The sequence below is a fragment of the Capricornis sumatraensis genome, chromosome 8 (genome assembly GCF_032405125.1).
Source record: "Capricornis sumatraensis isolate serow.1 chromosome 8, serow.2, whole genome shotgun sequence".
In the NCBI taxonomy this organism is placed as follows: domain Eukaryota; kingdom Metazoa; phylum Chordata; class Mammalia; order Artiodactyla; family Bovidae; genus Capricornis; species Capricornis sumatraensis.
The window spans coordinates 91,764,509-91,822,464 of NC_091076.1; the positions used below are offsets into that span (position 1 = coordinate 91,764,509).

General features: G+C 48.8%; 4 protein-coding genes across 4 annotated transcripts; all 4 read right to left on the reverse strand.

Moving 5' to 3' along the window:
- Positions 1-8,781: 8,781 nt before the first annotated feature.
- LOC138083651 (keratin, type I cuticular Ha7-like) lies at positions 8,782-13,041 on the reverse strand. The gene is given in 8 exon segments (XM_068977478.1): positions 8,782-9,004; positions 9,006-9,041; positions 9,645-9,865; positions 10,346-10,471; positions 10,560-10,721; positions 11,093-11,249; positions 12,271-12,353; positions 12,550-13,041. Coding segments are annotated over 8 exon segments (1,500 nt in total).
- Positions 13,042-29,030: 15,989 nt separating this feature from the next.
- Positions 29,031-36,560, reverse strand: KRT32 (keratin 32). The gene is made up of 7 exons (XM_068977201.1): positions 36,186-36,560; positions 35,540-35,622; positions 35,199-35,355; positions 33,517-33,678; positions 33,311-33,436; positions 31,506-31,726; positions 29,031-29,148 (listed from the first exon to the last, which is right to left on the reverse strand). Exons 1-7 carry the CDS (start codon positions 36,522-36,524, stop codon positions 29,031-29,033), a joined length of 1,206 nt encoding a protein of 401 aa, XP_068833302.1. The 5' UTR covers positions 36,525-36,560.
- Positions 36,561-40,752: 4,192 nt separating this feature from the next.
- KRT35 (keratin 35) lies at positions 40,753-44,694 on the reverse strand. The gene is made up of 7 exons (XM_068976136.1): positions 44,224-44,694; positions 43,332-43,414; positions 42,981-43,137; positions 42,534-42,695; positions 42,117-42,242; positions 41,478-41,698; positions 40,753-40,900 (listed from the first exon to the last, which is right to left on the reverse strand). The coding sequence occupies exons 1-7, from the start codon at positions 44,692-44,694 to the stop codon at positions 40,753-40,755; spliced, it is 1,368 nt and encodes a 455-aa protein (XP_068832237.1).
- An 8,163-nt stretch (positions 44,695-52,857) lies between these two features.
- KRT36 (keratin 36) lies at positions 52,858-56,606 on the reverse strand. The gene is made up of 7 exons (XM_068979051.1): positions 56,148-56,606; positions 55,180-55,262; positions 54,756-54,912; positions 54,044-54,205; positions 53,817-53,942; positions 53,429-53,649; positions 52,858-53,029 (listed from the first exon to the last, which is right to left on the reverse strand). The coding sequence occupies exons 1-7, from the start codon at positions 56,604-56,606 to the stop codon at positions 52,858-52,860; spliced, it is 1,380 nt and encodes a 459-aa protein (XP_068835152.1).
- Positions 56,607-57,956: the final 1,350 nt, after the last annotated feature.

A 57,956-nucleotide genomic window follows, 5' to 3' on the forward strand; every position in this document is an offset into this window, starting at 1 on the left:
ACATGGACTCTCCAAGCCCAAAGAGATCTCAAAGTCCTCTAGTCTAGGAGCCTTTAGCATTGTGTGTGTATGTGTGTGTGTTTGTGTATGTGTTTGTGTATGTGTGTTAGTCGCTTAGTCGTGTCCGACTTTTTGCAACCCCATAGACCGCAGCCCACCAGGCCCCTCTGTCCATGGGATTCTCCAGGCAAGAACACCGGACTGGGTTGCCATTCCCTTCTCCAAAAGGAATTATAGAAATAAAGAAAGTGAAGTCGCTCAGTCGTGTCTGACTCTTTGCAACCCCATGGACTGTAGCCTACCAGGCTCCTTCATCCATGGAAGTTTCCAGGCAAGAGTACTGGAGTGGGTTGCCATTTCCTTCTCCTCCTTTAGCATTATAACCTTCCAATTCATTGTCTCACCTACCACTTTCAAAGATGGCCCATCCTGTCGCTGGCCAACTTAGCTCCTATAGCTCATGGTTTCCTAGGCTTTGTGCAAAGCACTGGAATCAAGAAATAAACATCTTTCCATCTATTTGTATCATCTTCAGTTTCTTCCATCAGAGTCTTATAGTTTTCAGAATACAAGTCTTTTGTCTCCTTAGATAGGTTTATTCCTAGATATTTTACTTTTTTGGATGACCAAAAAGAATTTTCTGATCTTTCATTGTTCGTATATACACTATAGGAAGGCAAGAGTTTCTGTGTGTTAATTTTTAACCTGAAACTTTACTAAATTTATTGATGAGTTCTACTAGTATTCTGGTAGCCTCTTTAGGATTTTCTATGCATAGTATCATGTCATCTACAAAGACTGATGGTTTTATTTCTTCTTTTCCAATATGGATTCCTTTTATTTCTTTTTCTTCTCTGATTGTCATGGCTAGGACTTCCAAAATTATGTTGAATAAAAGTGGTGCCAGTGGACATCCTTGTCTTGTCTCTGATCTCAGAGGAAATGCCTTCAGCTTTTCCCCAACTTACCATATAGCGCAGGGAACTCTACTGTATATTCTGTGATAACTTATATGAGAAAAGTATCTGAAAAAGAATGAATATATGTAAATGTAGGAGGGCTTCCCATGTGGCGCTAGTGGTAAAGAACCGCCTGCCAATGCAGGAGACGCAATAGACCTGGGTTTGATCCCTGGGTTGAGAAGATCCCCTGGAGGAAGACATGGCAACCCACTTCAGTATTCTTGCCTGGAGAATCCCATGGACAGAGGAGCCTGGCGGGTTACAGTCCATAGGATCGCAAAGAGTCAGACACAATTGAAGCAACAACTAAGCACACGTGCATGCATGTATAAGTGAGTCACTTTGATGTGTACCTGAAACCGGCACAACATTGTAAATCCAAACATTTTTTTGAAAAAAAAAAATAAGCAGAGATTAATAACAGCTAGCTCTGCTTTAAAGGGGCTTACAGTATAGGAGACTGTTAGAAAGTTCTTTATGCAGAAACAAATCTACCTCCTTCCATGATATTTCTGCCTATTGCTTTCATTTGTTCTTTCATTCATTCAACAAATATTTGTTGAATACCACCTCTGTGCCTGGCAGGTTTGGGCGCTGGATATTGGTGATATATTAGCAAGTAAGTCAGAGAGTTTGCCCTTTAGTTAATTTAGTTTTTAGGTCTACCCATGGGAGCCTGTAGAGGATAAGCACAGTCCTTCTGCCACATGGGCAGACCTCAGCTCTTCATGAAAAGGTTGCAATTTCCCATTTTAGCAAGGTTCTTCATTTAGCAAGGTTCTAAAACCCCTCACCAGTTTGAAGCTATTCCTCTGAATACACTCTGTTGTTCCTATACTCAGCAGTGGGGGCCCTAGAATAGAATTTCTGATGAATTTGGATTAAGAGGCAGCCAGTAGATTCCCCAGGAAAACCTCTTGTCCAAGCCTCTCATGTGAACTATGCTGATGTCACCACACTCCTGGGCACCAGCTGGTTCCATATACAGTTAATGAGACCCTTGGGGACATTTCCCCATAACTACACCATGTGCAGATGTAAGCAATATTCACTGAGGTGCCTTGTCCCAGTGACCTTCTCCAAACGATCTATTACTCATGAGCTCCTACCCCAGCAAAACCCTTCCCAAGCACCGGAGGCAAAGCAGAGAAACCCCCACCTCTCAAAAAACTCAGAGCAGAAAGAGGAAAAGGTCATGTAACTCAGAGGAGAGGTCACGGAGAGTTAGAAATGTAGGGGGACATCAAAGAGACTGGATCTGGAAACTTAAAGATAAGTAGATTTGGACAGACAAAGAGGATTTTCCAAAAAAAAAAAAAAAAAAGGCAAGCACAGGCACTCTCAGAAGCAGATCTATGCACATGGGCTCAAGAGAAGCACCATGCAACCTCAGAAATGTGAGGTTGCAGCCAGCAGGGGTCGGCCCCTGAATGACACAAAAACAAAGCCCTGAAAACTCACAATTTGCGCTAGTGGTAAAGAACCCACCTGCCAATGCAGGAGACATGAGTCCCGAGTTCGATTCCTAGGTCGGGAAGATCCCCTGGAGGAGGGCCTGGAAATCCACTCCAGTATCCTTGCCTGGAGAATCCCATGGACAGAGGAGCCTGAGAGGCTATACTCCACAGGGCCGCGAAGAGTCAGATACAATTAAAATAACTTAGCATGCACGTAGAGTCACAGAGCATTTCTAAATTCAATTTAAACTGAGGTGAGGTGAGGTGAAGTTGCTCAGTCATGTCCGACTCTTTGCGACCCCATGGACTCTAACCTACTAGGCAACTCGGGCTAATTCATGGCTAAAAACGTGGTCTCCTATTTTTGTAACATCTGCACAGGTGACTCTCAAACTTTAGCCAAAACCAGAATCACCTGGAGAGCTTACAAAATGTAGATTGCCAGACCCCACATCAGAGTTTCTGATTCAATAGGCCTGGGGTCACGCCTGAGAGTTGGCATTTCTAACAGATTCCTGAATGATACTGATGCTGCTGGTCTGGGGCCAACACTTTGAGAACAGAAGGGCTGCTCTAGGAAGATAGATGAGCTCTGTTGTGACTATCATCCTGTGTAGATGAAGCCCACTATACCAAAACGGTGTTTGCTGAGTGCAAGAGGAGCCAGTGTTTGAATGATCACATTTAAAATCTGTTAGCCTGTTTTTTGTCAATATAATAGGCAAGTTCTGTTTGTTTTCCTAGTTTCCTCTTCTTCACCAAGGTTTGTTTTATGAGAACATCTGAGATGGAAGAAAGGAGGGGCAAGAAGGGAAACCCATACAGTGCTTGTTAATCTTGTGTGTATGAAACAGGTGCGAATGAAAACAATGCTTGCAGAGGACAGACAGAGGTCCAGTCTGCACCTTGGCCTTGACAAAGGTCAAGAAGCAACATTTATTTACATCTCTTATGTGTCAGGAATCTCATTTGGCACTTAATATACAGGATTTCATTTCTTTTCTCTCTCTCTGACACACACATACCCCTATATATTCAAAAAGTTGATATACCATATTTGACTATGTGCTACCAAGTAAGGTACACTATGTGCTTCACATATAACCATCTAGCTTTTTAAAATACATTATTTGAATTAACCTTTACCACTACTGCTTTCTTGTTGTTGCTTCTTTTGTGTATCTGCTCAGTCCTGTCTGACTCTTTGCAATCCTATGGACTGTAGCCCACCAGGGTTACACAGGGTGCATGGGCTTTCCCAGGCAAGAATACTGGAGCTGGTTTCCATTTCATTCTCTAGGTAACCATATCTTAATTATAATTACACTGCAGAGTAGTGTCAAGCATCCCATTGTAGAAAAAGGAAAAATTCAGAGCAATTGGGTAACTTACCTGAGCTCACAAACCTTGAAATATTAGCTCAAGTCTGCCTGACTCTCAAGTCCAGGTTTCTTGTCTCTGAACACCAAATCAAAGCCACTAGATCTCAGCCACAGAATGTCCAATAGACCCATCTGATCATTCTAATCACTCAACAGACAGGTACCAATTTCCCGCTCTGGACCACACACTCATCTAAGAAGCTGGAAATACAGCAGGGAACAGAACAGAGTTCTCGGGTGGTTTTTGAGCAAAAGGGAGCAATGATGAAAAGAGCAGTTCAGGAAACTTAATCTAGCCTAGTACGCACCCTGGGGTAGAACACTAAATCTCCATTTCCTGTGCTCTCTAGTACAAAATGCAGTGCCTGGTACACAATATATGCTTAAGAAATGTTAAACGGAAGAGTGGAGGGCTGGAGGTGTGTGCAGGATGAACTTGGCAGAGAAGGGATGAGGCCAGAGGAGGCTTTTAAAGAATCCAGACAGCATGTGATAGAAACCAAATCCAGCCACCTGCAGTGCCATCAGAAAGAAAGGGATGGAGAACAGAGATATTACAAAAGAATGCTACAAGTCTGGGCCATGTACTCTATATGGGGGTGGGGTCAAAGGAAGGACTTCCTCAAAGGAAGGAGGACCCCCAAAGTGTGCTTGAGGTCACCTCTGGGTTCCTGGGACAATAAGGTGATGTGAAAGGAAGCTGAGAAGTCAAGGCAGAGAGCTGGCTTGAGAGGAAGAAGCCAAGTTCAAGTTTGGAGCCAGTGAATGAACCGTAACTAATAGGGGCTGCCCAGGGGGTCAGAGATAAAAGCCTGGAGCCAGGAGAGATCAGTCTGGATTCTTTGCAGGGACAGGGAAACTCTTTGCATATGAAGATACTGATATTTATTACACCTGGCAGACAGGTACAATGGCTTGATTTAGCCCAGGGGCTGGTATTCAAGACAGCAGTGATGGTCATTTAGAGTCCCTCCTCCCCTTGCTAAAACTGGAGGGGTGGCAGGCTCCAAAACAGGTGGCAGGGAGATAGTTTGCTTAGAGGGCATGTCATTTGAAAACAATCACAATCTGTATTATAACTGAACTGTCACTAGTTTGTATTTATATTTTGGAAAGTTAAAACAATTTTAAGTAAGAAGGTGGGGTTTTTTCCACATATATTAAATGAAAAGGCATGGTTGAGAAACATGTAATTAGATAGGAAAAAGACAGAAAAATGGTTCAACAAGATGAGCTCATGGAAATTATTGTAAGTGGGCTTCAGAAGAGGCAAATTTGATTTTGTTCTTAGGAAGATGTTGTTCAGTGGCTAAGTTGTAGCCAACATTTTGTGACCCCATGGACTGCAGCACGCCAGGCTTCCCTGTCCTTCACCATCTCCCAGAGTTTGCTCAAACTCATGTCCACTGAGTCAGTGATGCCATCCAACAATCTCATCCTCTGTCGCCCCCTTCTCCTCTTGCCCTCAATCGTTTCCAGCAACAGGGTCTTTTCCAATGAGTTGGTTCTTCACATCAGGTGGCCAAAGTGCCGGAGCTTTAGCTTCAGCACCAGTCCTTCCAATGAGTATTCAGGACGGATTTCCTTTAGGATTGACTAGTTTGATCTTCTTGCAGTCCAAGGGACTCTATAAAGGAGAGGAAGGCAAAGTGGAGCCTTAGAGTCGCATATCATGGGCCATCCAAAAAAAAAAAAATGCTCCTATTATGGAAAGTCTGGAATTCCACCTCAGTTTTCTTGTCCTCCCAGCATAGACAGTGGTGGGAGCAGAAGTGTGGGTTCTTTCCCAGAGCTCTCTGTGTGGGCCAGCATCTACCCCAGGGGCCTGCAGGCTGTCATGCCTACTCCTTTCTACTTTGTTAGGATTTGGGGTAAATGCCATTTGGAGTCAAAAAACAGATGATGAATGGAGGGGCCTGCAGAGACTTAACTGGTGTTATTACGTGAAGCTTGGAAAGAAATGTCACAGATGAGCACCTTGGTAATACAGGGCTGGTAAACAGAAAACTAATGGCCTTACTTATGAAGTGGCTCAAAACTGAACCTGGTCCCAAGCCAAGGGAGCAAAACTCTCAGGGGAAAAAAATAATCAATCCACATGGCCAAAATTTTTGTGGCCCAAGTGAAACCAGATACCGAATTCAGGGCCCATATCAGTCTAATCCATGAGGGTAGTGTGATACAGGGAGACCAGAGACAGGAACCTAGTGGGCAGGTGGGAGAATCACCTGTAAGAAGAGGAGTCCTGGGGTTTGGTACCAGAGGGAGCCCTGAGTCCTCTGGTTGCAAGAATGGACGTGAGTGAAAGCACAATGTCCAGGTGTCCTGGGCCAGAATGGTCACCACCTGCCAGCCTCCCCGGCCTGCAGTCCCCTATACCTGAATAGCCTTCTCCTCCACACCTCATAGCCCTGGGGGTCCCACAATTAGAGTTCATTCAGGATGTGGCCTGGTCAGGCAAGCGGGGTACAGGCCAGACTTCCACGGCCAATCACATGATGCTCACGGCCACTCCTTACAACATCTGACATTTGAGTTACTTGTTAGAAGAAAGCCCACAAGAGCCCCCAGGACATTATTGTCCCCTGACTGCCCATAGAAAGCTTTTTGATTTTGGTTAGGCCACTTGGAGTGGAAAACTGAGCTCCAGAAGCGATAGTGGTTTATTTCATCATTGTTTATAAATGGCCAAAGAATGCAGTCAAGCTTCCAGCCCACCCACCTGGGAATGTATGGCCCCTGGTGCTGCTAATGGGTTCTGTGACCGCCTCTCTAGCTCCTCTGTCCCTCTAAGAAGGAAAAACTATCCCTGCAGTTTTCCGGGGAACCCCATAATCAGATATGCCACAAGTACCTTCCGTATGACAGGAGCGCTATACGGATTATCCCTCAACAACAGCTAGAGCAAAGTACAAAGTTTCTAATTTTACCACTGAGGAATAGGTCTCAAGGGTGTGTAGTGACCTGGCCAATTTCACTCAGCTGGTGTCACAGAGGTCGGACTGGAGCCCAGGTCTGTCTGACTCTGGAGCACATGCTCTTTCCCCCACACTATGGTACTGTCACCAACCAGGGCTCGTGGCCTCCCGCAATCAAAATAAATTGATAAGAGGCCAGACAAGAAATTCAGGTAAGGCATTATGGGGCTCCTGCAGCTGCAGGAGGGAGCAAAACAAGTTAACAGGTTCCCTTACTCACTGCCCAAGGAGGGGCAAGCTGGTTCCTTAACATGCAGCGAGAACAGGGGTGTGTCCAGGGGCCACACCAGAGTGGCTTAGATGGTTGGCCCACCCCTTTGGTGGTATTGAGTGCAGGGGGCATTTGCAGTACCCTGCTTTCCCGACTCCCTGTTGTTGTCACCAGCTCTTCAGAAGCAACAATTGGTCTTTTTGGTCTTTTTGCCTCTTGTTGTCTAGGATTTGCCTTAGCTGGGCATGCATGCAGTTATTTTTAGTCCCTTATAGTTTCTTTGTATTCTGTTGCTCAAGGAGACATTTGTCTAGGTCCATGGCTCCCCAGGTAGTGCTAATGGTAAAGAACCCGCCTGCCAATCCAGGAGAATGCAGGTTCGATCCCTGGTCAGGGAGATCCTCTGAGGAGGGCATGGCAACCCACTCCAGTATTCTTGCCAGGTGGGCTACAGTCCATAGGATAGCAAAGAGTCAGACACAACTGAAGTGACTTAGCACACACTCACACATGCATGCATTGCAGTAGAGGGTCCCAGGTCCCAGGTTGTCTCACTACCATGAAGAATCGACTCTGCACTGGTCATTGGACCAGGGTTCAAGAGTAAGCTGAGACCTGAGAGTTTCATTCTTCTGGACCCACTCAGCATAAATATGCCAAAAGCTAAATTGACTAGCACAGCAAGGAGAGAATAGAGCCTCTCGGGTCCTTTTCCATGTCTGGTCTCCCACTGTGTATGGCCGAGAACCACCTTGGCCAGGGTCAGAGCCATGTCCAAAAAGCAGACAGCACTCATGCCAACTGCATTCCTCACTCCAGTACTTCGAAGGCAGCAGAAGAGGAGACAAGCCTATGCAAAAGTGGCAGCATCTGTCTAGAGAAAAATATAAACAAGAGGTGGGCCAGGACCAAGAAAACTGTCCCCAGAACCCAATCTGGGCTGCCACGTCTAAGAGGATCGATGAGGATCCCGTGCCTCCATGAAAGTGTAGTAGTGCAGAGTTAGCCGCTCAGTCGTGTTGAACTCTTAGCAACCTCATAGACTGTGTAGCCCACCAGGCTCCTCTGCCCACGGGATTTTCCAGGCAGGAATACTTGAGTAGGTTGCCATTTCCTCATCCAGGAGATCTTCCTGACCCAGGGATCGAACTTGGGTCTCCCACATTGCAGGCAGATTCTTTACCATCTGAGCCACCAGGGAAGCCTGCCTCTATGAAAGGGGCCAATTCAAATAAGAAAAAACTTGGCAACTTGGCCAAGGCAGCTCCCAACACGACCTCCCTCTGACCAGATTGGAACTCTGAGTTGTGTGATTTTTGCTCTTGGACAAAATACAAGGAGGCTGAAGATGCCAAAAGCACAGTAGGGACATGTTAGTTCTGAGCTGTTCTGAAGGAATTCAGGTTTGGCAACGAACACCACTTCCCTTCACCAGTCAACTGAGATTGATGGGCAAGGTATGTGCACATCCCAATGTCAGCAAAGGGCCCCCATCCAGAGGCTAAGACCCCAGTGCCCCAGAGAGCTCTTAGCAGCGACATGCCAGGGCCGGTGACCACCCAAGGTCTTGAGAGCCAGGGCTCTTTATCACATCACATACATTGTCAAACACCAGAAGCATGTCATACAGGAAGGAGGTTTATTTACTGCTGAATACAGGAACCCAATTAAATTTGAGGAGATTCTGAAGCACTGGAGTAGAACCAAAATCCCAGAAGAGACACTGGGAAAAAACAATAGCTTTAGTGAAAGACCATTACAACATGGAAACAAAAGGAAAAAAAATACAGCTTAAGGAACAAACAGGAAACCATTGCTTAGAAGATATCTGTGATCCTGTGATTCAGTGAAAATGCCTCCAGTGGGTTTGGTCTTGTTGGAAGGAAGACTAAGCTGGTGAGGGCAATCGTAGCCCCGGTACAAGCAGCCTGGATCTTCTGCACTGGGACACAGACGTTCAGAACTGGCTCTTAGTGCCAGTGCAGGCAGGCAGAGCACTGCTGGGATAAAGGGTTCTAGAGGCAGGCGTAGAGCAGGGATTGCAGGGGAGTCTGCAGGGAGAGAGAGAGAATGAGTTAGACCTGAGAGTTGAAAAGTATCTCAGTGATGGACAGAAAGGTAAGACCAAACGTCTTAAGGACAGGTCCACCAGCAACAAATCACACAGCCCAGTGGAATCTACAAGAGCAGTCCCACTTTCACTCTCACTGGATCTCTCCACATCCAGGAGTCCCTTGGTCAACGTGGCTTAGGGACCCTGCTATCATTTCTGCAACATTCTATCAGCATTGCCGTCTACACACACCAGGAGAGGTGAATGTTTCACTGATAGAGCATGCGCAGGGAAGCTTGTTCTTTACAATGAGATCTTCCACAAGCACTTCAGTGCTCTGTGGAATGGCGTGGCCAGGAATTGCCTAGATCAGTGATCCCCAACATTTTTGACACCAGGGACTTGTTTTGTGGAAGACAATTTTCCCAAGGACTGGGAGTCACGAAGAGAGGATGGCTTGGGCAATAATGGGAGCGATGGGAAGCAGCAGATAAAGCTTCATTCATCTGCTGCTCACCTCCTGCTCTATGGCCTGGTTCCTTATGAACCAAGAACCAGGATGGCCTGGGGCTTGGGGACCCCTGGCCTAGATCATACATACTTGCAGTCTTCACTCTCCAGAAGGTTCTGGTACGTGTTGATCTCACACTCCAGCCGGGCCTTGACATCCAGCAACACCTGGTACTCCTGGTTCTGCCGCTCCAGGTCAGCCCGGATCTCAGATAGCTGCTCCTCCACGTTGCTGATGAGGGTCTGCATCTGGGCCAGCTCAATGCCAAAGCGGGCCTCAGATTCACACAGCGAGTTCTGCAGACAGTCCTTCTATAACAGGAAATAACAGGGTGAGAGACCTAGCTGCGCCTAAATCATTCAGTGAAAATCCTGGCCACACTCAGCCACATGGGACAGATTCCAAGAAGTCATAGGACACACCTGAGCTCTGGATAAACCGCTGTCAATATGGCCAAGACTTTTCACCAAAAAAAAAAAAAAAAAAAAAACCTAACTTGAATGGTGTCATGTTTACCCATGCACCCCCCATGCCTGGCATAGACATTCAGTAAAATCATGTAGAATGAGCGCCTAAACCACCACACCTGATTCTGAAGGAAGTGACTTTTAATGGAAACCATTCCCTGGGTCAAAATAACCTTGACAACAAGGCATCAAGTTTCAGAGGACTCAGATCCTGAGCTCTGACTTAACTGCTAATGAAACTGATTAGTGAGACATCTAAGCGATGTTGCTGTGAGCCCAGGACCTGTGGCCCTCGCAGCGTGGTGAGGGTGAGGAGGACCATACCAGGTTGTGCTGGGCTTGGCGCTCCACCTCCAGGGCGTTCACTGTGCGTCGAAGCTCCAGGATCTCTGACTGGCAGCACTGCAGCTCCTCTGAGCAGGACATGGCCTGCAGGCTGATGCCTTCAGACTGTAGCACAAGCACACAGAGAAGTGACCGCTCCCCTCCCTGGCCAGATGCAGCCGGGTCCCTCCCTGCTCTGCAGCACTGCCCTCACCTGAGTTTGGAACCACTGCTCCACGTCACGGAGGTTGGTCTCCACCACGGCCTCGTACTGGCCCCGCATCTCCTCCAGCACCCTGCCCAGGTCCACAGTGGGCACCACGTCCAGCTCAATCTTGAGCTTATCTCCCAGCTGACACTTCAGAGTGTTCACTTCCTACAGAGACAGAGAGACCAAGACCTGCAGTAAGAAAAGGGCATTTCACAGAGCAGAGAGCCCCTGAGCCCCCTCCCCGACAAGCGGCATGAGATGTGACACCACACACGCTGATGTGAAAGGTCTTGCCCTGGGTCTAGTGGGAAGGACCCACCGGGAGACCTGCCTAATCTCACAAGGCACACCTTTAGAGAAGAAACCCCACTCTGCCACATCCCACTGGGCCAGTCTGACTCTCAAGACCAGATCAGTCCTTTATCCTGCTGCCACCTGAGCCCAGACTCTAACCCTGGAGACACTTGGTGGGAGGTGCTCCCTTCTCTGCCCAGCACCCTCCCCTCCCCATGGAGTCTGCAGCTGTAGGACCAGACCTGCTCGTGGTTGCTCTTGAGGCAGAGCTGCTCCTCCTTCAGGGATTCCTGCTGGGCCTCCAGGTCAGCCTTGGCCAGGCTCACATCGTCCAGGATCTTGTGCAGCCCGCACAGGTCCGCCTCCACCACCAGGCGCAGGGAGCGCTCACTCTCGTGCCTTCCATCACAGAAGGCGCAAGTCAACCGAGATGCCAAGGAGAGCCCCTCTCCGCTGGCCCTGCCCCCACCCTCTTCACCAGCTTGGACCCTCGTTTGCTCATTGGGCTCAGCACTGGCCTTGGACCTGAGTTAGACACAGTGCCCACTCTCAAATAGTTCACTGTCTAGTGAGACATTCACAGCGCTTAATCATTTTCACCATTGTGAAATGAGGCAACTTTGGTTCAGAAAGATTAACTGACCTGCCTAAGATCATATATCTTAGGACCCAACACAGGGTTCATGCCGTTGTATGAGCTATTAGTTAACTAGGATAAGCAATGCCAACTGTCTGGTCATTGATTTGCTCCTTTATCCCTTATGTTGGGATATTTTTCCCTCTCTCATCTGTCATCTTTGTTTAGTGGAAACACCTGGCACCTGAGAGCTCCATAGATTGCCCCATAGGTAAATCTGGACCCTGACTTATCTCTAAGAGGCCTCCTTAACTTATATGTGAAATTCAGTGGCTGTCAATGGCTCAGTTTATTCTAGAAATCACTTTATTTTGCTCCTGGTTAATGAAGTCGGACTGCCTTATCACAACCATTTTAGGAACCATAAATGAAGACAGACTAATACCAAACTAAAGATACTCAATTTGATCTACCTTCTATTAGTTTGGTTTGTAAAAGTAAGAGGAGCCCAGCAAAAAAATTTAATAAGGAAGAAAAAGGACAGTAATTCACTCATCCAGCAAGTATTCTGACGTTGGGACTCACAGTGGAGGAAGGAGTCACTCTGAGCCCTCCTTCAACCTTAACCTGTTAGTCACTCAGTTGGGTCTGACTCTTTGCAACCCCATGGACTACAGCCTGCCAGGCTCCTCTATCCTGCCTCTATCCAGGCAAGAATACTGGAGCAGGTTACCATTTCCTTCTCTGGGAGATCTTCCCCACCCAGGGATTGAACCCAGGTCTCCTGCATTGCAGGCAGATTCTTTACCACTGAGCCAACAGGGAAGCCCCAACCTTACTTACTTGATTCTAAAGTCATCGGCAGCCAGCTTGGCATTGTCCACTTGGATGATCAGCCTGGCGTTCTCAGCCTTGCTGCACAGGATCTGAGCAAAGCCAAGAAGATAGTTCACATACAGAGCATCACACTCCAGGTTCCTGCTCTATGTGTGATGTCTGTGTTCATGCTCAGAAGACTCCAAGAACCCAAAGCTCCTTGAAGTCTTGGTGGGTGTTTGCCTTCCATGCCCTTCTACCTCCCTCGGGCCCAGCACACCCCACCCGGGGTGCTCCACATCTCACCTTCTGCTGCAGCTCCTCGATGATGCGGAAGTGGCTCTGATAGTCCGGACACACGGTGGACTCGGGGCATTTGCTCAGCTCTCGGATGCGGCTCTCCAGCTCCGCGTTGTCCCGCTCCAGCCCGCGCACCTTCTCCAGGTAGCTGGCCAGCCGGTCATTCAGGAACTGCATGGTCTCCTTCTCGTGGCTGTTGAAGAAGCCTTCACCGAAGGTCCCGCAGATTCCGATGTTGCCGGGAATGTCGCAGGTCCCCGGCAAGGGACAGGCGGTGTTGCAGCTGTGGGGCAGACAGAGGCTGGGTCGACCCAGAGGGGTTGTGCCCACTCGGACTCGGTTGGCGTGTGCCAGGGTGGCCGAGAGGCTCAGAAGGGCAGCATTGATCTCTGCCCCAAGCTGGTCTCCAGCGTCAGTGGAGGAGACACAGATGTTCCTTGCTCCAGGAGTGTTGGTGCAGCCCAGAGAGTGGCGTGAGCTGATGCAGGAGGAAGTCATGGTGGGCTGAGGACACGCAGGAGGTTCAGAGGCGCTGAGAAGGCTGAGCCACTGCATCTGACAACCCTCTTCCCTCCTGGCCCTTTTATACCCCATCCCAAGTGGGTGTGGGCTCCATGCTTTGACCTCGCTGCCTTGATTCTCTACCTACTGTTGTACCGTCATCCTGTTACTCAGCTGTTGAGTTTACCATTAAGAGTCCCTCACCTCATTAGAGGAATGTTGATGAATCTGAGGTGCCTCCTGGCTCTTTGATATCGGATGAGCTGCTGGTGGGCTGTCAGAAGCTTTTCATTATTTTTAAAAGAACAAAAGTCCTTTCAGTCATCAGATGGTTGGCCTCCTTAGTGGTATGTCCACACTGAGCCTGTGACTATTCCTGTAGGTCATCAGAGCAGCAAGAGAGACAAATTTCTGTGACTGTAGTGGCACTGACTTGGGCGAAGACTCAACCAGCCTTCCCTATCCAGGGAAGAAACTGGTTTTTGGCAGATGTTATGGGCTTATTGGTTATCGAGAAGTTTTCTATTTCTTCTTTCTTCAGTTGTTTGCCTTTTTGCTCCACTCTAAGAGGCAATAAGACTTCTCTGATAAGTCCTTTCATTCAACACACATCTCCTGACACATCCTATGTGCCAGGCTCATACCTGACACACAGTTGGTTAGGCACGATATCATTTCTGTCCATCAAGAAGCGCTATAACTTGGGTAGCCGTGGGTGTTTTCAGTAGTGTCTGAGAAACTCATTAGTATAAGGGTGACTCTGAAAACCTGATCTAGACCAAAAAAAGTGAGCATAAAAAAAACAATAACAAAGGTTATTGATAATAATAATAATCTTTTTGCATCTCATATAAGAGATTCAAATAATCTTTTTGAATCGCATATAAGAACTTGACCATGAAATGCAAGAGTCAAAGTCACGGCTGTCTCTCTTCCAGTCTTACTTGCCTGATTCTAAAGTCTGTTATGGAGCACTTCTCATGTGTCTTAGGGGATTTATTGATTATATTGTCTATATTCTTCCTACATTATGTGAGATGGGTATTCTTCTCTTAATTTTACAAAAATAAATAAATAAGGCTTTGGGGACCAGAGATGTGAACTTGTTTTTCTCTGATCAGGCCAATTATAAAGTGTCAAAGCTCTCCTAAATATGTTTCTTTCCACTTCAGAGCCTGTTCTTATTTCCCTTGATCCCCCACCCTGGCCCCCAACAGGAGAACAACTGGGTCATTGCTAGATGAAGAAGGATTAAAAGGCTCAGAAACTGAGCAAGAAGTTGAAATTAAAAGAGAAAACAAGAATCTGCTATTCTATATTGTTCTCTTTTGTTCTATATTGTTTCTCCCAGAAAATACAAATGCTGGGTGCCAGAGCAGGGTTCTCCGAGGACTATGCAGGAAAACGCCCAGGGGAAAAGTTCCATCTCCAAAATAGTTATACATAACAAACACGCCTCTAGCTCTTAGTACCACGGAACCAAAACAGCTGATGGCGAAGGTCTCTAATTTTCTCAAAATTTTTGGCAGACTATAGGCCCCTAGTACTGAGAAAGATCTAACATGGGCCCCTGAGGTGGTTGTAACTAGATCTTTGAGAAAATGAGTATTAGGCAGGGCTCTGAGCATTAAACAAGAGCTGAACAGACATCTTTATAGGGACTAGATACACAGAGTAGAGACTAGATATATAGAGACATCTATAGGGACTAAATAACTATATATATATATCTGCTTTCCCAATGCATGTGTGCATGCTAACTCACTTCAGGCGTGTCCAACTCTTTGCAACTCCAAGGGCTGTAGCCTGCCAAGCTCCTCTGCCCATGGGATTCTCCAGGCAAGAATGGGTTGCCATGACCTCCTCCAGGAGATCTTCCCATCCCAGATATAGAATCCACATCTCTTTCATCTCTTAAGTCTCCTGCATTGGCAGGCAAGTTCTTTACCACTAGCACCACCTGGGGTGGCTCAGTGGTCAAGAACCCACCTGCCAATGCAGGAAAATGAGGGTTTGATCCCAGGGTCGTGAAGATCCCCCGGAGTAGGAAATGACAACCCACTCCGGTGTTCTGGCCTGGAAAATTCCATGGACAGAGGAGCCTGGCAGGTTGTAGTCCATGGGGTCACAAAAGAGTCAGACACGACCTATTGACTAACCAACAACAACAAAGTGAGTTTAACCCTGTCTCCTGTAAGGTTTTCCTTAATTAGACTCACAATGTCAGGCATTCACATGTCAGAGCTGCAGACTATTCTGAAATGTGTCTCAGTAGCTGAGAAAGAATTCACTTCTAAAAGTTCTTAATATCATAAGCAATTTACTAACTAAAGTGACTTGGAAGGAAATTCAGGAAAAAATAAATGAGAATGAAACCTCTTTACTGCTTTGAGTTCTATCAGGAAGAAATACAGAATTCAAAAATTCCATCTACATTCCCCAGAAAGGTCAGCTCTGGCCTAAGAGCCACTCAGAGTTCATCAATGAATAGCCCTTTCCAGACACCATAATTAGGAAGCATCCCCAGGCCAGGCCATCCCATCCTTCAGAGGTCTCTGGATGCAATCTGCATAGGTTACATCTTCAAACATTCCTTTGTTACTCTCCTCCGCTTCATCACATAGCTGCTCGCTTCCCTATAAACCAGAGAACTAGACTTTTAAAGTCATTTCATTTGACTTGCTAAATAGAAGGTATCTTGACCTTATGCTCTGACGGGATTCATTCCATTGGCTAAAATGCACAATATCTTTCATCTCAAAGCACACTTATCACTGCATTACATCACTTCTGAAGATGTGTATGTCTGGATGATGCCCCTCCCTGCTAGAGTTTGATCATGGTCTTGACATGGGTTTCTACTGGATACACTATCTTGTATAAGGACACTGACCTTCCCTTGTAAAATCGCTTGGTTCCACTGATCTGCATTTTTCTCAAAGGAAGGGAGTATGGGTGAGGATCCTAGCTCTCATACTTAAGACTGCCTTCCTTCCCAGCTCTTTAAAAAGAGTCCCTGTGGCCCTTGGTGTAAATTTGCCTGGTTCCACTGATCTGCATTTTTCTCAAAGGAAGGGAGTATGGGTGAGTACTACCTAAGTACATACCTAAGACTGCCTTCCTTCCCAGTTCTTTAGAAACAGTCCCTGTGGCCCTTGGTGATCAAATATGAACCAGGTTCAGTGACAAGAAGAGGTGAACACAGAGCATGAAAGAGGAGATTATGGCCCTCCTTCTTTCGCCCATGTGCACAAAGTTCTCTGCACTGAGTCTAAATTTAGGAATACTGATATCCAGAGGCAGGAAGTCTACTGCAGACAGAAGTGAGGAGCTGTGTCTTTGGAGTGCTATCTTCAAACACAGCATTGATACACGTGGATGTATCTCAACCAGTGGGAGAGAAAGATGCGGAGTTGCCGGCTAGAACCTGGAAATGTGCTTCACCCACAAACCTACCTTTTCTATGCCTGCCCTTTGCTGCAGGAAGATGCGTGAGGGCATCCAGGGGGTTGTTCCCTGAATAGGGACATCACCCCACACATTGTGATGGATGTAAAAATCAAGACAACTGTTATATGGAGAGCCTTGCATGCCATGTCGCCTAGGTATTAGGAAATGGTGCCAAAGGTAATCGTAGGTCAAGGAAGCCATGAAGGCTCGAGAGAAGAGGCTGAACATATCAGTTTATTATTCTACGTATATGACACTTGAGACTTCGATGATGGAAAAGGCACTTTTTTCCCAATTAGATAAAACTTTACCATCTGATGCCTTAGGTCCAAGCCCCATAATCCACAAAGTTAATCATTTATCAATGTTGTTTTTCCACCTACCATGAAATAGCCTAGACACTAGGAATGAATCTACAAAAGACATGGTCCCTTAGTTGAGGGGGAGACATTAGTAGCAAGTCTCCACCCTGGATCCATGGGGGTGCTGCCACACTTACTCTGAAGTCTTTAGACATGTCATTGGCTTTCTTCCCATTATTCTGTTGGTGGCCCAAGAGCAGATCACGATTGAACCTAGCTTTCTTTGCAACTGTCTGGAGAAAATACGCCTGGTTTTTCTTTACTTGTCCACTCATAATATTTCTGGCTCCTGATGTATGGGTTTTCCACATGTTAGGCAATTCTCTGCAACACCAACTAGATGTCCTTATAATTCAATTCGATTCTGATACTATCTACCTGGAGTTAAGTGTCAGATCCTGAAAATTAAGGGCTCAGCCCCACAAAACTTCTCCCACTCCAGACACTAATTCCAAGTCCCAGATTGTTACCTGTGCTTCTGACCAAACAACTAGAAATCAGGGTTCCCACAGCCTTCTCTGTGTGTTTAATAAATTGCTCACATGGCTCACAGAGCTCAAGGAAACACTTCCCTTTACTAGTTTATGATAAAGGATATGATAAAGGATACAGATGAAAATGTACAGAGGAAAGGAAGGTAGGAAGGGGTACAAAGCCTCCATCCCTCTCCAGACCATGACTCTCCTATCACCTCTGCATGTTCACCGACCTGAAAGTTCTCTAAACTTCCCACTCTTGGGATTTTCATGGAGGGTTCATCATGTAGGCATGATCAATTATTAGCCATCTCCAGTCAGTCCCTCTCCCTTCCCCAGAGCATGGGGATAAAGTGGAAATTTCAAGCTTCTAATCGTGGGTTGGTCCTGCTGGTGACTAGCCACCATCCTAAGCTTTGCAGGAACCCAACAAGAGTCACATCATTATAACAAAGAACACTCCTATCACCCAGGAAATTCCAAGAGATTTAGGAGCTCTGTGTCAGTAACTGGAGTCAAAGATCAAATGGTAGGACAAAAGATGCTCCCAATGTTCCTATCACGTGGAAAATCACAAGAGCTTTAGGAGCTCTCTGCCAGAAAACAGAGACAGAGATCAACATATATATTTCCTGTTACTTCACAGCAACAGAAATAGAAAATACCAAAACCTCCATTTCTGAGCTGCCTGACCTCAACCACATTACCAACCTTTAAAAGCATCCATTTTGTCCTATGTTGTTGTTCAGTTGCTAAGTCGTGCCTGACTCTTTGCAACCCCATGGACTGCAGCACGCCAGGCTTCCCTGTCCTTCACTATCTCCAGGAATTTGCTCAAACTCATGTCCATTGACTCGGTGATGCCATCCAACCACCTCATCCTCTGTCACCTGCTTCTCCTCCTGCCCTCAATCTTTCCCAGCATCAGGGTCTTTTCCAGTGAATCAACTCTTCGCATCAGGTGGCCAAAGTATTGGAGTTTTAGCTTCAGCATCAGTCCTTCCAATGAATATTCAAGGTTGATTTCCTTTAGGATTGACTGGCTTTATCTTCTTGCTGCTCAAGGGACACTCAAGAGTCTTCTCCAGCACCACATTTCGAAAACATCTATTCGTCGGCACTGAGCCTTCTTTGTGGTTCAACTCTCACATCCATACATAACTAGTGGAAAAATCATAGCTTTGGCTATATAGACTCTTGGAGGCAAAGTAATGTCTCTGGTTTTTAATATGCTGTCTAGGTTTGTCGTAGGTTTGTCTAGGTTTGCTTCTTCCAAGGAGCAAGCATCTTTTAATTTTGTAGCTGCAATCACTGTCCGAAGTACTTTTGGAGCCCAAGAAAATAAAAATCTGTCACTGTTTCCACTTTTTCCCCATCTATTTGCCATGAAGTGATGGGACCAGATGCCATGATCTTAGTTTTTTAAATGTTGCATTTAAAGCTAGCTTCTTCACTTTTGTCCTATGAACATTTACAGTAATATTTACACACAGGGCTACTGGTAGGAATAAAGGACACCAAGTGGTAGCCCTCTAGCATAATACCTAGTACACAGCAAGCACTTAATAATGTCAGTTCCCTTCCTCTTCAGGATCTCCAACCATCACCATCACCCCCTTTAAAAAGTTTCATGTTTTCAGAAAAATAAGAGTAAGAATGGCTTAATATATGAATGAATGTTCACTGATAATTAAGAAATAGAAACCAAAATAGTAAGGAAATACCACTTTCTCCTTTTAGGATTAATTTAACTGGATAGTGCATTGTTGGTGAGAGTGTGGGGAAACAGGTCTTATGGAATCCTGGAGATGGGAAGGTTCACGGGTGCAATCATGAGCTTGCACCTCAGCTCACAGGCAGAGGGAGTGGTGGTGCCTGTGAGCCTCTGATCCCACCCTCTGCTCGTCCAGGTGATCTATCCTCCTTGCCCTGGCCAGGATGATGGGGAAAAAGGCTCCAGAGGTGGATTGGTAGAGTTGGGGTGTCCTTGATAATCAATGCTCTAGGGAGGGAGGAAACGCAGAATTGTGTTTCAGCTAGACTAAAAATAGATCTTTGACACAGATCAAAGATTCCAATGGTGGGAAATAGAAAGGTACTGGAAATGGCTTTATTTTGCTTATTATAGATCCATTATTACTAGATATCCTGAGTCTGAAACACCCAGGGGCAATGACTGTCACAAATGAATGAGCTCGTGGGCTCAACTGCACTCCCTCTGAAGCCTTTCTGAGCCTCCTAGGCAGGTAGCACAGCCCCTGCTGGCACACTCCTTCCATCCGTGAAAATTATGGGTGTGTCCCCCCCACTGCTGAGAGGGGAAATCCTTGAGGTCAGGGAGTCTATCTTGTTGCTTCTCTTCCTTCATTTCTGTATCCCCAGAGCCCAGCACAGAGCCTGGTTATAGCCTGTAAAGAGACTAAGTACTCCATCGATGTGTATTTAAGTGAGTAGAGAATGAGAAACACCCTGTGACCACTCGAAGGTAGTTGTATGTTGAACCAGTGAAGTAAAATCAGAGATTCTTAAACAATGTGGAAAAACATATACACCAACCAGCGGTACACCAGTAAATTAGCTTTCCGGGAGGGGTAGGAAGCCTCTATTTATAATGTATGCCAATTTCTGTGCTGTAAATACTTCCATAATAGCCAACATCAGGTACCCATATGATATCCTTGAATGTGGAGCTGCGAAGAATCCATAGGAGTCAACTCCATGTTCCACTCAATGCCACTTGCCCAACCCAAATTGATGACAATATATTTCTTACATATTCGTTTATTGTATAAACCTACATTGAAGTCAAAGGTAGATCACAATGAATGCACATTCAACAGATCTGCCCTTAGGAAAACAGAAGGCAGTGTAGCCATGGGGCCGGCTACAACTGCTTCATCATCTTATCACCTACTGACGTGTTATGCTTCCCTTAGAGTCCAAGATCCCAGCCAGGCCTGGAAAGGGTAGAATCCACTGGTTGGTTTGCGTGTCTCAAGGAACAGCCTTGCTCTGATAGTGCCATGTGCGCTATGCTAGGGCCGTCTTCTCATTTCTCAGATTCTGACACTGACCCATGAAATGTGCTTACCCAAGTGAGCCTTTGAAAGGGTAAGGCAGGGATGCATCAGCACAGAGAGGTGCTTTTTGATAAGAAAAGCTCCAGAGTTATGTTGGTTTCCACACTGTGCTAAAAAAAAAAAAAACAGGGTCTGGACATTTTCTAACCTAGCTTTGTCAGCCTCCAGGGCAGTGGTTCTCAAAGTCTGGTTCTCTGGCCAACAGCATTAGGATCATCCGGGAACTTGTCAGGATACACATTTTCAGATCCAACTCCAGATACACAGAATTTTAAAACTCTGGGGTTGGAGCCAAGCAATTTTTGTTTCAAAAGCCCTCCAGGAGATTCCAAAGGATGCTCAAGTCTGGTAACCACTGCTCTAAGAAGGGGCAACTCTCCTGAATGTGGCAGCTAGAAACATCTGGGGCAATGTCTCCCCCCTTAAAATCCCATCAAGAACAACTTCTAACCTTAACTGTGCAGTTTCTATAAGTTTCTTCTAGGAAACTTATAGAAATTCTGATACCCAGACCACACCCAGACCAATAACTTCAGCATCCCTGGACATGACAGGGACATCAGTATTTTTTAAAGCTCTCCAGGTGGTTCCAATGTGCAGCCAAGGTTGAGAAGCAGTAACCTGGAAGAACAAGAAAACAGACCATGGAAATGTGATATAATGAAAACCAGCACTTTGGAATCCAGCAGAAGTGTGGGTTCTGGCTTTAAGCCACAGAGCTTTCATTTTCTGTTGTAGGAAATGAAGATTATAAAATCTGTCCTGAGAGTTACTGGGCAAGAATCATATCCCAGAAAGCAGAATTCAGGGGAAGCAGAGAAAATAATGGTATAGTAGAGAGAGCGAATTCCTTACTTACCATAACAGGAAGGCTAGATAGCATCTAAACTTGAAGACTCTAAAGTTAACCATATTCACGTATTACTCAGCATTATAGAAATGTACACACCAGAAGAAAGAGCTAAAGGCTGAAAACAGTTGCTTCTGGGAAGACAAATTGATGAAGTGTAATCTGAAGTCTTCAACTATTTGCAATGTATTAATTGGATAAAATAAAAATTATCTTTAAAATACAAAAACTACTTTTCCTAAAACAGTAGAAAGGCACAAAGAGCTTATCTGCAATTCTGAAATCTAAAAAATTCTGAAGACTGGATGTTTCCTCGTAACTCCCTTGTCTTCATATGGTGTTTATTTAACCCACTTTGTATCACTAGCCACACCCTCCATAGGGAGGAATTAGTCATGTTTTACAAGGTCTCCCCCGCCCCATCAAAGGTGAGGGAGAAAGAGCTCAGCATGGGAGCACAGACACTGGGACTCTGTGAGGAGCTGACTCTCATTCCCCGGGGACTGGAGTGCGGAATCCGTGACTGTAGCCCACACCTGTGGCATGAGGGGGCCCACCTGACACATCCTCACCTGCAAAGAAGGGTCATTCCCCGAAACAGAAGAGGCAATTTCTGGACACCCAGAAGTCTTGTTTCGGAAACGGAGCTCCTGGGAACATCTTGGGCTGGGCACTGCTTCCTGCCCGCAGAAGGAAATGGAAGCTAGAAGAAGGTAGATCTTAAGACAAGCTTGTTTTCCTGGAAGGACCAAGTGACTAGGACAAGACAGCAGCTAGCCAGCTTATCTAGACTTGGGATCCATAGATCCCCTTTGTTAATCCTCAGCGTGGGCCTGAGTCTCCTCTCAACCACCACCCTCCACCGGCAATGGGGAATCTGGGTCCTTTGTCCAAGTCCTGTTTGGGATGCTTAGTGACAGTCCCCCAGGCAGGCATGACCAAATCACTCAGCCACTTCTCCCCACAGAGGAGAGTCTCCTTCGAGGGCAGACAGGGCAGGATTAGGGTTTTGTTCTCACTAAATAGGAGACATCTTTGTACAGGGTCTGCTCCCAGCAAGGTCACTCACTAGCCAAATGGCCCAAACTAGTCAGTGAGCTCTCTCTGGTCCCTGATTTCTCGTCTGAAAAGGCAAGTTCTGGAACAGACCATGGGCTTGAATTCCTGAGCACAAATCAAGGAAGAATTACACTGTATGTTTTGCAACCCAAGACTATGTACATATACATAAAGATTCAATTTCCCATAAAAATGCTTCTTTTCTAATTTCTATTGTTTCATTTCAGTCTGTGTGTATGTGTGTGTGTGTATCTCAAGCTGATTGAAAACCAGTAAAATGACTTCATAGACCATCAGTCACTCACAGCCATCATTTAAAAAACACTGGACCAGTGCCCACTGTAACTCAGTGAAACAACCCAACAATGGTAGATTCAGATTCAACATGCAACCTCACTAAATTTTTCATTTCATTTATCAGCTAGGATCCAGAAGAGAGAGATGCAGCTCCCCATACGCTGCAGAAAGAAAGTGGCCCCACTAAGAAAACTTGAAAATCAAGCCAAGCCACAGGGAATTCCCCCTTGTCCCCCATCAGGGATGAGCCACTTGTGAAATTGGCTTCAGTTGCTTCCCACCCTACTCTCATCTGCAGTGACAGGAGAGTCCCCACCAACCCCTGGGTGACCATTAGAAGGACCAGGCAGACCTGGCCATAAATCGCAGGCTCTGGGAAGATCCCTACTAGGTTTGTTACTCTCTCATGTAGGCCCCATGTAATGCTGGAGGCTGAAGGTCTCCCTAGATCTTAGCCTTTCTGGGGCAGGCACCTGCCCCAGCCTCCCTGCAGTAAAGACATCTTTTCACAGAACCTGAAGAGCAGGGGTTCCTGCTGCACTAGAAGCCATGGTCCTAGAAAGCCCAGCTGCGGGTTAGTGACCAGGGCCAAGCAGGGCCAAGCAGACAGCTAATTTCTGCTGTCTAGCAGAGATCCAGTTATACATATACATATATTTATGCATTATTTTTAATATTCTTTTCATTATGGTTTATCATAGGATATTTTATTTTAATTCTACATGAATAATTTGTTAATATTTACTTATTTTGCTGTGTGGGGTCTTAGTTGCAGCACGCGGAATCCTCATTGCGTCATGCGGGACCTTTCATTGCAGCACACAGACTCTCCAGCTGTGAAGCCCAGGTGTAGCAGTTATGATGCGCAGGCTTAGTTGCTCTTTGGCATGTGGGATCTAAGTTCCCCGATCAGGGATCAAACCTATGTCCCCTGCATTGCAAGGCAGATTCTTAACCACTGGACCACCAGGGAAAGCCATATCACAGGATATTAAATATGGTTCTCTATGCTATACAGTAGGACCTTGTTGTTTATCCGCTCTCTATATAAAAGCAAAGCAGATTTTCTTTAATCAGCACTTACCAAGCACTTACCCTGTGCCAGGCATCATGATAGGCATTTTCACATGCATTCTATCCCAACAACTCTGTGAAGGAGGTAGAATTATCCCCATTACCACAGGGGAGGAGACAGAGACGCACAGAGGTTAGGCTATCTGCCAAAATCACACAGCACGTTAGTAATAGAATTCGAACTCTAGCTCAGGTTTTCTAAAGCCAAAGTCACTGATGATTTCCATTATGGCAAGATGCTAGTTTGTGTGTCTGTCTGGTTACTTATTGAATGCTAAAGAAGAGGTCTCTTTGGAAATACACTTATCTCAAACAATTGTTCGAGAAGATAGACCTCAAACAATCGTAGGAACTTCTTGTTTTGCCAAACTGAGATCATTGCATTCATAGACTAAAATTTATGAAACCCCAAAAGAGAAATGTTTCATTGTGAATGATTCTCCCAGTTCTCATGTGGCATATCTTGTTTTGATCATATTGTGAAAGTTTTCTTAACAAAGTAGGGAGGGTACCATTAAGCATAATTCAGTCCACAAATCACCTGGCCTCTTCATCACTGTGTCTGACTCCTGGGCCCTTCTCTCTGCAAGTATCGCCTTCTGGCCATGCTTCTTGAATGGCTCCTTTGCCCCATTGGGCCCCCACTCCCACCCCATAAGGAGGCCTTGTTCTAGGACCATGAGTGGTGGCAGATGTGAGGCCCAGTCTCCTTAATATTCTCAGGGAAAGTTGCATCTTTGAAACGCAGGTCCTTTCTTTCCTAATCCCCACTCAGGGAGTATCCTGCTACCCGTGGGAGTTTCTTCTAAACATCAATTATGCCAGAGGCTTTATTACTTTGCTGTGGCCCTGCCAAGGTTCTCCTATAAACCTGAGTTAATTAAATCCAGAGACTTTGATATGAGTTCCTCTGAGAACCCCCACATGTGTAGCATTGGGTCCAGTCTCCAGGAGGTCCTGGCTCTGATGGGCAAAAAGCCTTTCCAGAGTTTATGCCTGAGGCTTCCTCATCCATCAGACAAGAGAGATGGGTTGGGTGGGAGGATCCCTTGTGGTGTTTCTAGCTTGGAAATTCAAAGCGTTAGTTCCTTAGTCGTGTCTGTGTGACCCCATAGACTGTAGCCTCTGTCCATGGGATTCTCCAGGCAAGAGTACTGGAGTGGGTTGCCATGCCCTTCGCCAGGGAATCTTCCCAACCCAGTAATCAAACCCAGGTCTCCCACAGGACAGGCAGATTTTTTACCATCTAAGCCACCAGGCAAGCCCATTGGAAGGACCATCCAAACACGAAAGATGGTGGCCATCTGTGACCAGCAGGGGATAGCACTCCCGGCCCTGGGCTGTGGGGCTTGGTTTCATATTAAAAAGCTTGAATGAGCATTTGAGTGGTCAGACAGGTCTTGGCAAGTCAGAGTGACACACAAGTGTGGAAACAATGACCAGGTCGGATTAAACAATATGTGATGGGGAGCAAGGAACCTACAGAGGCCCCCAAAATGTCCTGGGGCCTGGACTCCTGGTCCTCAGTCCCTGTGTGATTACGTCTGCTGCAGCACTGGCTACAGCCTAAGGTCCAGGCACCTACCGAGTCAAATGTTAAAAGGATGAGGAGAGACAGAAAACAACAAAAGTCTGTAAAGCAATTATCCTTCAATAAAAAAATTAATTTTAAAAAGGATGAGGAGATTCTGGGTTTGGTGGTTTCTTTGTTTGTTTTAATTTTTGGCTGTTCTTCACAGCTTGCAGAATCTTAATTCCCCTACCAAAGTTCAAACCCACGGCCTCGTAAGTGAAAGCGTGGAGTCCTAACCACTGGACTGCAAGAGAAGTCTCAGGTAGTTGCTAGCTCATTTTGAAAGAAGAATTATATTCCCGGGAAAGAGTTTCAGCATCTCAGGGGGAAAAACAAGTCTCTGTTCTTAGAGATGTAAAAGTAGGAGAAAGGGGAAAATATTTCTTAACCTGAAAAAATAATAAAATTTGTTTTTAAGTTTTTATTTTATTTTTATTTTAAAACCTTAGTGCTTGGAGAAAACATACAGAGCTCAGAGAGACCTGCTAGCCTTGGCGGCAAAACCTTTGGTTCCAGTTTCCACCTGTTGGTTGTGTATCTGTGAGTACATCTTTCCATTCCCCTAGGCCTTAGACTCCCTGTCTGTACATGGGAGAGATTGGACCAGTTCATCTGTAAGGCTCTTTGTGATTCTGACAGTTCAGGACTGTGGCATCCAGTAGAGCTTTCTACAATAGTGGAAATATTCTATTTTCTGCACTATGTGGTACCATCAGCCACATATAGGTATTGGGCACTTGAAATGTAGCTAGTACAACTGAGGAATTGAATTTTTCCATTTTATTTCATTAAAACTTAAATAGCCACATGGAGGTAGTGGCCACAGTATTGGAAAGCAAAGGCCCAGGATTCTAGAACTGAATGAAGATTTGGTTCTGTTCAGTCTGTTATGTTTATCAAGCTAAGCGCATTCTAGACAAATTTTGCACAGCAAGAGCAAGTAAAAGGGCCTCCCAGGTGATAGCAGTGGTAAAGAACCCACTTGCCAAGGCAGGAGATGTAAGGGATGCAAGTTCAATCCCTGGGTCCAGAAGAGCCCCTGGAGGAGGGCATGGCAACCCACTCCAGTATTCTTGCCTGGAGAATCCCATGGACAGAGGAGACTGGTGGGCTACAGTCCATGGGGTAGCAAAGACTCGGACATGACTAAAACGATTTAGCACGCACACATGGAAAGTCAGAAGGAAGTGTTGTTTGCACTCAGTTATTGGAGCATCCAATGAGAAGCCCCTGTCCCTTGACATTGCAGCTCACTGAAGTTACTCCAACCGGTAACCACAGCTAGCTAAGCAGTGTGTTTGTGTCTCCTGCCAGGCTCATGACCCAGTCCGTCAGGCATGCATGCAGGATCATGTCCGGAGAGTCCCAGGCAGCTTCAGGATCCAATTCCTTTCTCATCACTTCTCGGCAAGTCTCGAGGGCAGATCCTTAATAGAACTATCACCTCAGCTCATTAAAGAAGGACTGTGTATTTGGAAGTTGAGGTTCAGAAAGGTATTCAAGGTTCCAGCTCTCTCCTCTTCATCTGCCACGGCCAATCTGTTGCCTACTTGGCTCCTTCACTGAGTTGCTCAGATTGACCCTTCATTTTTCCATTCCCACTGTCATTTCCTTAGTCAAGACCCTGTGAGTTTCTTCCACTCACTTTCTCCCTGCCTCTCAGCCACCTTCTTTATACCCCTTGGTGGAACTTTCTAAAATACCACTCCAGTCATGTCATCCAGGGGCCCAAACCGCCCTCCCCCTGCCTTCAGAATAGAGTCCAGGCTCTTCATAGGGTACCTGAGGCCTCCCAAGGGCTGATGCCTTCCTACCATTTGAACTTTATTCCCACCAGTCTTTCCCATGAGCCTGCTGCTTCAGTCAACAGGTCCATTCAAAGCCTCCTGGGCCTGATTTCTGTTTTCCTACAGACCCCAAATACCTATTCCTGTCCTTTGCTCTGTAGACATCCTAGTCAACTTTCCAGGCCCGTCTCAAACACCGCAGGCTACATGAAGCCCTTCTGCTCTCCCTCAAGCTAGTACTTCTCCCAATCTTTGTCTTTCTAAGTAGGAATTTGGGGGTGTAGCAGAGTGGCTAGAATAAGGCTGCAGTGGAGCTGGGTTCAAATCTTTGATCGTGCCTATAACCTGGGGCAGCTGACTAAACCACTCTCTGAGCCTCCGTTTCCCATCTGTAAAATGAACATGATGCCTGATGCCTACCTTACAGAGTGTTTGTGAAAACTGCATAAATCCATTTACTCCAGGTGCTCAACAGAATACCAGGTGCATTGTGTGTGCATGCATGTATTGTGCATGCTCAGTCATGTCCAACTCTGTGACCCCACAGACTAACCAGCCAGGCTCCTCTGTCCATGGGATTTTTCAGGCAAGAGTACTAGAATGAGTTGCCATTTCCTACTCCAGGGGATCTTCCTGACTCAGGGATCAAACCCACATTTCCTGCAACTCCTGCATTGGCAGGTGAATTCTTACCACTGGCGGGAGGAGAAGGGGACAACAGAAGATGAGGTGGTTGGATGGCATCACCAACTCAATGGACATGAGTTGGTAATGGACAGGGAAGCTCCAGGAGTTGGTGATGGACAGGGAAGCCTGGCGTGCTGCAGTCCATGGGGTTGCAAAGAGTCGGACACAACTGAGTGACTGAACTGAATTGAACTGAACTGAGCCACCAGCAAAGCCCACCAGGGGCAATATAAGTGTTCAGTAACTGGTAGTAATAGTTTTTTGTTTTTTTTATTGGTTCATTGTGGAAGGAGTGTGGCCTTACACACACTGGTAAGCTCTCTCTAATTGTAAGTGTCTGGACTGTGAAAATTGCTTTGCTTGCATTTTTTTGTATCCCCTGCGCTCAGCTGTGTTTGTGATTAGTGGGGACAGAGAATATGAATTGTTTGAGTATCTCTGGGACCTGAAAGTCTATATTTGAGTCCTGGGTGCACAACGTACAAGCTATGTAACCTTGGGCAAGTTTCTTAATCTCTCTGGCCTCAATAATGGTACATTTTTCACAGACTGTTTCAAGGGTTAAATGAAGTATTAACAAGGTTCTGGAGGACTACCACAGTGGGTTTGTCAGCCCCTAATATGGAACCTGCATGAAGGTTTTTTGAATGAATGAATGAATGATCCCATTGTACCAAGTATAATGAGATTTGGGGGTGGGGTTATCAGATACTCAATTAACAGTACTCTGGCATAGGATTCTAGCATTATAACCATCCCCTTCTCTTTATTCTTTTATTACTTGGCTCTGGATGGATGGCCTGGTTTTAACTCGTTTGTGGCATGCAGGTCTTTTTAGTAAATGCCCCTCAAGTCTCTATTGAAGCAGAAAGGGCATAAAAATAAAATAAAATTTGGCCACATTCTTCTGGAGCCCAACTGAGCAGCATTGGCTGGTGGATACAGCAGCATACGTGACGAGGAGAGGGAGACAGGTGTGCAGGACCCTGGATGAGGCTTTATTTACTAGCTAACTAAGAACAGTGCTCCAAAGCGCAGCCCGGACCGCCAGAAACACCCGCAAAGAGAGAAATATGAGCAGCCATTTCTAAGACGCGGGAGCTAGAGCGCCCCCTGCAGTATCAGAGCGCAGTTGCTGACGGCTCACTTCCTGGTACTGCTAGTGGCCTTCCTTGCTCCCAAGGGGGTTGGCCCTGCTCTTTTGGTGGCCGCTGAACTGCAGGCAGGCGCAGCTCAGGAAGCACCAGCCACCCAGTTCGCATCCCTCAGGATCCAGCATCGCTGAGGGATTTCAGTGGCAGCTCGGGTGGCAGGGCACACAAGGCACACAGACGGCGCGGGGCACGCAGACGGTCTGGGGCACACTGGAGGAGGCCTGGGAGGGAGTGGAGCATGGGTTACACGGCAACCTGTGGAAGAAAGGCATGTGGAGAGGTTTAGAAAGAAGCCCAGCTCGCCAACAAGTCCGGTCAATTCTGCATCCGCCACCCCCCTCCCCTTTGTGCTTTCCAACGGCTCCCAGTGGCCACCATCTCCACAGTTTTCCCTGTCGTAACTTCATTGTCTTCACCTATGTGAGCCCAGCGGCTTCTTAACTGGTCTCCCCAACCCCTCTCTTACCCCTCCTAACCATCCAAGCATCCTCAGTTCCTTAGCCAGAGTGACCTTCTAGCATGCCCCCTCCCCTGACCAAGGAGAGGGGGCAGACAGAGGATGAGATGGTTAGATAGCATCACTGACTCAGCGGACATGAGTTTGACCAAACTCAGAGATAGTGGAGGACAAGGAAACCCGGCATGTTTCAGTTCAAGGGATATCAAACAGGCCTTAGCGACTGCACAACAATCTCTGTCCAAAACCTTAGTGGCTCCCCCTTGTGCCAGGAGGAAGAGAAGCTTCCTTCAACTCAACTGCCACAGCCTCCCTGAAGCCTCCCCTGATTTCTATCAGATCCCTGCAGGGCACCATGTCCCTCCTTCCAGAGTTTTCTGTCTTTGTTCTACTCTCGTCTGTCTCCCCACTAGCCAGAGAGATCAGCAATCCCTGTGCCCACCCTGTATACCTGGCCTAGAGCTGGCGCTTGATAAGAATGTTTTGAATAAGATGAATTCATCAGTTGTTAGAGAAGGAATACAAAAGGAGGATCTCAGAGACTGACAGGTGTGGGTTCAAAACCAGCAACAACGCACTGGACATAGGATGGAGGCCAAGTAGCCCAGAGACTGGATAGGCAGCCTAAGGACCACATCCAGCGTGAAGGGTGTTCCATTTGGCCTGGATTTTTTTTTTTTTAATTTGAAAGCACTGGATTATTTTTTTAATTTAAAAATCATGAGAACATAACATTTAAAAGAAAACCAGCTTCCCTTGAATAATGGGAAGACCCAACAATACTGAATCTTCATCTCACATGGTAGAAATGGCCCTGAGGGGGCAGCACCATCCTCATTGGACAGGACAGAGCTCCCTGGTTCTCCACCATCCCTCAGTGACCCACATCACTCTGGTATGTTCTTGGCCTGGTCCTTGAAAGAGATTTGACTCTGCAACTCTTTGCTCTGGAGGACAGGATTATAAATGATAGAAAAGCAGGGCTGAATGTCTACCTACAGTCATCAGCCACCTGCTGTCCAAGGCCCAGAGATATCCTACCTCCAGACAGCCACCAACCCTTCCAGTTCTACCTGTACCATGGCTGGGAGTGGATGCCTCCACTGCCTGGATTCAGACCCTCCCCATTTCTTGTTACCTAGACCACACCCAGGGCCTCCTGAATGGCTCCCCTGCCTAATCCTCCTCCTTCCTTCTTTCCACTCAGTCCTTTCTGCTGCCATCTTCTTGAAAAGTAGTGTTGAGCTCTCATTGCCTTGATCATTTTCTGAGCATTCACTATACCAGATACCAGGTACAGGGAAGGAAAATATCTTCTCCTGGGCTTCCCTGGTGACTCAGTAGTAAAGATTCCACTGCCAGTGCAGGAGACATGGGTTCCATCCCTGACTGGAGAAGATCCCACATGCCACAGGGCAGCTAAGCCTGTGAGCCTCAACTACTGAGCCTGTGCTCCAGAGTCTGGGAGCCACAGCAAGAGAAGCCAGTGCAATGAGAAGCCTTGCACACTGCAACTAGCGAGTCACCCCGCTCGCCGCAGAGGAAAGCCTCCACCGCAACAAAGACCCAGCACAGTCAAAAACAAATAAATAAAAATAAGCATCAAAAAATAAGTTTTTTTTTCTCTTGTCTTTGAGTTCAAGGGAGTTAGTCAGTTAAGCAAATTTTATCCTTTCCTCCTCAAAAAGAGTAAGGCCTCCCAACAGTCTATTAAATAAAATCCTCCCTCCCCAGCATGGACCTTAGTGGTTCTCCACTGAATGAGGCCCAGTTGACCTTTCCTGTCCTCCCTCCCTCCGCAGCTTATCACATGAAGTTACATCATCCTCCCAAGTGTCAAAGACATCCTCCCACACACACCCGTGTGATCTCCAGTGGCCTGTCCGTCTCCCTGGAGATGGAAATGACCTGAGAATAGACGCTCTGGCATCATCCATCTCCATTCCCCCGTGCTGCCTGGCACATGTGGGCACTTGGAAGGAGTTTGTCAGCTTGGAGCAGAATGGTCCCAGTGGGCCAGGGGTGAGATGGCACCATGAGTACCTGCCTGACTTCTCCGGATCATGCCAGCTTCCTAATCACTTCTTAATCATGGCTCTATCTTATAGGCAATTACTTCCTGTAACCTCTCCCAAACCTCACACATGCCACGTACTTGCAGTCCTCGCTGTCCAGCAGCCCCCGGTACGTGTTGATCTCTGCCTCCAGCCGGGCCCTCACATCCAGCAGCACCCGGTACTCCTGGTTCTGCCGCTCCAGGTCACAGCGGATCTCAGCCAGCTGGGACTCTACGTTGGTGACCAGGCCCTGCATCTGGGCCAGCTGGGAGGCGTAGCGGGCCTCCGTCTCTGTCAGGGTGTTCTCCAGGGAGTCTCTCTAAGGCAAAGGGAAAGACAAAATAACTAATAAGAATGGGCCTATTCTCCATGGCCTGGCTCAGAAAGAACCAAGAGGCAGTCACTGTGAAAGACAGTATGGAAGTTTCTCAAACAACTAAAAAGAGAACTACCATATGACCCAGCAGTTTCACTCCTGAGTATATATCTGAAGAAAACAAAAACACTAATTCAGAAAGATACATGGACCCCAGTGTTTACAGCAGCATCACATATAATAGCCAAGACGAAGTAACCTAAGTGTCCATCGACAGATGAATGGAGAGAGACGATGTGGTCCATGTATACAATGGAATACTGCTCACCTATTAAAAAATAATAAAATAATGCCCTCTGCAGCACCGTAGATGGACGTGAAGAGCATTAGGCTAAGTCATATGTCAGATACTGTATGACATCACTTATGCGTGCATGCGAAGTCACTTCACCCTTGTCCGACCCCTTGTGACCCCATGGACTGTAGCCCTGCAGGCTCCTCTGTCCATGGGATTCTCCAGGCAAGACTACTGAAGTGGGTTGCCATGCCCTCCTCTAGGGGATCTTCCCAACCCAGGGATCCAAACCACATCTCTTATGTCTCCTGCATTGGCGGGTAGGTTCTTTACCACTAGTGCCACCTGGAAAGCCCATATCACTTATATGTGGAATCTGAAAAATACAATAAGCTAGTGAATAAAACAAAAACAAAGAGGAATCACAGATATAGACAGCAAACTAGTGGTTACCAGCAGGGAGAGGAAAAGAGTGAGGGGCAATACAAGGGTAGGGGAAAAAAAGATTATTATAGCATTATATGAAATCATGTGTGTGAAACTATTGAAAATTGAAAAGCACTATAGAATTTAAAGAAATTTCCATTCAATTAAAAAGAAAGAAAGAGCCAGGGAGAACCTGGGCAGGGACGTTCTGCAGAACTGAAGAAACTGAAACCCAGAAAGGTCAAGGGGCTTGTTCGAGGTTAGACAGCTGGTGACAGACCAGGATTTGAACCCACGTTCATGTGACCCTAAATTCCATATTCCTTCTTCAACCTTAAGCTCCAGGCCTTAGATCTGAGGTTCGCCAGGCTCCTCCCCTACAAGCATCACTGAAATCAGTGGTCTTCAACCCTGGCTGCACATTAGAGTCCACATGGGAGCCTCTAAAAAGCACCCAGGCCCAGGCCCCACCTCCGGAGACTCTGATTAAATTTACCTGGGGAGGAACTTGGGCAGGGAGCACCTTTAAAGCTCTACAGGTAAGGGTGAAAAGCATGGGTTTGGAAGGGCAGGCTAAGCAGAGATCAAGCCTTCTTGGGAAGAGTAGTTGACAGTGGTCACTTAGCCCACATCAGATATGAACCATGGCCCATTTATCTCTGAGCTGGGTCTTGGGAGAAACATTCCTCCAGGAGAGGTCAGCTGGGCAAGCAGCAGTCGTAGCTGAATCTGGACCTCCTCCCCATCCTCCTCTCCTCCTCCTCCTCCTCCGCCTCCTCCCCCTCCTCCTTCCTGGAAGCCTGCACCCACTCTCCACGCTGCCTGGCATCCAGAGCTGGGGGAGAGGAGCCCATCAGCACACTCACCAGGCTGTGCTGGGTCTGCAGCTCTATCTCCAGGGTGTTGACTGTTCGTCTCAGATCAATGATATCTGACTGGTAGCTCTGAAGCTGCTCAGAGCTCGTGACCACTTGCTGGTTAAGCTCTTCCATCTGCAATGAGGGAGACAGGAGAAGGCTGGGAGTGCCTCTCGGGGACCCTGGGGAAGCCAGCCCCCCTGCGAGAGACCCACCTGCCTGGTGAACCATTCCTCCACATCCCTGCGATTGGTCTCCACCAGAGCCTCATACCGACATCGCATCTCTTCCAGCACCGTGTTCAAGTCCACTGGGGACACAGCATCAACCTCAATGTTAAGGCGGTCCCCAAGCTGGCATCGGAGAGCACCAACTTCCTGAAAAGAGGCAAGAGCACCAGGCAAATATGAAGTCATGTGATCCTGGCTCATCTACCCAGGGAGATGTGAGAAGATGAAGCAAAGGATGCTAAAAATCTCCACGTTAGAGGGGCCCTGTGAGGGCTGCAGCCACTCTGCAGCATCCCAAGGGTCGTTCAGCTCCACCTGGACCTCCCTGTGATGGGAGAGGCTTCCTGTTGCTTTGGCAGAAGCCGAGAGCAGCATGAGGGTTTGCCTGATCCATTTGGACTAAAACTGGACAGCTGTGCCCTGTCTCCCCTGCCACCATCCCAGCCTGCATTTGTCTGGGAAGGAGAGCAGCAGGAGCCTGGCTTTACTTGGTTCAAGGCCCCACTTACAGCAGGCGCCTCCCGGGCTTGGCAGCCAAGGAGAGAAAGTTGTCGCTGAGGCTGCCAAGACTCGGTGATAGCTCCTCATTAGCAGCCTCTTGGGGCAGCTCCCAGTTCTCTGATTTAGATGGAATGAGTCAGGTGCCTTCAAGCATTCGGTGAGTATGTGGTAACTGATGGTTACTTTTCACTTCAGCCTAGGAAACCTAGCAGGATTCAGAGACACTTGTGCTTTCAAATCCAAAGTCAAGAGGTTGAGTGTCAACCCAGGGAGTGAGGGAAGAAAACACCAGAGCTCAGGTGAGCTTCGCAGCGCACGGGTGCCCAGGGCAGAGGGGTTGCATACCAAGGACCTACATTAGATGAGGAAAAGTCAGAAAGCAGAGGGTCGACCCATGCCTTTTGGATGAAGTATATTCTGTACAAACAGATGAAAGGAAGAACAAGGATGGGGAGAGAAAGCAGAAGAAAACCACTGCCTTTCCCTTAGAAGAGGTGGGGGCCACCTCACAGTCCAGCCTAGCAGAGACAGACAGCCATTTCATGTCAATTCTGGAAAATAACCCCTCCTCATCCCTACTGGGCCACTCTACTCCCAGGATGTAGTTCTCGTGAGAAAACAAGCCACCACAAGCACTTGGCAATCACAGAAGCCCAAGAAATGCAGAAGGGAAGGTTGTTAGCATTTCTGAGCACCAGCCAAGGGACAGGCGTTTGAGAACCTGTGCATGCGTTCGAAGTCACTTCAATCATGTCCGACTCTTTGCAACGCTATGAACTGTAGCGCACCAGGCTTCTCTGTCCACGGAACTCTCCAGGCAAGAATACTGGAGTGGTTTGCCAAGTACTCCTCCAGGGGATCTTCCCGACCCAGAGATCAAACCTGCGTCTCCTCAGTCTCCTGCACTGGCAGGCTGGTTCTTCCCAGCGCCAGCTGGGAAGCCCTTAAGACCCATAACCTCACAGAAATTCTCACAGAAGCCTTGTTGATAGAGCCAGCCCCATTTTACAGATGAGGACGCTCAGAAAGTTTTAATAAACTGGGAAAAGTCACAGATACAATCTGTGGCCAGCCAGGGAATTTCAACCCATGTCTAGCCAACCCCAAACCCCAGGTTCTCCCCACTGGGCTCCCCAGAGCCACCTTGGTTGGACTTCAGGCCTCACCTCCTCGTGGTTCTTCTTGAGACACATCAGCTCCTCCTTCAGGGACTCCACCTGCATCTCCAGGTCAGCCTTGCACAGGGTCAGCTCGTCCAGGATCCGGCGCAGGCCATTGGTGTCGGCCTCTACCAGCTGCCGCAAACCCAGCTCTGTCTCATACCTGTGTAAGAACACGGTCAGCCACTGAGAGCTGAAACTGAATACCAGACCCAGGGACGACCTGGAGCCACTGGCACTTTTCCAACTGTCTAGGAAAATAACAGAATGCTGTCCCCAATCACCTGCCAGGAGAGAGGGCTCTCCCCCTGCCCCACACCCCACCCCACCCCCTGGACCAAACTCACTTGCTCCTAAAGTCATCTGCAGCCAGCTTGGTGTTGTCAATTTGCACGACTATCCTGGCATTCTCTGCCTTTGAGTACAGAATCTGGGGCCACGGCACACAGAAGGGATCGGTCCAGGACAAGAAGAAGCAGAAAGAACCCAAGTGAGTCCTGCAGCCACCCCTGCCAAAACCCCTGGAACTCTGGGGGATAGTCTTGAATCTAAATGCCTTGTTTTGGAGGCAATGAGCAACATGGAAGGATAGACTTTATTAGACATGACATTAGAAGGGTCCTTAACAAGCCTTCGTGTTTACTGAAAACTCACCACGTATTAAGGGCTATGCTAAGCACTTTACCTGTATTTGCCCATAGAATCTTCTAGACATAAGGACCCTTATTATCCCCATTTTCCAGATGAGGAACCCGAGGCCCAGGGAAGGGACCTCCTAGAGTCAGGTAATGAAGCAATGTCAGAACTGAGACTAGATCCCAAGCCTCTTTCCACGTGAAGGACTCTGGCTGAGCACTCGAATTATGAGAAAATGTTGTGCCCTAGGGAAGTTTCTTTTCCCTGAATGTAGCTAAAGAAATGAATGAGATTCAAATCTGGATCTCAGCTCTTCGAGTCGCCCTCCCAGGGAGTCTGTTCACCACTTGCCCTTACCTTCTGCTGGAGCTCCTCAATGGTCTTGAAACAACACAGGTAGTTAGGTCCCACAGTGGGCTCTTGAAAGTCACAGGCCTCTTGGAGTCGTCTCTCCAGCTCCACATTCTCCCGCTCCAGCTGCCTCACCCTCTCCAGGTAGGCAGCCAAGCGGTTGTTCAGGAACTGCAGGGTCTCCTTCTCGTTGCTATTGAAGACACTTTCATAATACAAACTGTAGGAACCCATGGAGCTGAAGATGCGGCTAGTTGGGTGGTAGGTGGTGGACACACAGAGAGAAGGTACACACGCCCCAGGCTGGCAGACGTAACCCAGACACCGCTCTGGCCGGCAGCTCATGCAGCTGGAGCTGACAGAGGAGGATCAGGGTCAGCTCTTGATGGGGGCTGGGAAGCAGTCAGATGGCGTGTCGGAAAGGCTGCAGCTACCTGAATTGCAATGTGGTCTGCCAACTGCATTCTGCTCGAGCCTTTTTATACTCATGGAGTGAGGGGCCTTTTGCTACCAAATCATTGTGGAGGGGTGTTGATGTTTAGACTCAGTCCCAGAGGAAGCTGCTAATTAATTTGTAATTTGGTTTCCAATAAGGAGTTCCTTTCCTCATAAAAGAGGCCAAGCTTGTCATTTGGGTAACGCGGGACTCTGGTCTTCTGTCATTGATCAGGGGAGAGAGCTCCAGGATACATCTTCAAAGGACCAACTCCAAGCCCAGGCCCTCATTTCCAGGCCAGGGCTGCCGGGCCTGACCCTGGGCTGCCAGTGACCTTGTCCCCTGCGCCCCTGCCTTCTCCAGTGCAGAGACAGGCCACAGTTCTGGGGCAGAGGCACCTGCTTTTAATGAGAGCATCCTTTGTGGGAAGAGGAAGCCTGGCCCCTTAAGGAGGAGATGTGTGGGTGACAGAAGCTGCAGGATCCTGGCAGTGGTATAAATCCAGGGGGAAGGAAAAACAGCCTCTGAGCCTCATTCATGAGCATCATCTTCCTCCCAGGGGAAGAAAAAAATTAGAGGAGAGAAAACAAACAACACAGGGACATCATTTCAGCTGGACACTACTGAGGAAGAAAGAGATGAGACCCCTACTCTTGGGAAAGGAGGTCAATGTCATGAGTACCTCTGTGAGCAGAAGCTCAATTTAGACCTTCTCTGGATCCTCCCCTTAGTTTCTCACTGCTCCACATACAGAGGGTTCGATTACTGTTTGTTGAAGAGGCTGAAACAGCTTCTGCTCTCACTTTCTGCAAAAGCTGGACAGGTGGTTTACTTTGGGACCTCAGAGACCAGAGGCAGAGTGAATCAGCTCTCTCAAGAAATGACATGGCAGCACCAGGATGAGTGGAGCCAGGAGACCAGGAGCAGGTGTCTCTGATTCTAGAAGTCCTTGAGCACTTCCCAAGAAAGCAACCTGAGGAGAGACCAGTGGTTTTTAGGCCTGAGTGCAGAACTCGTGGGCTCACACACTTTGTGTTTAATATGTGTGTGTTATGTAGTCACGTCTTATTCATGCACCTTCTCAATATAATATGGAAGTATAAATAGTTGTCTTATTTTTCATGTATTTCTAGAAGAGTTGGTGAAGGGGCAGGGAAGGAAAAATGCCACCCTGTCCTATTCCCCGAAATATGTTGCTTAAGAAAAATCAAGATAGAGACCTATCTCCCTGTGTGACTTGGGAAAGTCACCCCACCTCTCTGGGCTTCAGTTCCCTCCAGCAAATTGAAAGCATTAGATTAAATCATCCCTCAGTTTAATTTTTTGCAACAACCATAAATTCTAGTTCAAGAAGACAGAAGGAAGGGTGATATGAATACCAACTACATGGAATGAGACACATCACACCAGCCTTCAAGATCATCACCAGTGCTTACGGAATGTGTACAAGTACCAGGTACTGTGCTGGGAGTTTGGCATTAAATTGTCCATCTAATCCTCACCCCCCAGGACTTCCGTGGTGGCCCACTGGTTAATAGTTTACCTTCCAATGCGGAGACACATCCCTGGTCAATCCTGGTTCAATCCCTGGTCAGAGAGCTAAGATCCCACATGCCTTGCAGCCAAAAAGCCAAAAACTGTAAATCTAGTTTTTAAAAAATGCTAACATAAAACAGAAGCAATATTGTAATGAATTCAATAAAGACTTTAAAAATGGTCCATATCAAAAAACTCTTTTTAAAAGTCCTCATTCTCAAAATATAAGATATAGTTATACCCTGAAGATATTGCAGGGTTCGTCTCAGACCACAGCAATCAACAGGTTACAGGTTAATGGTGCAGTTTCTCGAGTTCATCCCAGACCAGCTGAATCAGAAATTCTGAGAACAGCACCCAATCATCCGTGTTTAACAATCCTCCAGGTGGTTTTGAGAACCACTGAGTGATTGGAGCATAAATATCTCTAATTTTTTTTAAGTATAATTTCCATTTTATTGTTTTTTCAGAGAACAGTATGTCTTCCATCTTTGAGGGCTCAGCTTAGCTCCACAGGTCTAAATGGGAGTGAGGTGTTTGGCCCTTCCAGCTTTCACAAGAAATGATTCCTGACTACCTTGGTGTGAATGGTGCAACTCACAAGGTAATGTAATTCCACATCCAGCTTGGGAAGTGCATAGGTGTCAAAAATGCTCACTTCAGAAATGTCCTTGCTGGTACTATGTGTGGGGCTTCCCAAGTGGCACTAAAGAACCCACCTGCCAAGGCAAAAGACATAAGAGATGTGGGTTCGATCCCTGGGTTGGGAAGATCCCCCAGAGGAGGACATGGCAACCCACTCCAGTATTCTTGCCTGGAGAATCCCATGGACAGAGGAGCCTGGCAGGCTAGAGTCCACCAGGTTGCAGAGTCGGACACAACTAAAGCGACTTAGCACGTACACACGGCACGAGGGAACTCTACTGGGTACTCTCAAGGGCTGGGGGAGTCTCAGGATCACCTCAGTCAAACTGTTCTCCACCTCCAGCACTGTCACAAGTGATGTCTCTTGACATCACTGAAGTTCCTTAGTGGTGCTCTTCACATCTTTTGGAGAGCATGCGGCTATCTGGGGACAACTTTTCTTCCTTTCTGTCTCAAGGAGTTTAGCTTTCATCCTTCTCCATTTCCAACTGGGATTGGAAGCGCTTGCAATTTGCCTGGTCTGTTGAAAAAGGACATTCTGGGCACAAATGAGTCTTTGGTCCAAGAGACTGAGAGCTCCCACTTCCCAAAGGTACCATGTACCTCATCAGAGGTCAAGAGAACTCCAGAACATGATGAGTCTCTTAGGAACAAGACTCTCTGAACTGTAGGAGGAAGCACGATGGCAGGCTCACTCCCCCGTCTCCTGCTTTGGATGAGCTGTGGGGTTTGGTTTGGTTTTTAGTTTATTGATTTATTTGGCTATACTGGATATTAGTTGTGGCACTCAGGATCTCTGATCTTTGTTGCAGCATGCGGGAGGTGGGATCTAGATCCCTGACCAGGGATCGAACCCAGACTCCCTGCACTGGAAGCACAGAGTCTTAGCCACTGGACCACCAGGGAAGTTCCTAGGCTGTGGGGTTTTAAGAGAGATGCTGAACTGGAAGGGTTGTGTGAGGGATTGAAGATAACACATTTCTAAAGCATGGGGCTTTAATGGAGTCCCCCAGGTGTGAGATTCCATACTGCTGCTCTTATAAGAACCACAGGCATGAAACTAATGAAGTGGCCTAAAATGCTTCACATTCTACTGATCTCAGTGTTAACCATCTTCCCCTGGAACCCCAAGTCGACCATGTATACTAACGGGGTAGGAGGGGCTTGTAACACATGTCACCACAGTAGAACCTTGGAAAGACAATGTTAGTCGCTCAGTCGTGCCCGACTCTTTGGGATTTCATGGACTGCAGCCCACCAGGCTCCTCTATCCATGGGATTTTCCAGGCAAGAATACTGGAGTGGTTTGCCATTTCCTTCTCTGGGGGATCTTCCTGACCCAGGGATCGAACCCAGGTCTCCTGCACTGCAGGCAGACTCTTTTCCAACTGAGCTATCAGAGAAGCCCTTGGAGAAGGGTCTTAAACAGGAAAACTGAGCTAAACATCCCACTGTAGACCATTAACCACCCCAAAGAGAGACATAGGGACCCTATCATCCCCAGGGTCATACATGGCCAACCTCCCCCATTCATCTGCCTAAGAGTCACCCCTCTTCACCCAAACCAACAGAGACCCAAACCAACAATATCAGAACAGAGCTGGTTAAGCTTAGAGAACCAGAGCAAACCTGCTTTATTGTTTTTACAATAGAAGCCCTTTGCTGCATTTCAGACACCACTGAAACAGCACCCAGTAGGAAAACCTGACCCAGGAGGCAGCCTGAGAACAGAGGCTCTGGCCCCCATCAAAATGATGAGGAGCTGAGGCCTTCGAGGTCTTATTGCCACTAAGGCCTCCGACCCTAGTGGCAGGCTTTGAGAAAGATAAAGTGTGTAATTGTCTGGGCCTGGGCTAGGCACAAAGTTACAGGGGATTGGGCTTTAGGGTTACAGCTGAATTGAGGCCAAGTCCAAGCCCTGGATACAATGGCCTTGGCTTTCTGGACTAGTCACTCTCAGAACCGGCTTCCCGGGCAGGACACACAGATGGGGCGGGGGCTACAGGTGGTGTGGGCTGTGCCAGGCCCACAGGAGGCCGCAGGAAGACAGGGGAGGCAAGACTTAGAGGGCGAGTGGTCCGGGGCACACGGGTTACAAGGGAGCCTAGGAGAAAAAAAGAAAGTCAGATCACTATGATTTTCCAATTGCTGTTTTTCAATAACCCAGAGCCCCTTAAAAATCCCTCAAGTCCTGCTGCTCAGGGATTTTGCACATGAGCCACCTGTTCTCCTTGCTGGGCCCTGCAATTAACCTTTCTCTGCTCCTAACTCTGATGTTTTGCCTTGAACTTGCATTCAATCACACTTAATCAAAGAAAGAAGCAATTATAATGCATCATGTAGTTCAGCTATGAAAAATACAACGACGTCATAATGATGAAAACTTTAAATACTGATTTAACAAAATGAAATACATAATAATAAATTACATTCAAGAATTAATAATTTTTTTCAAGTTAATGAATGAAGAAAAAAAATAGTCTTCTAATCCTGCCCCCTCATTTGACCAGTGAGGAAACAGAGGCCCAGAGAGTAAAGGAACTTGCCAAGGTCAAAGGATGACTATATAACAAGACCTAAACCAAAACCCAGGGCCACTGAATTCAAATACCAGGCTCTTCCCAGGCCACCATGCTGTCTCTCCAAGGCTTCATAGATGAGAGAGCATGCAGGGTACTCACTTGCAGTCCTCGCTGTCCAGCAGCCCCCGGTACGTGCTGATCTCACACTCCAGCCGGGCCCGCACGTCCAGCAGCACCTGGTACTCCTGGTTCTGCCGCTCCAGGTCACAGCGGATCTCCGCCAGCTGCGACTCCACGTTGCCGATCAGGCCTTGCATCTGGGCCAGCTGGGAGCTGTAGCGGGCCTCCGTCTCCGCCAGGGTGGATTCCAAAGCATCTCTCTGTGAGGGCAAGGATTGTGTAGGAAGGAAGAATCACTTCAAGCCTGGATGAGCCACAATCAGATATCTCATCTGAGATGAGTCAATTAGCCCTTTAGCTTCCTGATCTAGAGAGGAGCTCCCTGTTAATGATATCTCTGAGTCACTGATAATTATTCAGAATGAATCTGTTCTCACAAATACAAGAGATGCTGCCAGGACAGGCTGAGTGCTACTAGTTACCTGTCTTTTACCCCTGGGACCTTGGTGAATGGGAGTTGGGCCCTTCTTCCTCTTCTCTGCACAGAAAATCCCCAACACTCAATAACTTGACCCTCTGGAACCTGCCCACCTGGTCAGAGCATGGAGGCTGGGGTGGGCGGGCCCCTGCACTGCTAGGCTTGGTCCAGCCACGGCCCTAAGCCAGCCTCGGGCTCACCATGCTGTGCTGGGCCTGCAGCTCAATCTCCAGGGCATTGACCGTACGTCTCAGCTCAATGATCTCTGCCTGATAGAACTGCAGCTGCTCCGAGCTGGACACCACCTGCTGGTTCAGTTCCTCTGTCTGAAACACACACACGTGGGAACCAGTCAGAAATATCGGGGACTCGGCTTCAGAAGTCGACAGAAGCTGCTTAGAATCATGAGCCAAGAAGGACTGTCCAGATCACCCCGTCCACCCCATTCATCTCACTCTTGAGATCACTGTCGCCTTCAGGATAGCGATATGCCCAAGGTGAACAGTGAGGTTGAGACAGGGCTGGAACTCAAACTCCGGTTTTTGATTCAGAGCCTCAGGGTCACTTCTGTGACCTACCATGTGTCTCTATTGCACTGACGGTTCCCAGGTACCCACCTGGGTGTTGAACCAGTCCTCAGCCTCCCGGCGGTTATTTTCCACCAGGGTCTCATACTGGCACCTCATCTCATTCAGAACACGGTTCAGGTCAACGGGCGGGGCAGCGTCCACCTCGACATTGAGTCGATCACCAAGCTGGCAGCGCAGTGAGTTCACTTCCTGTGGCACAGACCAGGGTCAGCACTAGCCTTCCCAGATGGATGCCTCCCCCATGCCTACCTGCTCCCCATGTTCACTTGCTCCCCATGCTCACCTACCCCCCATCCTCACCTTCTCTCCCAGTTTCACCTGTTCCTCATGCTCACCTGCCCCCCATGCTCTTCTAGTCTCCATGCTTGCCTGTCCCCCAGCCTCACCTTCTCCCCCAGCTTCACCTTCTCCCCCAGCTTCACCTCCTCCCCATGCCTACCCTGGCTCCCCATGCTCACCTGCCCCCATGCTCACCTCCTCATGATTCTTCTTGAGGCAGAGCAGCTCCTCCTTCAGGGACTCCACCTGGGCCTCCAGGTCGGCCTTGCACAGGGTCAGATCATCCAGGATCCTACGTAGGCCGTTCATGTCCGACTCCACCAGCTGCCTCATAGTTACCTCGGTCTCGTACCTGGTAGGCACATAGTAGGGCGCCTGAAGCTGTTTTTTCTTTCTTTATCTATGTCAGATCCCACCCCAGACTGGCCTGGTGCTGTGCGTCCTGCCTTATGTCTCAGTGATTCAGGGTAACCCAAAACCTGAGTCTGGACGCCACCCATGTCCAGCTGTACCAGCCCCAACCAAAGGGCAAATGGGACAACTCACTTGGTCCTGAAGTCGTCTGCAGCCAGCTTGGCGTTGTCAATCTGCACCACCAGCCTGGCGTTCTCAGACTTGGTGCACAGGATCTGGGGAAATAAGGAAGTGACTTCAGGGAAAGAAAAGACATTCTTCTGGCAGGAGCTCCCCATTCTGCTGCCCAGCTCAGCTGGCATGGGCTGTCTTTGGAGGGAGAGGGTCACCCATCCCTGGGTTCTTGGCAGCTGAGGCTCCATGAAGCTTATGGGCGTGCTGTAGGGATCAGAGCAGGAAACCCTCAGGTCCCTAGCAACACAGGGCATCTCAGACCTGTAACCTGGGTTAGAGGCAGGGAAATGCTGCAGGGAAGAGCTGACATGTGGCTTCATCCTATCTTCCTGTCTCCCAGAACTGGAGGGGGCTCTCAGCAGGTCATTAGCAAGAAGATACTGTATGATTCCCTGGACACAAATGCTCCCTTCCAGGAGTTGGCTAGGACTTTCTGGGTATGCGGGCTGGGCAAGAAGGAAACTTCTGACAGGCTCTCCCAGAGTTAGTTATATGAAACCTGGTCTGCACCAAACACTTCAAACCCAATCCCCTCACCTTAGAAAAGAAAGAAAAAAATATATTCAAACCCAGAGAGGTGGCTTGTGGGATTACATTAAAGGTCTCACAACCAGTTAGTTCATAGAGTTTGTACTCAAGCTCAGACTCCACTAACCACCCCCCTGGATCAGTCAGTTAGCCAGCCTGAGCCTCAGTGTTCTCATCTGTAAAATGGCCAAATGATACCGCCTGGGAAGGAGCAAAGGAGGCTGCAGATGTGACCAAGCTTTATGACCTCTGAAGCGTCCCATGGGAACAGAGTTACCAGGCTAATGCTGGTGGCCCCGGGCTCTGTCTCAGACCCCCTCACCTTCTTCTGGAGCTCCTCGATGGTCTGGAAGTAAGACTGGTAGTCGGGGCACAGGTAAGGCACCTGTTGCTCACACCAGTCGCGGATGCGGCTCTCCAGCTCCGCGTTCTCCCGCTCCAGCTGCCGCACCTTCTCCAGGTAGCTGGCCAGCCGGTCGTTCAGGAACTGCATGGTCTCCTTCTCATTGCCTGTAAGGATGCCCTCGCCGAACCAGCCCCCGGCCACGCCGTAGCTGGTAGCAAAGCCTCCGGAGGGGAGGCAGAGAGCAGGGAGGCAGCTGGCGGCCCTGCAGCTGCTCTTGCCCAGCCCGACTGAACAGGCAGAGAAACTCCGGGGCCCCCGGGACAAGCCAGGGAGCTTGCAAGAGCTGCTGGAGAATATTGTGGACACGCGAGCTGAGCCCCCACCAGCCCCTCCTGGGACCTTGAGAGACCCCGATGAGAAGCTGGCCTTGAGGCATTTGGAAGCCATGACTTGGACAGCACACGTGATGGAGCTTCGAGCCCGGAAACCCCCTGAAACAGAGAAACAGCTCCTTATGCCCGGGTTTATATCTCCACCCCAGTGGGCGTTGTTCTTTACAAAGTGTTTTCTCCTTGTTAAAGTTAATACCACTTTCCATCAGAACCCCTCATTAACCTCATGTTTAGCTTCCCATGAACATCTCCCGGCCTCATAAAAGAAAAAGAGCCCCATTGGACCAGGGGCTACGTCAAGACTCATCTCCAGCTCCCCATGTCCCCCGGAGGACCAAGTCTTCATCTGTTCTTCAAAGGAACCTGTCATCAGCGTCCAGAAGTGTGGGAGACCAGCCGCTGTCTCAACTTTCTCCGGCAGCGTCTCCTTTGATGAGCCCTAGGGCATAGAGGAGGTCTCGGGCTGGCTTCTGGGAGATGGACGAGCAAGCCTGATGGTTGCAGAAAGATGGGGACCTAGTGCCTAGGGAGACACAGAAGGCTCTAGAGTGGGCTGGGAAATATGGCTCTGGTGATCAACTCTCCCAGTTTCTCCACGATTGTTCTGGTTTCTGTGATAAAGTCCCACGTGCCAGGAACCCCTTAATCCTGGGCAAAATGGGACAACTGGTCACCCCAGATACAGCAGAGCCTTGAGAGACACATCCCTGCTCCTTTTCTTGTCAGGAAATCTCCTCCAGTTGTGTAGCCTCAGTGCTAGCAAAAACCACTAAAGGGCGGCTAACTGAGCACCTCCCCATGGTGACACCTCCCATGTGCAGGAAGGCATGCCTTTCCAGGCCCTGGGTAAATAATGGAGAAGGCTTCTCTCCTGGTTGCCTGGGGACAGGGGAGTGGTCTTGTTCACAGCCCCTCAGAAGCGCTTAGAGCTTGACTTTTGATTTTATCTCTGCTACAGCTGTCTGTTTCCCTGATGGCTCAGTTGGTAAAGAATCTGCCTGTGATGCACGAGACCCCAGTTCAATTCCTGGGTTGGGAAGATCCCCTGGAGAAGGGGTAGGCTACCCACTCCAGTATTCTTGGTCTTCCCTGGTGGCTCAGCTGGTAAAGAATCTGCCCACAATGCAGGAGACCTGGGTTTGATCCCTGGCTCGGGAAGATCCCCTGGAGAAGGGAAAGGCTACCCACTCCAGTATTCTGGCCTAGAGAATTCCATAAGCTGTATAGTCCATGGGGTCGCAAAGAGTTGGACACGACTGAGTGACTTGCACTTCACTTCATTTCATAGTTGTCTGGACTGATGCTGAGAGCTCGACAAGAGTGGGTTACTTTTCAGCAGATCCGATCTGCAAGCAAGAGAGACCCATAAGAGGGACCAGGAATTGAGTCAGTTTGGGAGTATCAGGAAGAGCTCTGCAGGACTTGCCCTCTGGGTGGCCCTGCAGTCTTGGTTCCTGCTCACTCTTGTTATTGTTTAGTCGCTCAGTCGTGTCCAACTCTTTTTGCAACCCCACCTACTATAGTCCACCAGGCTCCTCTGTCCATGGGGATTTTCCAGGCAAGAGCACTAGAGTGGATTGCCATTACCCTCTCCAGGGGATCTTCCTGACCCAGGGAACAAACCTGCATCTCCTGTATTGCCAGGTGGATTCTTTACCACTGAGCCACCTGAAAAGCCCACTCATGCTTCAAAGGACATATAATTCTTCCCATCAGGAGAGTGACCATCAGCCAAGCACTGCATTAGTCCTCACATTGCCTTGTGAGCCCCAGTGTATCATCTCCATCTCGAAGCTGTGAAAACCAAGACCCAGAGTTAATTAGAGCTCACCTGAGGGCCTCCAGCTACAAAGCCAAGCTGCCAATCTGAGTCTGGCTGAGCCCTCTCCACTACGCTGCTCGCCTGCACCTCTGCTCTAGAACCAGCTACTGGACATGGTCGGGCTCATGCAGAATGGAAAGGACAGAGCGGAGTGGCCTTCACATAGGGATGGTCAGCAGCCTCTGTTGTCCCTGGGGAAGCAGCACAGCATTGAGGTTACATATAGATCCTGCAGGTTCAGATCCCAGCCCCACCACGTCCCCAATCGCTTGCCTTCACTTCTCTCCACCCCTCCATTTCCTTCCCTGTGAAATGGGAGGAGGAAAATATACCCACTTCCTAGGGCTGCTGTCAGGACTACATGAGTTTAAAGAACTAGAACAGTCCCTGTGCGTAGTAGGTTCTCAGTGACAGCAGCTGCTAAGACTGCCTGTCCCCACGTGGGTGCAGTCTTGTCCTCAGACCAGTGATGCTAAGCTCATGTCATGGGGGAGTATGGACAGGTTCTGAGGACACAGGCCACCATGCCATGGGCCAGGTGTGTATGTTTGGAGCCCTCAGGTGTAGAGCTCCCATGAGTCACTGTGCCCTTCCCACATCCAGGGGCCTGGTGTGACCAGCACCCGCCCGGCACAACCCCAGAATCCCATTGGCTGCCTCAGCCTCTCCTTCTTGGAAATCCATGCTCCAGTGCAAAGGACACAGCTGAGCTGGAAGCCTGGCTGCACCTCCTTAGGTGTTTGCCTTTCCCACCCATGGGGGTATAAGGCCCCACCCAAGCCCTCCTAAGCCCTAACCTCCTGAGGACGTGCTCTGGCTCAGCAAGGGCCACCACAGGACCCAGAGAAGCTACAGCTGCCAAGGCCTGGGAAGCCTCAGGCTGTTTACACAGTTTGAGGGCCACATGGCTTCCCAGGCAGGGCCCCACAGCTGTGCTGCCTGGAAAGGGTTCCTTTGCCCAGCCAGCCCTGTTATTAATGAGGCTAAAGGGACCAGTTCACCAAACTCTCTTTGCTCAACCTCTCAACAGCCTCATGAGATGGCATCACCAATATCCCTCTTTAGCAGTTGAGTAAACTGAGGCTTGGAATGTTCCAGGAGCCAACCTGAGGTCCCACAGCTGGTGAGCAACTGAGAACTAGCATTCGTACAGGCATTCCAGGTGCATCTTTCCTTTAAGCCCCCACACACCCTGCAGCACAGGAAGACACTGACTTCCAGGGCAGGGGTTGCTTGCCAACATTAGTACAGTCTTCTTCCCAGGGAGACTGAAGCCCAAGCCTTCTGGCTCCAGACCGAGGCCCATTCCATTGCCACTGGGGACCCAGCCCCAGCCTGACCTTCCCCGTAGAGCCCACCCCTTACCCCAGCCCCACAGTGCCTCCCGGCTCTGATCACCCAAGGCAGTGACCAGTGGTTGACCTACTAGCCCTCCATTCACTTGTTGCTGTTCAGTTGCTAAGTCATGTCCAACTCTGTGACCCCATGGACTACAGCACGCCAGCCTTCCCTAGCCTTCACTATCTCCCAGAGCTTGCTCAAACTCATGTCCATTGAGCCACTGATGACATCCAGCCATCTCACCCTCTGTTGCCCCCTTTTCCTCTTGCCCTCACTCTTTCTCAGCATCAGGGTCTTTTCCAATGAGTCAGCTCTTCGCATCAAGTGGCCAAAGTATTGGAGCTTCAGTTTCAGAATCAGAATCAGTCCTTCCAATGAATATCCAGGGTTGATATCCTTTAGGATTGACTGGTTTGATCTCCTTGCTGTCCAAGAGATTCTCAAGAGTCCTCTCCAGTACCACTTTCGGCTCTCAGCCTTCTTTATGGTCTTATTCTCACATCGGTACATGACTACTGGAAAACCACAGCTTTAACTATACAGACCTTTCTCAGCAAAGTGACGTCTCTGCTTTTTAATACACTGTCTAAGTTTGTCGCTTTTCTTTCAAGGACCAAGCGTCTTTTAATTTAATGGCTTCATTCACTGTCCGAAGTGATTTTGGAGCCCAAGAAAATAAAATCTGTCACTGTTTCCACTTTCATTGATATCTTCTAATTGTTTCATGTTCCAACCTCTCTGCCTAGGGAGACCATAAGCACTTGGAGGCCAAGGCTGACCTCGTACTTCTCATGAAACCTCCATAGTGTCCAGCACTGGGCTTCCAGATGTTTCATAGCAAATGGATGGATGGGTGCTTTCCATTTGGTGAATTGTGCTAAATAAGGAAGCAAAGAAAGAATTTTATTTTTTTGAGAGGAAGGGAACACAGAAAGGGAAAGAAAGAAGAAGGAAGAAGAGAAAAAGTGAGTAGAGAACAGGGAGTGAAAGATAATTCCAGAGTCAGCCTTACTATCCCTATTCTGACAGATGGGGAAACTGAGGCTCAGGATGGCTAGAGATCAAGCATTCCTGTGGAGGTGCAGCACCTGCCCAGAATGACCAGCCCTTCAGCAAAGAGCAAAGTGTTCTCTCAGCCAAAAGCCAGAGGGAGGCAAGCCCATAAGCCAACCCGGTGCCAAAGGTGTGGCTAAGAATTCTTGATTGGTGTGTTTAGATAATTTTATAAAACATATCAGTAATATTTGTATAAGGAAAAGTGTTTTCACACTGTTCACCCAGCAACCCCCTTCTCTTCCATCTTGTTATTTGATGCCTTGAGCTGCAATATTTTTGTTTTGTTTTGTTTTGATTAGATTGGAGTACAATTGCTTTACTATGTTGTGTTAATTTCTGCCATACAGCAAAATGAATCAGCCACACATACACATATATCCCCTTTTCCTTGGATTTCTTTCCCATTTGGTGGTTTAGACCCTAAGTCGTATCCAACTTTTGCAACCCCATGGACTGCAGCCTGCCAGGCTCCTCTGTCTATTGGAATCTCCAGGCAAGAGCACTGGAGCGGGTTGCTATTTCCTTCTGCATCAGTTCTCATTAATCTATTATACACATAGTGGTGTATGTATGCCAATCCCAATCTCCCAATCCATCCTATCTCCCCTTCCCCCTTTGACATCCATATGCTTGTCCTCTACATCCATGACTTTGTTCCTGCTCTGCAGATAAGTTCATCTGTACCATTTTTCTAGATTTCACATATACGCATGAATATACAATATGTGTCTTTCTTTTTCTCACTTAGTTTATTCTGTATGACTGTCTCTAGGTCCATCTACCTCTTTGCGAATGGCCCAGTTTCATTCCTCTTTATGGCTGAGTAGTATTCCATTGCGTGTGTGTACCACACCTTCTTTATTCATTTTCCCCGTCAATGTACATTTAGGTTGCTTCCGTGTCCTGGCTGTGGAACTAGTGTGGCAACGAACATTGGGGTGCATGTATCTCTTGAGCAGCAATATTTTTAAAGCTCTGAAATTGTTCTGATCTATTTCCATTTTTCTTAGCATTCTTTTTAATACAACAAAATAATGACTTAGAACCTCATTAGCAAGAGCTAATGATTCTTTAGCAAGTATCCTAGTAACTTTCTCCACAGGACTTTTGCACCCTGCTCAGTTGGAGTCCATGCTGTCCCCAGCATATACCATGAAGACACTTGGCCATGTCCTCAAATGCCCTTTTCCCTCCTTCCTGCTACTGCTGCCCATCCTTCAAGGTTCCTTATCAATTCTGAATCTCTTGTAAAGCCTTCCCTGGACTCCCCAGCTCTTAATGATCTCCCTGCTCCTAAGAACTTGAAAACCAGTCCCTCACCCACACCTGCCATCTCTGAAGCTGTGTGGCAGTGCATGGGTGGTATCTTCACAGCAGGAACATCAGTAACTATCAAGCAGTGCCCATTAACCACTGTTTGGTCCAGCTGCTTCCCCCACCCCAGCTTACCTGACGTAAACTTGTGTAGTAGCATCTTCCAGGCACAGGGTGCTCAGCACTTATCTGTCAATGGGTTAATTGATCTGAGTACATGTGAATGAGAAAGCCAGCCAGATGTCATAGCTAGAAAGTGCAAACAAGATCAGATGCCTTGAAATGAATTTTATGTTCACTCTGGGGAAATTTGATCAAATGTAAGACTATCTATCATCTCTCTGTTGATGGAAAACACTTGAGAAGGGATCCTGAGCCTGCCACTTGCTGTGCGAATACCCACTCCAAACAGCATTGAACTTTAGTGTGAACGGCTGGAGAGGTACACTGGACTCAGTAATGGGTGTGCATTTGAGGTCGAGAGCAGGGGTTCCTTAACCAACACAGATGCTCTGAACAATTTGATAAAGTGTTAGGCAAAGCTACATAAGTAAAGCACCCCTGACATGCAGGCCATCTGAATGCATGTGACGAGGCTGTGAAAATACTCTACAAACTGTAGCGTTTGCATGCACAGGGCACACTGTGTGGTTCGAGGAGCTGACAACATGATTATTCATCAGGTCACAAGCCTGCACAGTCTTGTCTACCGCTTCCACGCAGGAGCCAGGCAGCTGGAGCCGTGGCAGGAATGGAGGTTCAGCCCACTCCCGACCCCTGACTGTTTCTATGGAGCAGCGCACAGGGGTGTGGTGCACTCTCTGAGCATGCCCGGCTACCCACCTCTCATCACCTGAGCCCTGGGCAGAGCAAGGGTCTGAAGCTGAGCCCAATGGGTTCACTGTCCAGCTCTGAGGGTGCTACTGGCCGGCAGTGTTGGCCCCACTGGTGTCCCATCGTGTAATCAAGCAAAGAGCCTGAGCCCACACCGTAGGGTTTTGCAGCCCCCATTCAGCCTGGGGACTCTTCATTTAACACCAGCACTTGGAGCTACCACTTCCCAGGCTCTGTGCACACATTGGAGTCTCCCACAGCTCCTTTACAAAGATGCGGGACCAGAGAGGTCACGTGACATGGCTAGGGCTCACAACCAGGCTCAGTGCCAGCTGTTCCAGTTCGCCTGAGAACGTCTTCACCCAAAGTCCAGGAGATATCTGAAGCACCTGTGGCTTGTCCAGCAGGTCAAAGATGGATGTTTAGCAACTAATACCTGGCGACATGGGCTTCCCTGGTGGTTCAGACGGTGAAGAATCTGCCTGCGAGGGAGACCTGGGTTTGATCCTGGGTGGGGAAGATCCCCTGGAGGAGGACATGGCAACCCACTGCAGTATTCTTGCCTGGAGAATCCCCATGGACAGGGGAGACTGGTGGGCTACAGTCCATGGGGTCACAAAGAGTTGGACATGACAGAGACTATGCCCACCTGGTGACAGGGAGCAGGACCAGTTTTTTCCCATGGATCTTGGGCTCAGGTAAGAGCCCAGAGGCAGAGAAAAGAGGGAAGGGGGTCAGGTGGGGGGGTGAGGAAGGGAGGAGACAGAGACAGAGAACCGGTGAGCTGGGAGGAGCACCTGATTAGACCCAGAATAGCTAAGCGATGGCCTGGTCCCTGCCACTCACTGCTGTGTGACCTGGGTCAAGTCACTGCCTTCTCTGGGCTTATGTTCTCAAAGGAAGAAGGAGTCACAGGGACAAAGGAGGCATGGGGCCCTCAGACTGCTCCAGGTTGTACTTTTCTGATCACAGGGGCATCCAGAGTCTGGCACTATTAGACCTGATGCCCATACGAGCGCGGTTCAGCCAGTGGAATCCAGGGCACTTTGACCTCTGCTCCACAGTGAAGTCTGGCTGTCCTCCCCGCTGCTCTGCGTCTTACCATGCCCTCCCCTTCCCTACTTCACTTCAGCCCTGTGTCCGGTGTTAGGGGTTTGGATTCTCCCAGCTCACCCGACTCCCCTCTGTCACTGGCTGACCCAGGGTGTCTGCTTGAAGCTTGCCTCTCTGGGTGGCACCCCCTCTCCTAGACTATCCCGTGTCAGGCCTGGAGGTAGCCAGCAGGGTGACAGCAGGTGCTGGACAAGGGAGGATAAACTGAAGGGAAGAGAGAACCACCAGACAGGGCAGGGATAGTGAGGACAGTTGGGTGCCTTGGCCTCTCTGGAGTCACCTCCAGGTGGTCCCCATGGGCAGGCCCAAGCCGGTAGGTTACAGCCATCCAGACTGGGTCAGTGTCTGTTCTCAGGGACCAAGCCCCCAGGTATCCCTGTTATGAAATATTTTGAATCACCCTGTCACTTTCTACCACTCAGAGCCAGAAGAGACAGACCCAAAACCAAAATCCACACTTTTGCAACAAGCCTCGATCAAACACCCCTCTAACTAACCACAGAGAATAGACAGAGGCGAGATTTCTATGCCAAGAGAACACACTTTATTGGGTAAATTTCCAGGGAAGATCAGTTTTACACGGCATAAAAGCAGTCAAAGCCAGAAACACAATCCAAGAAGTTTTTTGGTAGAAAAATCTGCTGAGCGGGGAGTCCCTCTAGGGAAGGAGAGGTGGGGGTCGTTTAGAGCCGGGACCCACAGGGGTGTCCTCCTTCCTGTGGGCCAGGGCCTGCCCAGTTACAGCGGCTGCACATGCTCCCTGGAAGAAATGATCTTCCCATCTCTGATCTCCTCCGTGATGGTGCGGATCTGGGTGCTAAGCTGGGGGGCCGGGGCACAGGGACCGCTTGAGACGTAAGAAACTCTAACAGCAGGCTTGCATTCTGTGGCACAAGGATGGGCAGGCAGCCTGAGGAAATAAGATCATGTCAGGACATGTTTGCCATTGGCCGTTGAACTGACTGGCATGTCAAACATACATGAGGGTCAAGTGAGATGAGTGGGAGACCACGACAAATGGCTCAGATGGTGCCTCTCTGAAATCCCTTGAAGGCTGCATAGACAAAGATCAGAAACTCCCAGCCAAAACCAATAGATGGAGAAGTATGGTGAGTGGGGCCAGCTTGTCCACCTGCAAATGCTTAAAGCCCAGGGCTAGAAGGAATGTCTCTCCAGAGGCTGTGATCAAGCCCCCCCTTCATCTGCACAATAACCACTTCAGGACTGATACCCTCACCGTGGTACTCAGTGTTGGGTCCAGGTGAGCCTTTTCCCCAAGCCTGGACCCCCAGGACCCACGGCCACTCACTTGCAGTCTTCTCCCTCAAGCAGGCGGCGGTAGGTAGCGATCTCTGACTCCAGCCGGGCCTTGACATCCAGCAGCACCTGGTACTCCTGGTTCTGCCGCTCCAGGTCGCAGCGGATCTCGGCCAGCTGAGCCTCCACATTGCCGATCAGGCCCTGCATCTGGGCCAGCTGGGAGCTGTAGCGGGCCTCCGTCTCTGCCAGGGTGCATTCTAGGGAATTGCGCTGCAAAGGGAAAGAGGATGCACTGCCAATGGGAGGGAATTGCCCCCAGAGACCCACAGCCCTGGGTGTCTCCATACCACTATTGATCACCACCCGTGATAACCGAGGCTGGTGGATCGGGCCACCTGCCACGAGCAGGGCCAGCCCCTCAGGCTGGGGCCACTCACCATGCTGTGCTGAGCCTGCAGCTCGATCTCCAGGGCGTTGACGTTGCGTCTCAGCTCGATGATCTCTGTCTGGCAGCACTGCAGCTGCTCCGAACTGGACACCACCTGCTGGTTCAACTCCTCAGTCTGAAAAGCGTGAGAGGACCCAGAGCATGGTCAGAGCAAGTTAAGCCACTGTCAAGGGTGACCCCACCCTACAAGCTTGTCCAGGGCTGGCCCAGCCCCACCTGGGTGTTGAACCAGGCCTCCACATCTCTGCGGTTATTCTCCACTAGGGTCTCATACTGGCATCTCATCTCGTCCAGGATCTTGTTGAGGTCCACCGGGGGAGCAGCATCCACCTCCACGTTCAGCCGGTCCCCAAGCTGGCATCGGAGTGTATTGACTTCCTGCAGAGAGCAGGCAAGATGGCATAATGTTGTCACAAGGATGTTGGATGTGAGTTTGACTGACCTGGGTAAAAACCCTCCTCCTTCAGTTGTCAGCTGTGTGACGTTAAACAGGATGCTTAACTTCTCTGGGCTTCAGCCTCCTCATGCACCCTGACCTGCCTCCTTGGAAAATTTGGAAGATGATGCAAATACCAGGTAAGTAGAATCATTATCAGGCACTACCCTCCAAATGGAGATTTAGTATCATGCCCAGGAGTGTGGGATCCATGTGACCTTAGACAAGTGACTTAACCTTTCTGTGCCTCAGTTTCCTCATCTATAAAATGGAGCTTGTAATAGTATTTACCTCCTGGAATTATCGTGAGGATGACATGAAACAAGAATGAAATACAAAGTGCTTTGTAGAGTTCTTGGCACACGGTGGGCCATCAGTAAATGTCATCTGGGGTTACTATGGAAGTGGTTGTCACCGTTGTTACACCCAAGGGTCAGCAGTGGCTCCCTTCTGGGTGGGAACCATCAGGAGGGTATGTGGGACCAGCCTCACCTCCTCATGGTTCTTCTTGAGGCACATCAGCTCCTCCTTCAGAGATTCCACCTGCATCTCCAGGTCGGCCTTGCACAGGGTCAGCTCGTCCAGGATCCGGCGCAGGCCATTGGTGTCAGCCTCCACCAGCTGCCGCATGCCCAGCTCTGTCTCGTACCTGCACACACAGAGCCCTGCTGAGTCTGCAGCAGGGCAGCCACTCCCAGGCAGGGCCCACGGCCTGTGGACTGCTCCAGCTACAGTGGCTGATTTGGGGTCAGCATCACTGTGGTTCTCTCCCTTGACCCGGAAAGGGTCTAGAACTGATGCCATACTTCCCACTTACAGCTGCATCTGGCCTCACTCTCACGTTACCAGCTCCCAAAGGCGGAGGACAGAGGCAAGGGCGCAGCACAGAACTGCCTTCCCAGATCAGGCCACTCACTTGGTCCGGAAGTCGTCGGCAGCCAGCTTGGCGTTGTCAATTTGCAGGACCAGCCTGGCGTTGTCAGCCTTGGTTAGCAGGATCTGGGGAACCAGGGCCGTCTTGTGAGCTGGAGAAGGCCCAGCAGAGTAGGAGCAGGTGGTAGGGGACAGCCCAGCTTTCAGAGGCCATACTTCTAAATACCTTTGGCATTTCCAGCCCTGAGCTCTTTGCCTAGGTATAGAGGGAGCATCAGTCCCAGAAAGTCTCTAGAAAAGACCCTGATGCTGGGAAAGATTCTCCTCCTGTCTTGGAGGAGAAGGGGATGGCAGAGGATGAGATGGTTGGATATGATTGGATGGCATCACCAATTCAATGGACATGAGTTTGAGCAAACTCCAGGAGACAGTGAGGGCCAGGGAATCCTGGTGTGCTATAGTCCATGGGGTTGCAAAGAGTTGGACATGACTTAACGAATGACCAGCAACAACAGTCCCAGGAGGGGCATCACAATGGCCGTCAGCCCTGACACCTGCAGCCCCAAAGGCACAGTGGGTCACACCAAGGTGAGCAGAGAGAACCAGGCCAGCCTGGATTCAGATTCCACCTCCAACACCGACAGACTATGGTATCTTGAGAAAGTGGCCGAACCTCCCTAAAATTCAACTTCCACATCTGTTAGATGGAACCAGTAATGTCCATCTCTCCAAGATGAGGAATACACAAAGAAGGGAAGGCATTAGGCGCAGAGCTTGTGTCCAGTAAGGGCATGGTGTGTGTGACTGCTCTTCCTACAGCTGAGACTGGCTGGAAAGGAGGGGAGTTTACAAGCAGAGAGAGGTCTGGGTGCCCCAAGAAGCCAAACCCCTAGAGAGAAAAGCTGGCCCTAATAGGAGAGAGAATCCTCTGAGAGCTACAGCCTCATCTGCAGTGGGATGAAACAGACCGCTTCCAGGGTTTGGGCTGGAGCGGGGCCAGGCCCCAGGTACCTTCTGCTGGAGCTCCTCAATGGTCTTGAAGTAGCTCTGGTAGTCAGGGCAGATGTACGGGACCTGAGACTCGTACCATTCCCGGATGCGTCTCTCCAGCTCCGCGTTCTCCCGCTCCAGCTGCCGCACCTTCTCCAGGTAGCTGGCCAGCCGGTCGTTCAGGAACTGCATGGTCTCCTTCTCGTTGCCGTTGAAGGAGCCCTCGCAGAGCCAGCCCCCGGCCCCGGCAAAGCCAGAGGAATGGAGCCCAGAGGACAGGAAGGAACCAGGCAAGCAGCTCCCAAGGCTGGAGAGGCCCAGCCTGACGGAGGAGGCTGACCCCGAAACACCAGCAAGGCTGGGCCCCCTGCAGGAGCCCACGGAGCGAACACAGGACACCCGAGAGATGCCGCTGGTCGCGCCGCAGTGGCCCCTGAGGGACCCAGAGGAGAAGATCGGGGAGCAGAGCTGGGAGGCCATGATGCTAGCAGAGAAGGCTGCAGCTTAGCAAGGAGCTCAGGTTCTGGCTCTCACGGCCTCTCGGAGGCATTTATATACACTGTCTGTGGGGTGTTGCCATCTTACACTTGGGAAAGCCCATTCCTATTCCAGGAGAATCTCATTAGAATGTGACTTTTGCTACACATCCAAAATCCCTTACCTTGTAAAAATTAAAAAGAATGTAGAATTTCATTTGCTAAGTCAGGGCTGTCAGCTGTTGTCATTTCCTGGAAGAATATTAATTTTATTGCCTCTTCAAAGTCCTTGCACCAGCACCCATAAATTGGGAGTGGCCTCACGAATGACATCTGGTACCTGCCCTCTCTGTGAGCCTTCTTCCAGGTGCCCAGGCTGCTCACCTGTCACCTCTGACCACTACCCCTACCCACCATAGCTGCTCACCTCAGGGAAGCTAAGAAGGGAGCAAAAGGAAGTAAAATTCACAGAACACCTATCATGCGCCAGGCTTATAGTTATTTCATGGACACCTCACAACAGTCCTGGGAGATGGCCGGTATCATCTCCGTTTTACCAGTGTGGAAACTGAGGCTCCGAATGGTCAAAAGAAAGAAAGGACGAAAAAAGGAAAGAAAGAGAAAGCTTGCTTGAGATGAACAGGTAGTGAGTACAAAGAATCGGAAACCAGGGCTCTGGGACCCCAAATGCCACACTCTCGTCCCATTGCTTCTCCAACACAACCAAGGTCAAGTGCAGGCACCCAGAATTTGGGGACGGAAGACCTAGGTTCAAACTCCGGCTCTGCTGTTGATCTGTCCTGTGACGCTGAGCACATCACTCCATCCTGGGCATCCTCAGTGTACTCATGGGCCTGCTTCTTGCAAATCCAAGGAGGATCGAAACCACAGCAGAAGTAAACGTGGTTTGAAACAGCTCAGGTGCTGTAGAAATGTTGGTTGGGCTAAGAGGACAGTCTTTGGTGATGGTTTGTGGCTGCGACTGGCAAAGGGTTGTGGCTGTGAGCCCTCAGGTGGAACTTCTTTGAAGGGCAATTTCTTTTGTGGCCCCTAGTTCCCTGAACCTAAGAGGGTAGAATAATCAGGACCCTGGGCAGTCCCCTTGCCCCAGCCCCAACCCCACCCCTGCCCTCAGTTCAGTTTAGTCACTCAGTCGTGTCCAGCTCTTTGCAACCCCGCGGGCTGCAGCATGCCAGGCTTCCCTGTCCTTCACCAACTTCTGGATCTTGCTCAATCTCATGTCCATCAAGTCAGTTATGCCATCCAACCATCGCATCTTCTGTCGTCCCCTTCTCCTCCCACCTTGAATCTTTCCCAGCATCAGGGTCTTTTCCAATGAGTTACTTCTCTGCAT

Coding starts and splice junctions, on each gene's coding strand:
- KRT32 (XM_068977201.1), bottom strand. CDS start 36,524: ATGAGCTGCCGGCCAGAGCGGTGTCTGGGTTACGTCTGCCAGCCTGGG. Junction 33,437..33,516: donor AGGAATGGTTCACCAGGCAG/GTGGGTCTCTCG, acceptor CCCTCATTGCAG/ATGGAAGAGCTTAACCAGCA. Junction 29,149..31,505: donor CTGGACAGCGAGGACTGCAA/GTACGTGGCATG, acceptor TTTCTTCCACAG/GTTGCCGTGTAACCCATGCT.
- KRT35 (XM_068976136.1), bottom strand. CDS start 44,694: ATGGCTTCCAAATGCCTCAAGGCCAGCTTCTCATCGGGGTCTCTCAAG. Junction 42,696..42,980: donor TCAAGAAGAATCATGAGGAG/GTGAGCATGGGG, acceptor TCTGTGCCACAG/GAAGTGAACTCACTGCGCTG. Junction 41,699..42,116: donor TGCAGGCCCAGCACAGCATG/GTGAGCCCGAGG, acceptor TTGCCCTCACAG/AGAGATGCTTTGGAATCCAC.
- KRT36 (XM_068979051.1), bottom strand. CDS start 56,606: ATGGCCTCCCAGCTCTGCTCCCCGATCTTCTCCTCTGGGTCCCTCAGG. Junction 54,913..55,179: donor GCCGACGACTTCCGGACCAA/GTGAGTGGCCTG, acceptor CTGTGTGTGCAG/GTACGAGACAGAGCTGGGCA. Junction 53,943..54,043: donor AGGCCTGGTTCAACACCCAG/GTGGGGCTGGGC, acceptor CACGCTTTTCAG/ACTGAGGAGTTGAACCAGCA.